This window comes from Phaseolus vulgaris, chromosome 2 (genome assembly GCF_000499845.2).
Source record: "Phaseolus vulgaris cultivar G19833 chromosome 2, P. vulgaris v2.0, whole genome shotgun sequence".
Lineage (NCBI taxonomy): Eukaryota > Viridiplantae > Streptophyta > Magnoliopsida > Fabales > Fabaceae > Phaseolus > Phaseolus vulgaris.
The window spans coordinates 43917227-43984368 of record NC_023758.2 but is presented as its reverse complement, the minus strand read 5'-3'; the positions used below and the strand labels follow the sequence as shown (position 1 = coordinate 43984368).

The 67142-nt window shown below is 28.5% G+C and overlaps 7 protein-coding genes and 1 pseudogene across 10 annotated transcripts; 6 read left to right on the top strand and 2 right to left on the bottom strand.

Annotated features, from left to right (window-relative positions):
- Window positions 1–2061: 2061 nt before the first annotated feature.
- On the top strand, window positions 2062–4535 carry LOC137812457 (protein BOLA2). Its single transcript, XM_068614435.1, has 3 exons — window positions 2062–2220; window positions 4052–4074; window positions 4179–4535. The coding sequence occupies exons 1-3, from the start codon at window positions 2158–2160 to the stop codon at window positions 4372–4374; spliced, it is 282 nt and encodes a 93-aa protein (XP_068470536.1). The 5' UTR covers window positions 2062–2157; the 3' UTR covers window positions 4375–4535.
- Window positions 4536–5081: 546 nt separating this feature from the next.
- On the top strand, window positions 5082–7235 carry LOC137812456 (fibrillin protein 5 homolog). The gene is made up of 7 exons (XM_068614434.1): window positions 5082–5701; window positions 5803–5918; window positions 6130–6252; window positions 6400–6498; window positions 6591–6635; window positions 6789–6862; window positions 7022–7235. The coding sequence occupies exons 1-7, from the start codon at window positions 5440–5442 to the stop codon at window positions 7107–7109; spliced, it is 807 nt and encodes a 268-aa protein (XP_068470535.1). The 5' UTR covers window positions 5082–5439; the 3' UTR covers window positions 7110–7235.
- A 3155-nt stretch (window positions 7236–10390) lies between these two features.
- On the top strand, window positions 10391–15548 carry LOC137812451 (uncharacterized). The gene is made up of 2 exons (XM_068614426.1): window positions 10391–10845; window positions 13906–15548. Exons 1-2 carry the CDS (start codon window positions 10639–10641, stop codon window positions 15283–15285), a joined length of 1587 nt encoding a protein of 528 aa, XP_068470527.1. The 5' UTR covers window positions 10391–10638; the 3' UTR covers window positions 15286–15548.
- A 5806-nt stretch (window positions 15549–21354) lies between these two features.
- Window positions 21355–25068, bottom strand: LOC137812449 (WAT1-related protein At5g64700). 2 transcript variants are annotated; one of them, XM_068614425.1, is made up of 7 exons: window positions 24717–25068; window positions 24554–24616; window positions 24244–24360; window positions 22545–22794; window positions 22300–22458; window positions 21975–22126; window positions 21355–21708 (listed from the first exon to the last, which is right to left on the bottom strand). In XM_068614425.1, exons 1-7 carry the CDS (start codon window positions 24887–24889, stop codon window positions 21600–21602), a joined length of 1023 nt encoding a protein of 340 aa, XP_068470526.1. In that variant the 5' UTR covers window positions 24890–25068; the 3' UTR covers window positions 21355–21599. The 2 variants fall into 2 exon arrangements, with proteins under 2 accessions (XP_068470526.1, XP_068470525.1); XM_068614424.1 differs by having other exon boundaries at window positions 21633–22126; window positions 24717–25021.
- A 14243-nt stretch (window positions 25069–39311) lies between these two features.
- Window positions 39312–41807, bottom strand: LOC137812448 (probable mediator of RNA polymerase II transcription subunit 26c). Of its 2 annotated transcripts, none has more exons than XM_068614422.1 (9): window positions 41187–41807; window positions 41035–41103; window positions 40865–40947; window positions 40673–40743; window positions 40502–40551; window positions 40367–40400; window positions 40186–40283; window positions 39881–39965; window positions 39312–39750 (listed from the first exon to the last, which is right to left on the bottom strand). In XM_068614422.1, exons 1-9 carry the CDS (start codon window positions 41511–41513, stop codon window positions 39641–39643), a joined length of 927 nt encoding a protein of 308 aa, XP_068470523.1. In that variant the 5' UTR covers window positions 41514–41807; the 3' UTR covers window positions 39312–39640. The 2 variants fall into 2 exon arrangements, with proteins under 2 accessions (XP_068470523.1, XP_068470524.1); XM_068614423.1 differs by having other exon boundaries at window positions 39891–39965.
- Window positions 41808–50144: 8337 nt separating this feature from the next.
- LOC137812447 (albumin-2-like) lies at window positions 50145–51631 on the top strand (annotated as a pseudogene).
- Window positions 51632–54771: 3140 nt separating this feature from the next.
- On the top strand, window positions 54772–58161 carry LOC137812446 (probable mannitol dehydrogenase). Its single transcript, XM_068614421.1, has 5 exons — window positions 54772–54969; window positions 55060–55173; window positions 56218–56731; window positions 57365–57518; window positions 57814–58161. Exons 1-5 carry the CDS (start codon window positions 54872–54874, stop codon window positions 58014–58016), a joined length of 1083 nt encoding a protein of 360 aa, XP_068470522.1. The 5' UTR covers window positions 54772–54871; the 3' UTR covers window positions 58017–58161.
- Window positions 58162–61924: 3763 nt separating this feature from the next.
- LOC137812445 (uncharacterized) lies at window positions 61925–65617 on the top strand. 2 transcript variants are annotated; one of them, XM_068614420.1, is made up of 9 exons: window positions 61925–62236; window positions 62444–62546; window positions 63197–63304; window positions 63386–63495; window positions 63624–63731; window positions 63808–63853; window positions 64112–64243; window positions 64934–65046; window positions 65157–65447. In XM_068614420.1, the coding sequence occupies exons 1-8, from the start codon at window positions 62028–62030 to the stop codon at window positions 65015–65017; spliced, it is 900 nt and encodes a 299-aa protein (XP_068470521.1). In that variant the 5' UTR covers window positions 61925–62027; the 3' UTR covers window positions 65018–65046; window positions 65157–65447. The 2 variants fall into 2 exon arrangements, with proteins under 2 accessions (XP_068470521.1, XP_068470520.1); XM_068614419.1 differs by having other exon boundaries at window positions 61931–62236; window positions 64934–65170; window positions 65381–65617.
- The last annotated feature ends 1525 nt before the right edge of the window (window positions 65618–67142 follow it).

Here is a 67142-nt window from a genome sequence, read left to right as displayed (position 1 = left end):
ACTTCTAATTACTAGACCTGTAAAGAAGCACTGTCTTGATTCCTCATCATCTGCCAGTAAGAGCATCGAAAGGGAAGATTAGACAACTTCCAAGAACAGAGATTCAAGAGACTTAGAATTTAAATACTTACCAAAATTTACACCAGTGTTACTAATATGCGGGTTTGTCATCAGCACAAACTGACCAGCATAACTAGGATCTGTTAGAATTTCTTGATACCTGCAATGAGCAGGTATTTAAAAAAGTTAACACTAAACATATTCAGACCTAGTGCATTTATGATCTGTAGTTCATCTCTTCTCACCCAGTCAATAATGTATTAAAAACAACTTCACCCATTTGGGTTCCTGAAGCACCCAACAACTTTGCTTTCCAGATTGATCGATCTTCTAACACAAGCCTAACATCCGAAGTTTTCCAAGGCCTTTCACCATTGCCTACATTTCAATCCAAAAAAAAAAACTTGATCAGTCAAGCTCCATGTAGAAGCAAAGAATGTGTTCACATCAAGTGCCAACCAAATTATAAACTAACACAAGGAAAAATAGCTTAGAATAAAAATCATGGCACATGAAATTGGTTTATTGGTAAAGAAAATGGAAGAGAAGGGAAGAAGAAGAAGGGATTACTAGCAAAGCATCTGATAGTAAAGAGGCAAGTATTGGGTGGCGACTTGTAACCGAGGAGGTGACTCACAGACACACCGAAGCCCAAAGACCTTGCATCCATTGCCACTATGAACCGTTCTGAAATCACTTCAGTTCAGGTTCATCTATGTTTTTTTTTTCCATGAAAGTTGTCCTTATATGTTTCTTGTTTGTTCTGTCGTTTTGAGAACAGATACCACTTATTTTCATACACATCTGTTGTTTTCGTTTCTTTTTCTGTTTTTAATTTTTAATGTGTCTGTTTCTCAGTTTGTATCTCCTTTGGTTTCTGAAAAAGGAAAATTCACTTGCGTGAGCATGGTTCATCAAGCACTTATGCTAATATGATTTTTGTTGCACATCACAAAATTGTTAAGTGATGGATCTTAATGTAACAAATGACTCATCTTTCGAATTTTAAACTCACCATCTTATTGGTCTACGTCTAAGACTAGAGGCATGTTAGGTCACGAGCTTGACTCGATAGTTGATCATGGACTTATGTATTTAAAGTTATGAGGGAGCACAAGTCAAGTGCACAAGTCAAACACACAAGTTAAGAGATCTCAATCAATTAGTCTTAATCACTCAATTAAAACATAATCATAATCATAACTAAAGATGAAGATATTACAATTCAGTCTATATATACATAATCGATTATGCTGTACAAAAAGATCATTTAATACACAACAAAGAAAGTGCTCTATAAATAATAAGTTAACACTCATAAAGTCATCATAATAGATGGTTCATGACCAAGTAGTATAAGTAAACCCTTTACAAAATAGTAAGATACACTTTGATTAATTACATCATACACTCTTAATACAAAGAACTTACTTGATCGTCAAATAACCTTTTACAAATTAACTCTGAGTGACTAAGTAAGAAAAAGATACGAGGAAAATAAGAAAAAACAACCTACACATCAACGGAATTTATTACTTTCAATTTTAAGTTTTATTTAAATTCATTTTAATCTATACAAGTAAATATATAATTCCTAAAAGAAGGAGAAGCAAATGAACACACGTAAATCCTATTTACTACAAATTATCTATTTTTTTATGGATGAGAAAACATTAAAACAACAATTGGGAAAATGTAACTCTCGTGCAGGAAGGAAAGAAATGAATCTAAATAATATAAAGGTGCGCCAAAAAAAATATCAAGGACAAAATTAATTTATTATTATATACTCAAAAAAAATAATTTAAAAATGTTTTTCAGAGAAGAAAAAGAAATTAAAATGATTGCCTTTAAGAAGAAACCTAAAAGCCTAAAACACAAAATTATTACCTTTTTTAGGAACATTTTAAAAAAATTACTTCTTTTAGGAACATTTTAAAAAAAGTATTACTTTAGTGACTGCTTTCATTTTATGAGCGTGTAGAGAACGCAAAATGAGAAGGTGTGTACATATATACAATAAGAGAGAGAAAATTGGTGAAGGAGAAAGCGAGAAAGAAGAAACAGAACTGAAGGGCGAAAAAGAAGAGAAGAGGCATGGGCGTCACGAAGGAAAACCTTGAAGCATCCTTGAAGGCCAAACTCAACCCTTCTCATCTTGTAAGCCTTTCCTTCTCTTTTCTTTTCTTATCTTGCACTTCTTTTCTTATCTTCTCAAATTTGTTTGTTCTTTTTATTTATCAATTTCACAAGCATTTCACCCTGTTTGTCAAGAGTTGGTCAAATTCATCGCTATCCAAGTTCTGCATTTTTTTTTTGTTTTTACCCAAATCCCACAAGTGGTTTCGCTCTTTGAAAATTGCTTCTTTCGTAGTATTGGTAGAGAACCTAGAAATTTGAAGACTTGTTTGGATCAGCTTCTCTATAAGCACTGCTAGAACAAGAAATAAAAAAGAAAATTAAAATAAGTTTTGAAAAGTTAAAATTAGTATAGGTTTAAGTTGATTTCTAAACATTTTGTAAGCGTATGGAGAAACTAATTTTATTTCTCTTCTCTTAAAAATGGTTGTGGAGAAATTTCTCCAATCAGGTTCTTACTTCTAGCAATAAATACCGTAAGAATTGGTTTGTGGGTAGCAATTCATGGTTAAGTTGCGAATTGTGTCACTTCCATTCTTGTAGAGTCAAGAAAATGATAGCGGGAGATGAGATAGACAGAAAGGGTACTAAAGGTAGAGTCAAGTTGGGTAATGGGTGAACTTGGAGTTGATGAAGATGGAATGGGAAGTGGAGGGATGTAGCAGCCCTACTGGAGAATGAGCTTGCAGCACTATTGGGAGGGAGGGAGAATGAGAATGCCCAAAGAACTCCTATTGCACTGCAAATGATGATGATTGTGGATGGTTATGTCTGTGTCTCTAATTGTTCTTCAATTTCTTTGTATCTTTGTGTATTTCTCTTTGACGGGTGTGGGAGAGAAAGAAACCCTTGCATCTCAAGGCAAGTACAAAAGCATACCACAACGGACAAGTATATATGCCCACGTACTTGGCAAAGTGGCATACATCATATCTAAATAAATCTGTAACATGTACCACCCGAATTTATATCTTTGGCTGTCTGATTTCTTTTCCACTGGGTTATATTGCTTTGTTCTTGTTCTATGCTCCTTTTAATGAACATGAGTAATTTTTTTCCCCGAGTTATATCCATATTCCATTTTCTTGTTGCCCAAAGGTGGAATGATCTTGTGCAAACTATCTCTCTCGCCAACTAGGCTGGCCCATGCAGGGTAGTCAGTTATCTGTCGACTGCAACCTTTTCTAGATATCAAAGAGTCACTGACATATAAACTTTCGTCTCCTACCAAGTTTATTACGTTTGATATTTATTTTAATTTCGTAAGAATACATGGTTCGTGGTGCTTTCTGCTTATCTGTTGGATCTTGGTTGTTATTGAAATTTTATGCAATCTAAAAATTTCATGTTCCATAGGCTAGCTGTTATTATTATCTATGACTATCGGAAATCCATATAACAGTTTTGGAATTTCCTTTGACACTTGACAGTCTGAATGACTTATGCAGTGACCTTGGATTTACTGTTGGATCCTGAAGCTTTTGTCCAATCTTTACAAAAAATTTACTTTTGTCAACATTGTGGTTTGCTTCATTACAAAAACTTCTTTCAGTATGTTAATGGAGAGCTTCCCCCTTGCGTGTCAGATGGGGTCTGTAATATGGAATTTGTTGTTCATTAATGTGAAAATCTGTTAAACTTCAAGGGGTTATTTATAAGGATTTAGGGATTATCTGTTAATTCTAGCTCCTTTTAATAATGACATAGTTTGTCTAAGTTCATGGGAGTTATATGTAACAGAACAAATTTTATGCACCAAAGATAAAAATGTGCCTATTTCAGGGGTGTACTGAGTTTGACACTTACTTTTCTTCAATTTTTCCGTTCTAATTTTATTGTATTTGTGTTTCAGGAAGTGGTTGATACATCTGGAGGGTAAGTTTCTATCCACTTACAGACCTTGTGTCCTCTACTTATAGCACTGTTTACTTCCTCCCTTTTTTATCTTACAATCCTGAAGTTTGGTGTTGTGGCATTAGGTGCGGTGCAAGTTTTGTAGTGGAGATTGTATCAGAACAATTTGAAGGCAAAAGGCTACTGGAGAGGCATCGAATGGTGAATGCTGCCTTAGAGGAGGAAATGAAAGAGATTCATGCTCTCTCGATAAAGAAAACTGTTACCCCAGAGCAGTGGAAACAACAGCAAGAAGCCAACCAATCAAATGCTGCTGCCTAGACCATATGTTTCGGTTACAGTAGTAGTTATAAATAAGATATCCAGTGTGTTGCTGACAGTTGACATTGTTTATGGATTCTAGCTCTATATATGTTTATCGACACTCAAATTTGTAATTGTAGTACTCAAGTTAAGTTTACAAAATTTCTTTCTTTCCCCTAGTTATTAAGTCATGTCGCCCTCTTTGGGTAGATACTTTTACATCAGCTATACTTTTTCGGGCGAACCCCTTCAAGTAGAAACTTTTAAATCATTTATAGTCATAAAACACCCACCTTTCGTGCCACTAGTGATCGTGACTTCTAACTTTTTTGTTATTTTAACAAGTATGAAACAAGGATACTTTTTGCGTGTCTAATGACAATCGTTTTTGTGTCTTATAAAATTTTATTTCTTACTGCATTGTTTCTATAAAAATGTCGACTTACAAAATTAAGTTCAATCGAAAGACTTGCCACGTGAGTTTTACTTCAAGGTTTTACGAATTGTTGGCAGATCTTGTGTATTAGAGACACTTGAGGGTATATATTGGGTGTCTTTTGTTGCAGTTTTCCATGTTTCACATTTGTGTCTGCTTATCTCACTAGCAGGTACACACACAACCTTCAAAGAAGTCTTTGCACACGTGCACTTTCTTTGTAACTATCTAAGTCGTATGCCATCTCAATCAATCCATAAATGTTCTGGACATAAATGTTGTATGCAGCGTGAAAGGCAAAGCCAATTCCTAAATGTTATGTATTTTTTAGACAGAAACTTCACAGAATAATGCTTTTTTTTTTTCGATCTGCAAAATAATGGTTGAAAACCACTTCCCCAGCTGAAATTTTTGCTATTGGAACATGGGTCTCGTAGAAGACAACCGTATAATAAGGTATATATCAACTGGATCTTGAGTCCTTGGAATGGGAACTTCTAAGCCACATGTCTCGGTAGACCTATCCACAGCCTTTATTCAACAGGAATGCAAACGTGTCATAGTTTCCCTTCGGCCGAAAATTTCTGCCTAATAACTCCTTATCACCAAGAGAGATAGAACAGCCACTATCTCCACATGAAGGTTCAATGGTCACTAACCTACTCCAGCCTCCAATGACAGATTCCCATGTAAGTCTTCTCATTTGTAGAACCATGAATGCCATGAAGCTACAAAATTTTGTCCCAGCCAGAAATCATTCCAGAATAAACACCTCAAGATTCGGTGAGAGACCGTTATGGTTTAGACCCATTACAATCATTAAAGTTGCAGAACACAATTCTGGGTCAGGCTTAATTGAGCTTGAAACACTTGCTCAGAAGAAACGAGAGCTTTACCAGGCGGTGGAAGGTACACACTTGTATTATTTTCATCTCCCTTTGTTATTGTGAATTTCAGACTCGAAAAGGAGTAATATGATTGAAGCGGGTTGCAAACAAACGTGTTTCAAGGAATCAATAGGGGAATCTTCGGAATGCCATCTGCCAAGAAATCCGAAATTGAAAGTCTGGTGCAGCAGCTAGAATCTCTGAATCCTACTCCATACCCAACTCAAGAACTTGAGACGGTAACATCAATCCTTTCTCATTGACATTTAGAAGCTAAAATAGTATGTTTTCAGATTTCTATATTTAGAAGAACAAACACCCCATTTGACGCCACTAATTTCTCTTCTTATCTCATCATATCACGCACACTTCTCTTCAATCTTTCTCTCTCTCCAGGTATCTACCAGTATGAGTGTCATGAAACATTTGTTATGTTTTCATTATGGGCAGGTAGCTGGGTGTTGGAGGCTTGTTTACAGTACAATATCAATTTTGGGATCAAAGAGGACAAAGTTAGGCCTCAGAGACTTTATCTCACTGGATGAATTTTTTCAGACAATTGATATATCCAAGGTAAAAAGACAATGAAGTTCTCGATTAATGTATTATGTTGCTCTTTTTTTTCTTAAACTTGACATTTTGGTTGATATAACTGGTACATTTAAGTTTACTTTTTAATGTACTGAGTTTGAACATTGGTAATGTGATTTGAAAATGGAGAGCAAAGCAGTTAACATGATCAAGTTCAGTGCAAGAGGATTGAGTTTGTTGTCTGGACAACTTAGTATTGAAGCCTCTTTCAAGATTGCTTCCACAACAGTTAAAACTCCATTCCTTATTTCCTCAATTTTTTCTCTGTTAAACATTACCAAATTACTTCCTAATTAGTTACCACTTCAAATTATTCACAGAGGGTTGACATTAATTTCGAAAATTCAACTATCACTCCTGATCAGGTATGTTACCCATATATTATTATTTGACCTTTTTTTTCCTTAATTGTATAATTTTGAAATGAAACTAATGTATTGAATATTTGATACATTTTATTTGTACGTATTTTTTTTTTTTTTTGTATAGTTAAATTATTTTTCCTCTTTGCATCCCAGTTGATGAATGTGTTCCGGAAAAATTATGATCTTCTGCTCAATATCTTCAATCCAGAGGGATGGCTGGAAATCACGTATCCTAATTCTTTCAAGATTTATGTTGTTTAAAGCTATTTTTAATAATTTCGATTTTTATAGAAAATTTAACCTTTTCAATTTTCTAAAATTAAATAGCTATGATTTCTTGCTATTAATATTGATTGTTGTTGTTTCTGAAGTCTATTATGGCATAGATATGTTGATGATTCGATGAGAATAGGAAGGGACGACAAAAGCAATATCTTTGTACTGGAAAGATTTGATGATAGTAATAACTCTTAACTATTTTTCTCTTCCTCTTTAATCTTCTAAATTAATACTATGCCACCATTTTTGTATCATTGCATATTCTCTTCATTTCAGAATTTTGTTGCCCAAAATTCTTATACAAAACTCTCTTATCATCGAGATGCTTTAGTTATAGCTTGCTTTACCTTTGTAAGCATTTATGTATGATTTGTATAGAGTTTGGAGACTTAGTCACGAAAAAATATTTGTTATAATTTTGTGAACAGGCAAAGATAAAAAAGGACATAAGTGAGTAGGGTCTTTCTCCCCTAAATTTTCCAATGTGTATTATAGTTTATATAAAATAATGACATTTTTTTTATAAATATTTTACTATTTTTAACATATATTATAAGGATGATTACATCATATTTTTATTATGGAAATGATTCTATTCTCCTTTTGAATAAATATTTAAATATCATTTTCAAGTCTTTTCTTTTTATATATTTGTCGTGAAATGACTAATTCTTTTTATAATAATGTGATTTTATTAGTTTTTCTTTATATATTTTTTAAATTATGTAGAAATTAAACTTAGAAACATCCTTATTACAAAGTGGACTTTAAGTCTAACTCAACCCATAAAACTGACTTATGAGATGAGGTTTGCAGTCACTTATATACAATGAAATATTCTTATCTCTAGTCGATGTGAGATCTCCAACACACCCCTCACGCCGAGCATAACAGCCAGCTCGTGCTTGAGATAACATATTATGGGTGATCCGATAACGCCTTGATGGTGACACGATAGATCCAACAAACACTCGTTAGTATAAACTTTAAATGACTCTGGTACCATATTTATTCTCATCTCTCGATGTGAAATTTTCAACAACACTAATATTATTTTTTATATGTGGATTATAAGTAATCTCGTTATCTTATAATTATTAAAGAAATATTAAAATATTTGTATTAATTTTTTTAATAACTTTTTTTGAATTTACTCAGTGAAAGAAGCTAAAACTCAATCCAACTTAATTAAATTGAAACAAAACTTAACCAAATGATGACCACTTATTATAAGAATAGCACTATACTCGATTCGTGCGTATATTTTTTTATGCCGTCTATTTTTTTTTTTTTGGTTATAGAAAAGAAAATTCAACAATATAAGAGACGGCTTGAACGGGTCAAGCAACTGCAATTCAACAGAAAAATTAAGTCAGACAAAAAAAGAAATATAAATCAGATTCGTGTTGATTTTGATTTTGTACGAGATAGTGATTTGTTTGTTTTTAGTATTTATTAATTTGTTAATTGGGGTTGATGAAAAGATAATTATTACTTGTAAAATCACTAATAAGGCTATGTTAAAAAATGGTTGAAAGTTTAATTGTTATGCTATGAATGGAAGAAAATGTAAAATGAGTTTCTTTATAAATTTGATTAAGATTCTGTTTTGATAGAAAATTTATAAAATAAAAAGCATGAAATGATTTGACAACCCAACTTCTTATAATAAATAAGGAAAAATCCAAATTAGAAGAGACAGTTTGAAAAGATTTGATCATAACTCCAACTAAATAAGAAAAAGACGGAAACAAGTCTTATAAGGTAATAGAACCAAATACTTATTGTTAACCTTCAATTATTAAAGTTTTTTCTTTTTCTGTAACAACAACAATTCAGAGTTCATAAACTTTAGCACCTCATTAACTTCCCTTCACACATTAATATTATTACTATCAAAATTAATATATTATGAATTTATATTAACATTATAATACAATACATCAACAATAATGTATTCATTAATATATTTAAAGTTATAAATGTTGATTTTAAAAATGTAAGATAGAAAATAATAATTTATTTTTTTATAAGGAAACAATTAAAAAATTAAAAATAAAATTAATATTAACTTTCTTTTAGAAGTTTGTATGCATGTTATTTGTTAATGAATCTTTTAATATTATTGGAAATTATATTTTGCCGAATCTCTAAAATTTGAAACTAATATGAATTAACAAAACTAAAACGCGTTTAATAAAAGTAATTAAGTTGTGAAATTTTCAATTGTCTAAGATGTTGAACGTATGTCTCATCACAAAGTAATCATATTTTCAATCATATAGTTCACATTATAAGAAGTAAGATTAAACACTCATATGTGACCAATATCATTATAATAATTAAGAATTGAATACATATAAACATGATATTTATCAATTTGAAATGATGTTTAAAGGAATTGTATACTAAAAAAAATGTGTGCATTTGAAGTTATGGGAAGCAAATACCAAAACGTGACACCAACTAATGAATACAATATATACAAAATATACCAAAGGCTCCACTTCATGGCTGTCACTCCAACTCCCACCAACTAGATTCACCATTTCAATATCTACAAAATATATACAAATCTTGCTCTACACCCCCAACATCATAATAAAATATAAAAATTATACCAATTTTTCTTTATACATTACTTTGTATACAAACTTATTTTCTTTTAATTCTTTTTATTTTTTATAAAAATTATGGTATAGAAACTCGTCAAAAATCTATCTTAAAATTATATATATATATATATATATTTTTTTCAATAGTGAATCAATTAATGTAAAGTGATATTTATAGGCTGACAATACATTCAACTAACTTCTTAATATTACTAGCTATTATTATTATTATTTGTGATACGATTTGTTTTATTATTATTTGCAAATGTTGTTTTTAATTATTTTTGCCTTTTGTATTTAATAACAATATAGCACGATTTGAATCATTGTCTATAACTTGAAAGCATTTTTTTTTACAATTTTTAAATATTAAAATTAAAAATTAAAATAGATAAATTTATAAAATTAATAATTTAAAATATATTTAAATAAAAAACTGTTCTTTTGTCTTACCTCTCTTTGTCGGAATTTCTTAATATTTTACAACTACTGTGAAATTTCACTAAAATAATAGTTTGCTATTAAAAAGTTCAAAGTACCGTCTCGTAATATTAACAATTTAATGATTATCTGACATTTATATTTAAATAATTAAAAATTATTCTATAAATGTATTCATGTTTAAGCCACTGTGTTTAATACAGTTTCTCTTTTCTCACTAATATTATGTATTTGGATGAAAGAAAAAATATAGCGAAGAATATTTTTATTTAACTGAAAAGAAAAGAAAAGCAAGAAGAGATAGAAAGTGATTTTGAATTTAAATTTAAAACTAATTAAAATTGTGAATTTATTTATCTTTTATTTTGAGTTAATATTAATAAAAGTATGATTATTATTATATTTGGGGGTTTTGTGACTGGGTGCGTGGTTGGTCTGTGGGGTCAGAGGAGAACATAAGAGAAGAGAGGAACAGAGAGAGAAGGGAAACTACTACAAACTATGGTTTTAAATTGCTTAAGCTTTTTGAGCCACCGCATGCTCTTCTCTTCTCTTTTCTTTCTCTCTCACTGCCATTGATTTCCCCGCACCTTCCTCTCCTCTTCCTTTTCCCATTCTTTCTTCTCGGACTCCAAAACACAAACCTACGGAATCCACAAAAACTTTCAATGGGAGGATGTGCGACCAAGCCCAAGGTTTCCAAGGACGATTCCCACGGGAACCCCAAAGCACCTCAACCTCAACCTGAACCTCAACAACCAACCAAGGACCCTCTCCAAACCAAACCTGCTACCCAAGACAACCTTAATGTCAACGAAATCGTCGACGAAGACCAAGCAAACAAACGACGCTCTCTCAGCTTGTTGTTCAAGGAGGTACGCACCTCTCAACTCTCTCCTTTCCTTTCATTTTTCTTCTCTGTTGCAAATAATTTTTTCTCAAACCAACTTTTTAATCTCTTTTATGAATTTCCGATTATTTTATGCGTAAAACAAAGTCCTGGTCAAATTTCCCCAAAAATGATTCCATGAAATATTTGCATTGACTGCGTCTGAAACTTTATTTAAAAAAATTGATTTAATGGAGAGTGTGGTAGAATAATTGGTTTTGGCTGTTTTCTCCTTTTCTGGGTTGCTGGGTAATCAGATTTTGCTATGTCATTCCGTTCCGTCAGAAGAAAAAAAAAGAAAATGGTCACTTACTTACACCTTTAACTCATTCACTGCAACTTTATCGTACTCATTCTTGGTCCACTTTTCACCTTTACCCAACAAAATCACCGTTGTTCCGGTTTAATGGAATTTTTTTTTAGGGGTAGCTGGTTGGTAGCTACCCCAATCATGCGCATCTACAAACATTTAAAACTATCTTCCTAACCATTTTTATATATTAACCTTTCTAATTTTTTTTTCATCACCTACTCCACTTCTTATTCTTTCAACAAACTTTCCAAGTTGAATTCCAACACTTTAATATTTGTGTGAAAAAAAAATAATAACATAACAAATCCTGAATAAAAAATCATCGCACTGAATTTTAAATTAATTAATACGTGTTTTAGTTGGGACTGTAAAGATTAAAATTAATTTAAGTACGCGTATTAAGAGTAAACTTTTAAAAATTAATTATTCTTCGAATACATGACAAAGAAACGTGTTTGGATCCAATGATCACGTTTACCGCCATCATCCTTCTCATGTTTTCATTACTGTAATTAATCAGTGTGTCAAAAACATCAATGATTGCAAACAAAATGCTAGGACAGGGTTTTGAAGTACACATTATGAGGGTATTTGATTGCTATAATAAAAATCAGGATTGAGAAAATATGTTTTGTATTTGTTAATGCTATCCGATTTTACTTTGTTTCTTATTCGTTATATATAAGAAATAAAACAAATATTTTACTACTATTTTTTTTATAATTTTCGAAACAATAAATAAAGTGATGTTTTTATAATTAAGAATAAAACAAGTAATAAAATACAAAACTTTTTTTTTTTAATTTTGAAATCTTATAATGAATTTATCTGTCTTCCCTTTTTTGGAGAAGAACAAAATAATAGAAGTCAAAAGTTTGACTGTTACAGAAGTGGAGCCTGGACAAACAAATGGACCTAGAAATGTTATCATGTTCATATATATATGTGCATGATTGACGGTGTGGATGTCGTACAAATAATGCTTGATGTAAACCATGGATCTTTAAGTTGTTTTTGTTTTGTACCACATTAAAAATAAGGGTTTTCCTAAGCCAATTTTAGCGTGTTTTGCGCCCTAAATTTGATGTCTTGAAATTCCCAAACTCGTTGGGGATTTATTTAATCAAGGCCCAATGGCCAATACTATGTTTTTGTCTTGGAAAAGAAAAAAGTTGGAATGAAAGTAAGTTGATTTTTTAGGAAGAGAAAAAAAAGGATGAAAAGTAAAGTGTGGAATGTGAAATATTTTTAAAATAATAAACCTTTATAAAATATTTATTAATTTTATCATTTAAATATTATTGAAATATTGACACTATAAATCATGTTATATATAAGTTCTTTCTTACTACTTGATTTCTGTTTGTTATCAAACGGATTGGAAGAAATTTTTTTTTTTGGTTTTCATTTTTTTCCCAGATCTTCTTTCCATTCTCTTTAAGCTCAAACAAGATATTAGAATTTGTTTGATAGACTTGAAATTGGAATCAGAGAGGATGAAAAGCCAATAAAATCATTTTTTCTTCCTTCATTTGGTTAGATAATGACTGGGGAGAAAAAAAAATTAAAAAAAAATGAGCATATTTTGAGTGTTGTTTTCAAAATGGAAAGAAAATGAGAGCAAATGTGATTTATATATGACAAAACTTGATTACAGCAGATCAAGGTGTTGTTTTTACTGTTTTGAAAACAAAATTGAGTTTCGTTTCAATAATATGTATGTTTTTTTAATACATGTTTATTAAGCAAACTATCGAGAGAACATTTTAAATTTGATTGAAGAATAACACATATTATAATACTACTAAAAGTATCTAAATTTTATCATCAAAATATCTTATTTTTGTATATATTTTATTAAAAATAATATATATTACTTCATACACTTAACTTTTTTTTTTTATCTTTTCTTTCACTTTCTTCCCTAAAGTAATCATGCCCTGGCCTTGGTTTTTTTCATTTGCAGTTTACAGAATCTAGAACCAAACAAAGTGTGACACTAAACTATGAAAAGTTTCTGCACCAAAATTTTCACACACAAAATATAAAAATAGATTTGTGGCATTCACTGTCACAAACTTAGAGAAAACTAAAATATGTATTTTGTTTTCTGTAAATGTGACATTCCTCTCTCTTTAATTTGTTTTGAGTATTTTTGTTTTATATCGGTTAAAAATGATCACGTGAAACTTGGTTGAAGTGTTGATGCGAAATGAAATAAAATTATTCATGCTCTGAACCATGCTTTGTTTATGTATTATTATTGTTAGTAAATTTAATTAATGCATTGTTCAAATTTTGAATACATACTGTTTCAATAAATAAAGGTAAAATTTTGAAGCACATCTTCATATATCCTTCGGCTCTGCCCCATTATCATTTCAGTTACCCAACACAACTTCCTGAATTCAAGCATAATTATCAGAACCAATTACTATAATGCATTACTAAAAGAAACTATTACCAATCTTAGACAAAAATTCAGTAAGAACTTTTGAATTTATTACTTCAAATTTAACATCATAAATAAATTTTGTTTTATAATCTTTCTATCAAGCAAGTTCCTAACTTATGTTTTGATTTGCAAAAAATAAAAAAAGCTGAAGAAAAGAAGGAATATAAAAAATTTCTGCATCAGTTCCTACTTGATCGTTATCACCATTCTAAAGAGACTACTTCTATTCCTTACCACTTTCTTATCTTTTCTGGTTTATAACTTTGTGTGTGTTGCAGAATGAAAATTCTAAGGTTTCCACAGAAAATGAGAAAACCACAGTGGAGGAGACTGTGAAAGAAGTGTTAGACGGCAAGAAACCTGCTGAGGATCCTAAAAGCAACGAGCCAACAGTTAACCCAGAATCTCTAAAACCAGAGGAGAAGCTGTCCGAGGAAAGTAAAAGCAATGAATCCTCAAAACAAAATTTTGAGACTGTGAAGAAAGAAACATCACAAACTGAGAAACCTTCTGAAGGAATTCTTAACAATGAAGCAGATAAGGAGACAGAGAAACTAGAGGCAAAATCTGAGAAACCTTCAGAGGTAACTATTATAAGTGAACCAGCTAAGGAAACAGGAAAACTAGAATCAGAAGCTGAGAAACCTTCAGGGGTAACTGGTATAAGTGAACCAACCAAGAAAACAGTGAAACTAGAATCAGAAGCTGAGAAACCTTCGGAGGTAACTATTATAAGTGAGCCAGCCAAGGAAACAGTGAAACTAGAATCACAAGCTGAGAAACCTTCAGAGGTAACTATTATAAGTGTACCGGCCAAGGAAACAGTGAAACTAAAATCAGAAGCGGAGAAACCTTCAGAGGTAACTAGTATAAGTGAACCACCCAAGAAAACAGTGAAATTAGAATCAGAAGCGGAGCAACCTTCAAAGGGAACTAGTATAAGTGAATCAGCAAAGGAGACAGTGAAACTAGGATCACAAGCTGAGAAACCTTCAGAGCGTTCTGGTATAAGTGAATCAGCAAAGGAGACAATGAAACTAGGATCACAAACCGAGAAACCTTCAGAAAGAACTGGTATAAGTGAACCAGCCAAGGAAACAGTGAAACTAGAATCACAAGCTGAGAAACCTTCAGAACGAACTGGTATAAGTCAACCAGCCAAGGAAACAGTGAAACTAGAATCACAAGCTGAGAAACCTTCAGAGCGAACTGGTATAAGTGTACCAGCCAAGGAAACAGTGAAACCAGAGTCACAACAAGCTGAGAAACATTCTGAGAAAACTCATATAAATGAACCTGCTAAGGAAACAGTGAAACCAGAACCAGAAGCCGGGAAAGCTTCGGAGAAAAAGAATCAAAGCAGCGAGCTAGTGAAGGGAGAACATGTGAAGACTAAAGAGACATCTTCAGAGAAACCACAAAGCAATGAACCCATCAAACACAAAGTGGAGCTTATTGAACCACCGCAAGCAGAAAAGCCAAGTGGGAAATCAGAGAAGAAGGCTTCAGAAGCTGAAACACGCGAGACTCCGTTTAAAGAGAGCATAGGCACAGCCGTAGCTCTTCCTGAGGAGAAAGTAATTGAAGTTGTTCCAAGTGATGCGAAGTCTGTGGAGAAGGTAACAAAGGTTGCTGATGGTGGCACTGTCAATCACTGAAACCTGAAATCTGAATGAGAATCATCAACAATTAGAAACATTGCAGAGTTCCAGATTGTTCTTTAATCATTGTGTGAGATTTTCCAACTACATTTTCCTTGTGTTCTTTTTTTTTTTCATATATAGCTTGCAGAACCAATTTTTGTTCTTGTCAATTCACTTTTTTTTTTCTATTCTATCATTTCTTATCTGTATTGGTAGGTCAAGTCCAACAATGTAAATTGTAATTTTGTTATGAACTGCAAGTGGGAATGTTACATGTATCAAGCTGAACAAACTTGTAATTTTTGGTTTATAAATCTAGGGGTTTAGTATATTACTCTATACATCATATATGATAAACTTAATAAATATACAAATTAAGTAATGAAGGATAGGTAAAATATTGTGACTTGGATATTAGAATGAGTAGCACTATGCACTAATCTTGAATAAGAGTGAATTGAATCTGAGGTCAAATTGTGATGGTTAATTGTTAACTGTAAAAATTTAAACTAAAGTGCACTCATCAATAAAGTTCTCCTCCTCGGTAGCCTTTGCCATATTGATGTCTAAATTTCACTATCATTTACTATGTTTTTTAGTTATTGTGCCACATCCTCACGTCAACATTACTAATATCATTTTAATAAAAAATATAGTATATTAACTATTTTTTAATAAAACTATAATCAAATCGAGACTTTAAAAAATAATAAAAATAAATTAAAAAATACATAATAAAGAGAAAACTATTAAATAAAAAAATAAACTTTTTTTTCTCTCAACAATGAATAAATAAAATAAAATGGAATATTTCAAGGGTGTTCCAACCCTTATATAAGATACTCAAGGCTCCCATACATTAGTAAACCAAAAAACAAAGAAACTACTCCAACGCAACACCTTTTAAGTTCTAATCCTAATAATAGCCATAATATTACGCAAAGGAACAAAAACTACCAGTCTCAAAAACATATACAAGCAATCCAACATAACCACAAACACACCTAACACAAAACCTATAAATTCCTTACACCCAAATGAAGTCAAAGAAAAACCAAAACAATAGAATGTAAAGAACAAAACTTATTTCCTTCATTACCTCGGGATCCATCTCCAAAACCTGCAATAAACAGCAAACCCCTTGTTGGTTTAAGACCAACGTTAGTAGCACCCAAACCAAGAACGTAAGACGACAAATACAAGTTAAGAAGCAAAACAAAAAGAAAGCACACATACTTACCGTACCTTTAGGATTTTCCTCCCATAGAAACCACCCAATTGCGCCCTTACTTTTTAATTGTCTTCAAACAAGTCTTAGGATCCATATACCATTGGGCATAAGTAAACGAAACGCCCTTTACTTTACTCGTGACCCATGACCACACCTTGAGTTGGGCCAAAGTAAAAATCTTAGAATAGTCCACTCTATCATTCTCAAAGATGACAAGGTTCCTCTATTTCCAAATTTCCCCAACCACGGCAATCCACACACACCCTCAATAACTATTTATCCTCTGTGAAGCCCATACTAGATAAAATTGCACGAAGTGGGACCTAACGTCCCAATGGTATACTATAACCTCCCCAACCCACTTACTGCACATACACCACACCTTCCATGCTACTTTACATTTGAAAAAAACATGACTTCCAGATTCCTCCTCTTCCTCACATAAGACACACAAATTGCTTTCCAACGCAATCCTTCTTTTCTCCAAGTTCACACGTGTTGGTAACCTATCAACCAAAACTCTCAAAGCAGTAGTCATTGATGATGGTAACGCCTTAAGGCTCCAAAACACCTCATAAAAGGTCCATATGTGCCATCGTCAAACATCCTTAAACATCTATAAGCCGAACTAACTGTGTAACAAAAATCTTCATCCGACTTCCAAACCCAATGATCCATAGACCCTATTGACAAAACTTTGTCCTCCAATAAAGACAAGAGGTGAGATTCCTCATCCATTTCCCACACAAATAGGGCACGCCTCCATTTCGCCTTCCAAGACCACTTGTTATTGACCCAAACCCCAACTTGAGACGCAACTACACTTTTATCCTTAGTAATAGAGTAAAGTCTTGAGAATCTTACATTTAAAGCCTCACTATTGATCCACTTGTCTTCCCAAAACTTAATACGCTTCCCATGACCAAGCCTCCATGCAACATTATGCTCAAATCTACCCCCCACTCCTCCGACGCCCAAACTTTCTTCAGGTCCTTCCACTAGGCAAAATCCTTAGAGTTACTAGTAATCCCTCGTAATTCTCTCCAGTCGCCATATTTAAACTAAATGGTCTCCTTCCACAATCCACCCTCTATTGACGGTAAATGCCAAATGAATTTTCCTAAAAGCACATCATTAAAAAGCCTTATATCCTTTATTTCCAAACCTCCTTCCTCTTTATTTCCAAACTGCCTTCCTTTTTGGGAATGCACACGTTCTCCCACGCCACCCAATCAATTTTCTTACCATCCTTCCTAAAATTCCTTTGTATTTTCTTAATAGACAGGACCACAAACGTTGACATCTTGAAAAAAGACATATAAAAAAGGGGATTAGGAGAGATAACTTGCCTCAACAAACAAACTCCGTTAGCCATAGATAAGAACTTTCCTTTCCATCTGTTCAATCTTTATCGAATCTTAGCAATTACATTATCCCAAAACCTCACTCTCCGATGATTACCACCCACCTTCATACCCATATACATAAAAAAAAATAAACTATAAGAGTTCTTTTTTGAAATTTTACATTTATTCTTAATATATATAAATCTTTGTTATTTATAATATTTTTACTAGCCTGATCACTTTTGTATATCACATAATTAATATATCAAAGTGATATAATGGAACCAATATAAATATATATAGGTAAATAGAAAAAAAAATAAAGGTGCAACAAAATATAATTATAAAAAAATAAAAAATCTTTTCACTATAAGAAAATAATTTAATATAAACTAATTTTGTAGAGAAAAAATAATTATTTATTATTTATTTCATAAACTAAAAAAATATATTTGTATTTAAAATAGTTTTTATCATTAATAAAAATTTATAAAATAGTTTTTAAATTGATATTTATTATTAACTATCAATGTTTAGTTATTAACTACTTTATATTCTAAATCAATATTTAATTTAAAATTATAAACTAATTTAGAATATAAAATAGTGAGTAGCTAAAACTTTGGTAGCTAACACTACATTAGAATCATTCAATATATAGCAAAACAAATTTAAATATAAAAAATAATTAGTCGTTATATTGACTAAATTAGATACTATTTAAGAGACTAATAAAATTATTGGTATCTAATGTAGTTTCTATTATTAATAAAAAATTATAAAATGGTTTCTAAATTAGTTACCAAAGTTTTAGTCACTACTATTTTTCTAAATTAGTCTTTAAAAGACTATTAAAGACTAATTTATAATATAAAGTAGTTAGTAACTAAAATTTTGTAGCAAATGGTTAGATACCAATAATTTTTTTAGTTTATATAGAGTGGTCTGTAATATAGTCAATATAGTAACTAATTATTTTGACCTCTAAAACTAATTTATATTTAATGATTTTCTTGTAGTGTAATGTTTTGATACTTTTGTTTTATCAGCAAGTAATGTTTTGATACTAATCTAGAAACTATTTTATAAATTTTATTAATAATAAAAATTATTTCAATACCAATAATTTTTAATTTATAGAATAGTATCTAAATTAGTGAATATAGTGACTAATATTTTTTTTCTAAATTAATTACTATTAAATTAAATGATTTTTTTTTAGTGATGTATCACTATATTTCACTAACATGAGTTTGAACAACTTTTTCTTGATGAGATCACAATTTAATTAAATGTTGATTAGATAAGGTTGAGTAAAACAATATGTATTGTAATTTGATTATTACAAAAAGAAAAATTGGTTCTATTTTGATACCAAAATCTACTGAAAGATAAACAAACCAAGTAACCCATTAGATAAACAGTGTGTTGATTGTTGGATTTCTATGAGATTATAGAGTTTCCAAACAATTGTCTATAATTATTATAAACAATTATCATAAACTTATAATAGATGGTTTAATTATCATAAATTTCTCAATTGACATCAACAAATAATGCATTAGTTGAAGCGTAGAATTTATAAAAAACAAGAGAACTAACTCTTGTGTAGTGTTTATACATCAATAGATTGTGAATAGGAGTCAAGTTTGGTATTCTAAAGTTAGATATGAATTGATTAACTCTATTTTCAGTCAAACATATATTTGATGAAGAAATGGTCAAATATAAGTATTTCAATGAATCTTCCATACAGGGATTGTCTCATACAAGTTCTTAGGAAACAAAATTAAGAATACAAGTTCAATATGAAGCTAAGTCAAAATTAACATCAAGACTTTGAAATTGATTTATGTACAAAATGAAATTTATTCTTGACACTCAAAGCCATATGCATGGAAGGACTCTAAAAATCTGGTGACCTTGGATTGTTCAAAGAGATCAAGAAGCAAGGGTTGAGAAAATCCTTAAAGATGATGGCATGGAATAAAAAATCAAAAAGAAAGAAGAAAGAGGAAGGAATAAGCCATGACAGAACTTAAAGTAAGAAAATTATTTTTATTATACCAATATGAAAGAGTACAAAAGATGTCCATATAAAAGAACAGCAACAACAAAGTATATTATAATGCACTTTTGTCTTGTAGATTCTTAAAGACGTATCTGAAGTTTCAGGAAGTGGAGGATTAGGTGCTTAGAGTGCACCTCAGGTTGAAGAGCTTCATGAGTATAAACAGAAACATAAAATTTCTACACTAAGAGAAAAAACTAAATTTTTAAAAAAATAATAATTAGTTGTTATATTAATTAAATTAAATATTATTTTAGAGATTAAAAAAATTATTAGTTTCTATTAATAATAAACAGTTTCTAAATCGGTAACTAATTAACTATGAAAACCAACTTTAAAATTCAAATAATCGATAGTTAAAATTTTGATAACTAATTAGATATCAATTTAAAAATGATTTATCAATAATAAAAGTTAATTTAGATACCAATATTTTGTTTAATGTCTAAAATAATATTAATTTAGTCAATTAATTATTTTATTTCTAAAATTAATTTTTATTTAATTATTTTTTAGTAATATATAGTATATAGATAGCATTTAAATGTTTAAATTGAATATAAAGATTTGAAAAATAAATACATACATATGTATTGTGTTCCTAATGTTAGTTAGGTTGTTATACATATCTCTAGTTTATGTGTATCGTCGTCCTAATGTTAGTTAGGTTGTTATACATATCTTTGTTACCTCACCCCATGAGCCGGTTTTATGTTGAGTTAGGTTTAAAGTTCACTTTGTAATATGGTATCAGAGTCATTTCGAGTCTATCCTAGCGAGTGTTTGTGTTGAGCTTATCGTGTCACCCGCTATCGGGCCGCTATCGGACCACACATAATATATAGTCCCACGCACGAGTTGGCAGTCTCGGTGTGAGGGGTGTGTTGGAGATGGGTGCAAACCTCACCCCATGAGCCAGTTTTATGGGATTGAGTTATGCTTAAAGTCCACTTTATAATATATCTCTAGTTTAAATTTTTGAAATATTTATAATTTATTAGGTTACTTAATAAAATTTATTTTTTATTTTTGAACTTATATTTGGAACACTAATTTTATTATATGTTTTTTTATAATTATTTAATTTTTATTCATTATTATTTAATATTCTGATTTGAAATTTATATAATTGTAATTTTTTTTATATTTGACATTAATTATATTGAAAAATAAATATGTATCTATTATATTTTACTAATTGTCAGGTTTTGTCGGGAACGGCTTGTTTCTTAAATGTTTCAAAGATGTTATGCAGTCAGGTTGTTCATATATTTTTGTATAAGAGTTGAATTAAGGGTTGAATCACGTCTGAAGTGGTTCTTGTGTATATATATTCTTATTACTGATAAAAAAATATATTTTATTAATTGTGTTTTTCATTTTTTATAAAAAAAATATTTAATTATATTTAAAAGGATAGAAACAAGGTGGTCTAATAGAAGTGAAATAAAAATTTCATACCTTACTATATACAGGTAATATATGCCTTTACAACCATACATTTTTCTCACAAGTTAACACTACCATATAATTTACTATTCAAATATTATATACGGTAAAATACTCTTTCTCACATCCTTTACTCAATACTTGTTTTATGATTCTCATAACAGGCATGGGAGAGAAAGGATATTGAAGAAACTGTTACTGCTCCTGTAACTGTATACACCTGTCATAAACTCTAACTCGATGCCTCCTCCAAATCTGGGGAAGCTTTTGGCATTTGCTCTCTACTCTTTCCCCACAGCACGCAGTACAGTCCAATAACCAAAACGATGCTACCTAAAAGGCTGTTCAAACATCAACACCAACCACACACTTAATTAATTAATACCTAAATGCAATTAAAAAGAAACAAAATTAAACACCTAATTAACCTCTAATAGTCAGTGGTTAGATATTTTCCCTTTCTTTGATTCTTCGTTATTTTGAGCATGTATTGGAGTGTGAAACTATGATTTTAGTAAATGTGTGAAACACATGGGAAAAGAAAAGAGAAATATAAAAAGGTAGTAAAAGTTGGGATGAGGGTGGTGATTGATGATGAATATATAACCTTCCCAAAGTTATTATCTCGCCCAAGATAAATGAGGAGGAGATGATGGTCATTATGAGTGCCAGTGGTGTTGCCATGGCCAGAAACACAGGTCCTTTCTTCTCTATAACCCATGCTTGTAAGTAATATGTTACACCAGTCACCATAATTCCCTACCACAATAAATTAATTCCAAAATTAGTCTTCAGTTCAGAAACAACAAACTAAACATGCCTTAGTATATACTAAATAATTATATTTATAGAGAGATTTTACTAAATTTGCTAATATTACATAGAAATAATAACATGTCATCAATTTAATTATGTGAAGATTAGAGGATTACACAGTACACAACAGCAAGGAGTCTGACATTCCACCCCAATTTCCATTGCTCAATGTCTCTTTCTACTGCCAAGGCAATGCCCAAAGACTGAATGGAGCTTAAGAAACACTGAAGAGTTGTGAAGAGCAGCTTTGAAGGGTAGCCTTTTATGACAAAAGTCTGCTCAAATTACCAACAAGAATATTGATAAGAAGACTATTAATTGAGGATATGAATTGTTAACAAGGTGAGGGAAGAAAAATTACCTGTAGCACAAGCCACATTCCCCAAAAGGTGCTGGAGAGGAGCATGAGGAAGCAGCCCTTTATCCATGAAGGAGATGCAGCATGACCCAGGTGTTCTTGGCTTTTATGGTACCCTAAAAGGTTAAAATGGCTTAAAAGTTCCAAATGAGGACCTTTATAGAAAGCAAGGATTGCTGCTCCAGTTAAGCATGCCACTACTCCAACCAACTTAGCAACACCAGGGGCACTGTTTACTTTCAAAACTTCTATCCTGAAACAAACCAAACTCTTATGTGAGAGATGCTTAGTGAAATTGAACCATTTTTCCATGGTTCACCCTCAGCCACTTTATGATATATATACTCTGTATTGCATGGACTAGATATGTATATAAAAGCACGTGTTCATGTATAACATGGTCTTTTCTTTTGTGAAAGTGTCGTTTCCCTCGAGAACAAAAAGGCACATAATTGGACAGCTATGCATTGAAGGATTGTGGCTACAAAACCTGAGCACAAATGGACCTTGTTGCTGCAACTAACAGGTCCAATCTGAAAGTTACCCACTTACATGAACAAGACATTCCAAAAGCTGAGTGCATTTCACTTTCCTAGTTGGAAACGCCTAAGAACTTGTCAGAGCAATTAACAGTTGTATTAATTTTGTTTTTGGTACATACCAAGATAAAAATGAAAAGGATGTAAGAAATAAAATAAATAAATAATAAATGAGTTAGTTTATTATGAAGGAGAATTTTAAGTCAATATAACACTGTGATCTTATAAATCCAATAAATTATCGATTAAAATAAATTTAAAATAATTCTGATAATATATTAAAAATAACTTTAAATCTAACTCAATATTATAAAAACAACTTATATTACCCATTTATCTCCTATTAAATGTTGTTAATTATGAATTACCAAGCACAACATAGGTTTTTCTTGTAGAAATAAGACTAGCAAACTTCTTGTTCATAAACAAAAAAGAAAAAAGGGCCTATCTATGCATTCAATGAAAAATGCAGTACAATTTGTCCTTGAAGCTTTCGTCATCCGACATGTATAACTCATAACCCCTAGCTGTTTCCTTCCCTTTATTATTCCTGAGAAGTGGGCACATAATAATGCATTTTGCTGTGGATTTCTTTTTAGTAGACAACCAAGATATTTTTAATCAGAGGGAGTACAAGTGTTCTCTCCACGTTTTGGCTAAACTTTTCTTTTTCACGAGCGCCCATACTATTTTAATCACCATCCAGTCCTATATCTCACGCTTGTTTTGACATATCTACACTTAGGAATGCTTAGAAATTGTAGCTAAGAAGAAGGACAAGAAAGGAAAAATGTAATTATACTAACTGATATGTGATAAGAAGAAAGATTTAAACAAACAATGACTGTTGTTTTTAGGTGCTTCAAGTGTGTTGATCATAAAGAACCCGTGAATCTTATATCACCAGCAAAATCTCCACTTGTGATCGGATATTATCAGGTTTCTTAGGATTTTGACAATAAAAAGCTCACCCATTTTGATAAAGTGCGGTTTTCTGAGAGACTTAAAGTCAAATTTAAGGTTGAGCTTGGTGGGAAAACTAACTTTAGTTGAAGTGAATGAAATACAAAATAAATAGTAATATATGATGAGCTAGATCCTACTGAAAACATTACCATAATCAGCGAAAGCAACTATAACTCCTTGAGTAATAAATATTCTACCTGAACAGTAACGCTAAGAAGAAGGTGATGGCTGGGAGACAGTTTGTGATAGAAGCAGCCAAAGTAGCAGAAGTGTAAATAAGGGCAATACCATATATGTCCAAGCTGGCAGTGATCCTGAAATTTATGTCCAAAAAAAATCAAGCAATAACATCACGTGAATCATATTTCAATTGAATATATAATAACGTAAAGCTTAAACCTAGCTAGCTTTATATATGTATCAGTACTCTTCAACTTTGATAGGATCTAATCATTATAGCATCAATTTCATATGTGATGAATTGAAATATTGAATATTTGGAGATACCCCAGGAAAGAAAGAAAAAAGATCTTGCAGAAGGCCACGAATGACAAAGGGGGTGCAGTTTTCCTGGTTTCAAAATAAAAAATCGCATCATTAAATTGAGAAAAAGAGATTGAACTTGGCTGGTTAGATACATATATGGTCATGTAAGTAGTGTTGTGCATACCATTCAAAGAAGAAAGCAAAAGGGATGAGGAATATGGTGGCTGCGGTCTGTCTATAGAAGACAAAGATGAAGTTGTTCATGCCATGGTCAAATGCTGCTTTTGAGAGCAGAAACATAGCAGCGTAGATGGCTTGTATGAGGATCACAACTAGATAAGGCTTGTTTCCTTTCATGGTGATTTTTGATATGATCTGTGACCTAATTTAGGTTCCGAAACGGAAGTGGTGAGAATGAAAATGCTTCACAGTTGATGACACAGATGTTTGTGCAGAAGCTTGGCCTTTTATGGGCAATTGAGATATTGCTCCAAAGTAGTGAGAAGCACACAGATTGGCTTTAGTCTTTCTATTATGGGACGTGTGTGGTGAATATCATAAGCTTCTTTACTCGTCTGGGACCACCTTTCTCTCTACTATTTCGCTGCACAACTTCATGCATTTATTTCGTAGTGCACTGTGTACCGTTACACCTTGTAGTATCAGCAAAAATCTATTTAGTGTCACATTTTCTTGTTTTTCACTCACTTCTTCATAATACTATTTGATGAAATAAAATAAATGGTATCACTCTTAAACTGGTAAGGTTATAGATTAACATGGGTTAGAATTGGATGAAAGTGGATCAAGTTTAACCCCATGTAATTCTTCAGTGTCAATTTCTTCTTGTCTCTCCCAAGGGCACGAACGTAAAACAAAAGCTATACTGTACTCACTTTCTCTGAATTTTCTTGACAAGAATGAAGTAAGTTTGGACTCACTCTTTATACTCTTTTTTTCTTTTCACTTTCTTACCTAAATCAAATCATAATTTACACTTTTTTTCACATTTTTCTTTCTCAACTTTCTTAAAGGCGAATTGTTCACAGGTTTTTCTAACAGATCAATAGAGAGGGTATAAAAAGGTGCAGTCCCAGCAATGGCTAGTATGTGTGTTGCAACACAAACAATTTATAGATTGGATAACGTATTGGGTTCTTTTTCTGATACGGTGTAGCTTTTTGAAAAATGTAAGTTTGAATATTGTAAACTAAATATTATCTTGAAAAACTCTTATTTAAAAAAAATATATATATACATTAACATTCACGATCCTAAATGAGGTGATACATGTTTTCAATGGTGTTTATAGGTATTAATGCATTACTCTTATTTAAACAACATAGAATTCATCTCTTTCCAATTATGAAATATATCAACATCCATTACAAACAAATTATTAAATAAATAGAAAAAATAGTTACTATATTAATTAAATTAAATATTATTCTAAAAATAAAAAATTATTAGTATATAAAATAGTTTTTATTATTAATAAAAATGTATAAAATAATATCTAAATTTATATCTAAATTACATATAATAATTTAATTACTAAGTAATTTATATTCTAAATTAATTAGACTAATTTTATAATTTAAAATATTAGTAACTTAATCTTTGGTAGTTCGCTATTATATATAAATTTAGAAATTATTTTATAATTTTTTATTAATAATAGAAACTACTTTATATGGTAAAATAAATTTAGTTTATAAAATAGTCTCTAATTTAATCAATATAGTAATTAATTATTTAAGTTTTTAAAATTAATTTTTATTTAATAATTTTTTTGTAGTAAACCATTGCAAGAAATTATAGTAAGAAAAATAAAGTAATTAATAGAAACTATTAAAAAAATAATTGTGGATCCATATTTTCTAAACATAAAACATCCATGAATAAAATTTAGGAAATGTTTCTACAAAACAAAACAACATATTTCTTTAAAAAAAATAAATATGAACCATTTTAGAGGTGGTCAAACACCTTTATACAAAACTTAACATACAATACTTTTCCAAAAGTTTACCACAAATATCCTAATTGAACAACTAAAATACAAATTAACAAATCGAAATAAAGATACTACGGAAACAACCTAACACCTCATCATAACCTTATAAAAGAACAAAAAATCTAGAATTTCAAAATTTCTTGATCAAATACATACAAATCAAAAGACTAAGACACCAATCAAAATAAAAAAAAATATACAAAAACAAATTTAAAAATAATAAAAAACTATACCGACAATTGAACAAAAGAAAAAAATTCCAAAATATCAATCACTCAATTTTAAAAAAGTGTGGACAAAAGAGCATATACATATATATGAAATCATTTAGAAGAAGACAAATAATAAAAAAAGTTATTACAACCACTCATGTACCCAAACTCCTATTTAGGAAGAAGACAGTAATAATAAAAAAGAGTAGTTACTTCATGTACCCAAACTCAATCATGACTACCATTTCACATTCACCTGGGACTATTTTGAGTTTATGATTTTTAATTCTGTGATTTTATCTTGTTTATGTTACTGATCACAATCATTGGACAACTTTAACTTTATAACAAATAGACTTTTCTTTATGGATGGATAAATTTTTATTTATTTTTTACTTCGCGGATAATTTTTTTTTTAAAATTTATGATAATGACGGTAAGGTTATATAAAGCTATTCGATCATTTAAAAAAAAAAAATCAAAGTTCAATTTAAAAATCAGATGAAAAACAATTAAAAGGGGTAACCAGTTAAGAAAATAAAATATATGATAACTATTAAATTTCAGAAAATGTTTTGATTAAAAAAATCCTTAAAAACATTTTCGTCGAATATAACTCTTTAAAATATATCTCAAATAGATATTTTAATTATAAATACAGAAGGAACATAACTGAAAGTTCTACTGTTTACAACTCCACATCAGTTAATTGCTGTGAAAGTGAATATAAAGCCATATGGTTAAAACATTTTTTTTATATAAGGTTCGATCGTCTCTTAAATAATCTAATTTATTTTATTTATTTTTTAATGATATTTTTTTTCTCTTAATTATATATATATATATATATATATATATATATATATATTGACCTAATTCTTGCACTAACTTACAAATCTGTCCACTTAAACAATATTACTTTTTAATTGGGTGACTAATATTGTTAGTATGCTTCTTGAACCATAACACAAGACCACCAAGTTATTACACGTGTTAAATTTGTATTTCCTTAATCTTGGTCTTGCATATATAAATTTGACAATAATTTGGTTGAATGAAAAATATTTAGAGAATAATTTACTTTTATAGAAAGTTTAAAATATTTAATCTTTAAATAAATTGATTAACTAAAATTAAATCATTTTAAATTTTACTTAAAAAAAATTAAAAAAAATTAATACTTTTTTTTGGTCCCAAATCTATATATTTCATTTTCATAGTTTCTCTCTTTGTCTTAGTCATGTGTTGTTGATTTTGCTTTGATTAAAACATCCACTAGTAATATCATATTAGGACTTGTCAACTTAACTGATGTTAAAGACGTCGTTAATTTGACATTATTTTTTTATTTATATTTACAGGGATTTTGACATTAAATTTTTTTTTTCTAATATTGAATGGAGAAATTTCGGTACAACTTTAACTTAGATTAATTGTCTGTGTCAACTGGAAGAATTTTTTAGTCTAACATCAGTCAAAATTTGAAAAAAAAAAAAACTTAACAATTCAACTTGTAAAATATATTTTATTTTATCTTTTTATATTATTTTGAACAAGTAAGTATTAGAAACATTATTCTGTTAACTACCATTTTAATTCTTGATTGTATAAATCAGTACCAAGTTTTTTGGAAAGAACAAAAGTTGTGAAATAGTAACTCAAGGTGTAATACATCCACACTTCAACAGTATAGTAAATTAGGTAGGTGTTTATATATGTATAAGGTTTTGAATATTTTTGAAGTGTCGTTTTTAATTTATTTATTTTTATTGATAAAAAAATTTGAACATTATAGTTAAAAATAATTATAATTTAATTTTAAATTTATCCTTAAAAATAATGTAATGTTAAATTGGTCTTTAAATATAATTAAAAAAAAGTATCATTAAAGATGGTAAGTTAGATTCTCTAACAAAAATTTGTGACATGCTGAGAAAAATCCCTCTTTAAACATTCATAAAGTGTTTTCACATTACCACCGGACATAATAATTAAATTACATGTTGAATTGTCAAATTATTTATTTAACCAAATTTGTTATTATTTTTTATAAAAAAATTTATATTAAGTATCACTATGCAACTTGATATCTCAACTAGGTTGACACCTCAAATAACAACAATCATCTGTCATCACATGAAAAAAATCATTAAAAAAATAAAAAATAAAAAGGACTAAACTAAAGCTCATATGTTAACAAAAACGATACATAGATATACTATATTTATTCATAAAAAGTTCTAAGAATAGACTAGATGGAAACCTATTATACCAATGAAATGATTATCTATGAATAAATCCTAAATTAGCCAACTTATGAGTACACACATCCCTTTTACAAAAAATATGAGTAACTCTAGACCTGATTTTTCCACAATAATTAAGACAAGTATTTCATCGATTACGAAGCAAATTTATTATTTGAACTTTCATTCATTTTAGGTAAACTAAATTGATTTTATTAAGACTATAGACTATCAAGTTATTTTAATATAAAAATGATTGGAATAAGTTATTTTATATGTGAAATTATTGTTAAGTTTTTTAAAAAAAATTGTTAGTTAATTCAATCAATTTCCTATACATAAAAATTGATTCTAATCATTTTTATACTTAAAAACATCTTAATAGTGTAAAGTTTGAATTAAAAAAAAAAAACAATTATGTGTTATATATATATATATATATATATATATGAAAAAAAAACATATTTAACTTGATTTGAATTAGTTGGAAAGTTGATGAAAAACCAGGAGAAAGGCAGTGTTGGGTCATAATTCCTGGTGGAAAAAGAGAGAGGGTGTGGCTACTTTAGTTCTTGCAAATTGAGCCACGAGTGTAAACTAGGGTTGTATTGGGTCTTTTTTACACGTTTGTGAAGTAGCTTTTGGACTTATAAGAAAAGCAAAGAGATGGTGATGCGTCATAAGTGCCTAGTTGCTTTCCATGCAGATATACATCAGATTTACTATAAATTAATTCATCTTTCACAATGAGACAATTTTAAACGGAGCATAAACGCTTCTTACAGGACCATTTCTATTCTGTGGAAGGGATATTTTCCAATTTCCTTAAATCTATATTTCATATATGTAAATTCCATATACATATTCATTTTAATAACAAATGTGGTTGGGGAGAGGGTAGTTAATTAAAGACAAAACTGGAACAATGAAAAAAATATATATAATAAAATAAATAATAGAAGAAAGAAGTAGACTCGTTCGATCCAAAATAACTAATTTTTAAGTTGATTGATTTTGAATTATCCAAATACTAGTATAATAAGGCACTTAAAAGGAAAAAAAAAACTAATTTAAATTAGTTGATTTTTAGTGGTCCAGAGATTAGTGTATATTAAGGAAGCAAGAGGAAAGAGAGAAGAAGGAATCATTGTAATATTTTTTTTTTCTTTTTTATAATCTGAGTCTTCTATTATCACAAAATTATTCTTTTGTGTATGTTTTCTTAAATTTATTTTTTCATATTTTTTTATCTGTTACAAGATATTTCCAAAAATTCCTAAATTTATATCAATATGTAAATTTCATATACATATTTTTGGTTAGATCCTTGCATAGATTCTAACCGTTGGCAGGTTAGCTATTTTATCTATCAATCCAAGATACCAAATTTCAAATACCCATAAATATTTATGATATTTATTTCACATATACACATTATATAAGAAAATTATCAAATAAAAATTAATTTTAGATACTCAAATAACACTACACAAAAAGTAAAATTAGCTGCAAAAGAAAGTGAAGGTTGATGCTAGGAACCTAAATAGTGTCCACTAAGCCTTTATTATTAAAAAAATAAAAAAATAAAGAGTGGATAAGCGTGGGTTATATGGATATAAACTAAAAAAAAGAAAAGAAAATTACGTGGGTCAAATGGTCACAACTGAAACTATAAATAATAAATAATAATAAAAATTTAAAATTTTGTAGATTAAGCCCACGCAAACATTATATATATATATATATATATATATTTAAATTAAATTTAAATATGTAATAAAATTATGAAGGTTAAGTACACGCTTGTTTAAAAATTGTGTGGTCAATCTTGACTAAGTTCACTTTTTTTGAATAAACAATATAAAATATAATTTTGTGTGGGCAACATGTAGGCTAAGTCCACTTTTGTTTAAAAATTATGTGGCCAACATGTAAGTTAAGCCCACACTTCTTTAAATAAACAATATAAAATATAATTTTGTGTGACACCACTTGTATCTCACACACCCTTCACTATTTTTATATCGAGCATATTAGCTTCCAAATTTTATTGATAACTATACTTTTGTGTCCATTTATTATGGTTAATGTCCCTTTTTGACCCTTGCTAATAAACATTTTTTTGTAGTGTAATTAGTTACTATTTGATTAAATTAAAAATTATTTATAAACTAAAAAAACAATTGGTATGTAAATTATTTTTTAGATATATATATGAAATATTTATTAATTTTTTCAATGATTAATGTATGATGAAAACTTAATTTTTTTTTTAACTTTTAGTAAGTATTTTAAATTTTTTTAATCACAATTTTCCTTTTCAAAAATACAACAAATTTTATTTTAGAAGTCTAAACTCTACTTTAACTAGTTAGATGTTGGTGTTTAGAAATCAAGTTTAGGTAGTTCAATATTATTTTTCAATTCGAATTAGAATTTCTACTTTAAAAGTTATTATCTTATTTTAATTGGAAAACAACATCTAAAGTAGCCTTAAATTTTAAGCATGAATAATTTTATTTCAGAAGAAAAAGATGGAGTTCCCTCCCTCAGTCAAATAAACAAAACTTGTTTCATTCCTCAGTATGTCTCTTTCATCTGAAATTATTAGAACAAGAAGAAAAGAAAGCTTAGGATTCCTCATCACTCCCTTTATTCATATCACGCTCGCTTTAAGCGAATTATGGTACATGTCAAAAACCTTTATTTATATATTACAATTATGGAAGATCTTTGAAACAAACTTTAGATACTGAGAGGTTAAAGCCAATTTAATACTCATCAAACAAATTGTTAATTACAAGCCATTAATTCACGTTCTTAGAAAAATAAAAAATAAAGCTACATATAAGAGCACATTGAGCACGTGAGCAATGATAGTAGTTACTTAAGAACATAATTGAGAACCCTTTTTTAAACATATTCATATACATAGACCACCGTCTGTCTTGTTAATTTCTGGTTTAGCCTAATGAAGAGGCTTAATATTATAGAAATTATTATTTATATTGAATTGGATTTCTTTTATAATTGTTAGAAATCTCACATCGACGAGAGATAAAAATTTATAGTATATAAGTAGATACAAACTTCATTTTATGATGAACAGTTTTATAAGATTGAGATAGACTTAAAGTTTATTTCTCAATATGATAACAAAGTCATTTAAAGTTTATCTTAGCGAGAGTTTGTTAGGTTTATCACAAGTCACCCGCTATCGGATCATTCATTATATAGTCTCTATGCACGAGTTGACAGGTTTCGGTGTGAGTGAGGTGTGTTAAAAATCTCATATCAACTAATTGGTTTTATAAGGTTGAGTTAAATTTAAAATTTACTTCTTAATAGTAACCTTATTAATCTACTTGTTTTTTTAAAAAAAAAAATATTATTATGATTCTCTCTCTATATATAAATAATATATCTATATATATATATATTATATTATTATATTAAAAATTTCATTTCATTTACATGACTTAAATTTTAGAATTATTTGATGAAACTATTAATATATAGTGAAACTATACTTAAAAATTATTAATTTGTTTAGAAATCCATTACAATTTTCTATTTGGTGTATCTGGTTTAATCCATCCAACGAGAACATTTGTTTTTATTTTATCAACCAACAAAAGAAAAATTACATTAAATGTTACATACAGAAACATAAAAAGAAGAAAGGAACTAAAGTGTTATTTTTTTGTCATCTAATCTTTAGAATAAGAGTAAAACTTGTTATTCTCTTGTAAATTCTCCTATAATTTGAATATCTTGTTGATTAAGTATTCCATGTGTTTTACACAATAGTTTCGTATATTTTCTTTTAACATACCCATCTTCTCAAAAGAGCTTTCCCAAAGCACTATGAGAGTGGTTTCTTATAGCTAAGTGAAGTCTTTATGTAATCTCTTAAATTTGTTGTTTTCATGGTCCTACTATCCATATCAACACACACTTAAAAACAGCAAAGGTACATGCAACAAAGAGGAGTCCAATTATTAAGTAAGCTTATCGCACTTTAACATAAAAAATATAAAAACACAACATGATTGCAACTAGAATGAACATGATTATTTTAAAACCAATTCTTTCAACCCAATTTAGCACTTCACTCGACAAACTAAGTCCACTAACCTATTGTTTAAGGCAAAGTTTTTGCACTTCCACACTCCTCTTCCTTTTCAAATTAATTAAAAATCTACAACTTTGCTTCATATATGTCTTTTCATTATACACGTTATTCATGTGTAACTATGTATGGTCCTCCATAATCTAAAAGCCACACTCCAAATACTATATTAAGAGGGTTTTTGCATGAATTTGAAAATAAACTCATTCCCGATTAAGATACTGAAACATTAACAATTGGAGAAACAACACAAATTGATAACGTCTATTATTGAACACAGTTGTCAATAATGCAATGGTAAAATGCATCTATATTTCGTAGGGAAACTCTATTTATCCTTTGTTTTAACTTTTTTAATTTTAATTTGATATCTTATTTTCTTTTAAAGTTCACTTTCATGTCTTCAATATGTGAGACTACTGACTCAAAATCAAAATAATGATACGTGATAAACTATAAAAAAAAATATCCGACGATGAATATTAATCTCACTAAAAAAATCATTAAATAATAACGATAAAAAATAATTATAATGATTATAGTTACTAATTTAAAGATTAAAACATATTGATATGTTTTTATTATTAATAAAATTTTATAAAATAGTTTTTAAATTGGTATCTAAATTAGCTACTAATATTTTAAATTTTAAATTAGTTTCTAAAAAAATAATATAGACTAATTTAGAATATAAAGTAGTAAGCAGCTAAAATATTGGTAACTAATATCAACTTAAAAGTTATTTTATTTTATTTATTAATAATAGAAACTACTTTAAATATAATAATTTTTTTAATTTATAAATTTATCTATAATTTAATAAATAATAAATTTTAGTTTCTAAATTTAGTTTTTATTTAATAATTAGTTTTCTTGTAATATTAAATATACTTTATGATTAAAGTAAAAAAGTAATAATTTAAAAGATTTTTTGATCGATATTTAAAGATACAGTTAAATAGAATTTATTAAAATGAATTTAAATTATTTAGAGTAATTTTCAGCAATTAGTAAATAAGGGAATTACAGAAAATTAATATTTTTTTTATAAAAAAACAATAAATAAAATAAATCACTTTATAAAAAATAATAAATAAATATTAACCCTTTATAAAATAACTCAATTCTTATAAAAAAAATAGACCTCACAACTAACAATTATATATCTTATGTATATATGAATGAAATAGCTATAGGTAATTTAAAAAAAAAAAACATATTTCAATCACTAAATAAAGCTCTGCTGTTTTTCCTTCATAAACCTCCTTGAGTTGCTTCTCATTAGTTTCAACTTTCTCTTCATCCTTTAATTATTCTTCAAGTAATATTGATAATCTACACGAGACAGTAGGTTGAAGTCAAGCTGTTTTTGACATGTCGAAATAAAAATAATAAATAAGGTTCTTTGTGTATAAAAAAATTGTTTTTAATATATCAATATATATTGTAACAAAAAATAATTAATTTAATATAAAATAGTAAATATCATTATAATCATAAAAAGGCATCTTACGATTTTATCTTTTAGTAAGAACCATTTTTTTTATATATATTATAGAAATAAAAGAGTTTTCAAATTAACCGATAATGAATAAAAAATTTATTTAAAAAAATTGTAAATAGAAAATTAGATTTTCCTTAATTGCAATGTTATTGAATCTTATCCTTGAAACAAATGAAGTGTTTTACATTAAGAATTGCAAATATTTTTTATATCACTCGGAAAAACTAATCCATCTCACTCGATATGTTATTTTGTAATATTTTATATACAGATTTTATTATATACTTATCATTTTTATCTCCTTTTCCATCCCATTTATTAGCCTTATGTAATTTTGGTGTTTCTGTTTTTATCATTTTCGTAAAATCTTCCATCAAAGTTACTTCCCACATGAACCATTCTCAAACAATTGTATTGATTTTTTGAATGATTGGATTCATTTATTACTCTCCACCTCCCATATTTTCAATCCAATATATATATATATATATATATATATATATATATATATATATATATATATATATATATATTCCTTCATTTTGTCTAAACCTCAAAAGTTCTTTGGGTTTACATATTTTTGGCTAACTAACCCAAACTATTTTCTTTTCCTCTTTCCCTTTCCCCACAAAAAGCTTCTTTGAGTTTTATTAATTTTCTTTATTATCTTTTGTGGGGCTATAAAGAAGGGTAGGAAAAAGATTGGGAGGGCAATAAGTACAAATTTAATTAAGTAAACCCTACATGCAAAAGTTACCCTTCCAAAGTGCTAAGTCTATTTTTAATTTTCTATATCATAGTTTCCCACATATTTATTTTCCTAAGATTCCCCCTATTGGAATGTGTAAATGTGAAGGGTATTTCCATTATACAACAATTTAGAATTTCAACATATTGTTCCACGTGTGTGTTTCATTTCAAAACATCTTAGGATTGCTTTTATAGTAATTATTGTTTGCATTTTGTCTTCTCATATGAATAAATAATTAAAACTTGATAGCTAATTAGATATTAATTTAGAAACCATTTAACAATAATAGAAACTAAAATTTTGTTAGTCTATAATTTAGTCACTATAACAACTAATTATTTTTTTCTCTAAAAATTAATTTATATTTCATGATTTTCTTGTAGTGTTCCTCACACTCTCACACCTCCTCCTTGATTTGCAGGTAATTTGTATTTCTGAAAAACTACTGACATATATTTTCTTCTAATATAGATAGAAAATAAACATCACTTAATATTTCCATTGTCATGAAAGTGATGAATAATTATGTCTATCTATACAAATTAGACGTTCTTTAGTTAAGTTTTATTTAAATGTTAAAAACAAATAATTATATATTTAATTAACATATTTATGTTATACATATCTAGTATATTTAAAGTTTAGGATTTAAGATTTAAGATTTAGGGTTGGATTGTATGAGGTTGATTATGTAATGTTGGGTAATATTGGTCTGATAGCCCATTTGACAAGCGGTTAGGCAGACGTTCTAATAGGAGTTATTGTCAGGTATTATGTATAAGGGTTAGATCACCCTGAAGTGGTTCCTATTTATTTATTTATTTATTTTATTGCTGATATAAAAAATATTTAAAGTTAAAAGTCTTTAAAAGTGCTAGTTTAAATAAATATTATTTTACATAAAAAAATATTACTTTTATGAACAAGAAATTTCATCGAAAATACTAACCAAGTAAAAAATGTATTAAGAGAATAAAATCTCAATATTTTAGAAAATCATTAATTTTTTTTCTTTAAAATTAGTTTTTATTTAATGATTTTTTTTAGAGAATAATATTAAAGAAGTAACATTTTGAAAAAAAAATATTATATATATATAAAGGACTTTATTATTTGTGAATTGTGTATATATTTTATGTTGTCCGTGAGAAAATGATTGTAGGAAACCAAAAAGGAACATGTGTTGAATATGCAAATTGCAGGTCTAGGGTTGCTGATAATTTTATCTTAGATGTAACCCTTTTTTAACACAAAGTCACTTTTATTGTTTTTGAATTTGACCAAAAAGAAATAAGAGATGTTACCAAATGTGGTCCAAAAGACCAAAACTTTATCTCTGCCGACCAAATTCTCCATACTAATAATACTGTTACTTCTTCTCAGGTTGAAATAACTTCTCAAAAGATAAGGGTTTAAAAAAAAACTTAAAAGACTATTTTTATAAGAAAATAATTATAACGCTCAGTCAAAGTTTTAACGAATTTTCTAATATTAAATTATAATATTTTTTTATAACTTATAAAAAAAATTGTGGATATTCAAAAGTATAAATTTGATAAAACTTATCACGTATTAAGGATAAAAGTATCTTAAATGACAAAATTTTAAAAGAATATATACTATTGGATTTGAAAGTAATTGAACACTTCTATATCTTAACAAAAACATCTCTATTACAATGGTCATATCCAGATAATAATTTTAATACAAAAGTTTTACAACACTATTTAATTGTACTTATGCAATATAAAATTTAATATTTTTCGTCATAAGAAAAAGAAAAAAGAAATTATATCTTAAAAATATCTATTTCTACTATCAACCAAATAAAAATTTATTGTAATTTATTATAGTATAATTGTTATAAAATCCTTATTAAAATAAAAATATAAAAAAAATCTTTAAAATAATATGATAAAGTGAAACATTAATAAAATGTTAAAATTTAATGTGATAAATTCTTGAAATGGAAATGATATAAGGCACTACTGTCAACTTTTGATTAACTACGGAGTTGTGACTTTTAGGAACACTTTAATACTTTTTTAGTGGACCAATCCAATGGGGTACGAAAAGTAACCAAACAAAGGGCTTTAGATACCACTTATTACCTGAAAAAAAGTAAACTTATTCTAGTTTAAATTCTATCGATGATTTAGAATGATAAAAAAATTATATGTTTATATAAAAAAACGATTTCAATTCAGAAAATGCGAAGGAATATCACTAAAACTAGTTTAAATAATAGGAGTAAACATATTTATTAAATAAAAATATGGGTCCATATTAAAATACAAAACTCCATATTTTTTTATTTTTTTTAATAATATATTTTTCATGCGATAACAAATTATTGTTGTTGTTTGAGATTTCAAGTTACATAGTGATATTTAAAATAAAATGATTTTTTTTATTTAGTGATTTTTTTTATTTATATTAAGAAGTGAATTTTAAACTTAATTCAATTTAATAATATATAAAAAAAATTAAAATATTAATTATTTTTATTATTTAACAAATACCAATTTAAGATAATTTTTATAATTTCACAGAAATAGTCAAATGTAAAAACAAAAATTAACGTGAAGAACTAAAGCAATATAGAAGAGTCAATCTCTCATTTCACTTTCACTTCCTCTTAGTTTATGTTTGGATCAATAAAATTGGACGAAATGAAAGAAAAAGATAAGTGGTATTTTTAATGTTATAAATTATAAGAGTTGATTAAAAAGTTATAGAATAGATTTTTTGTTAATTTATTATTTGAAATTATTTTTATTTTTTAGTAATTTGGATAGAAATGTTATTATTTATATCTGGGTAAAATTCTGCGGAACACTCACATAATTCGCAAATCACACGGCTGAGTGTTTATTTTTTGTTAAATTTTGAATGCAAACTCGCACTGGGTTAATTAGGTTTTAGGGTGTTTCTTTCTGCACCCTTTAAATTCGTAAAATTGTTTAAAATGCAAACAATAGAAACAAAAATTTTATAGTACGAATTTAAACTGAGGAACCATATGTGTACCTAACTATACTTAAATTTTGTATAATAAGAGTAAATGATAGTTTTTCTCTTTAAGAGAGAATTTAGATTTTGGAAGATAATTTAACTTAAGTGTGTACAAAACTGTAAATTCGTCTTTAAATTTTTAATTTAATATCAAATTGCTTGTTTAAAGGTACAATACAATTGAGGATCTGATTGATCATTAAACATTAAATTTTAACTAATTATTTTTAGAGATTCTTAAGCTAACATTTTTAGTATAATTTTGCTTTTTTATTTACTGAAAAATTAGCTTAATTAAGTTTCAATTACACGATGAATTTGAATATTTTTAATTAAATTTTTATTAATAATAAATATTAAAAAATTCGATATTTTCAACTAAATTCTTGTGTTCTAATAATTTTGCTTTTATTATTTATGTTAAAAAAATAAATAAATTACTTTTACATCTATTTTGGATCGGTAACGTCATTGAAATTAGTATAGAATTTAAATTGAATGAAATTATATGTATTTAAAAATAATTTTATGTAAATGTTGATGGTTGGATGATGCATTTAACTAAAGGTTCTATAGGTATAGATCATTTTGGGCATATATCAGATTAATTTATATCTTCAATTGGAATAGTTTTTAAATATGAATTTGTATTCTAGCAATTTAATATAAATGAGAAAAACATTATATTACCCTTTATTTTTTATAAACTAAAAATATTGCAAAAAGTATATAAGAAATTCATACTCTACTAAAAGTATTATACAGTATCAATATTACTAAAAGTGATGTCATTTTTGTAGGAAGCAGAATCCTTTAACCAACAGAAAATGGGTTTCCAATCAATTCTTCTTAAATTTTATTGGTCATACGGTAAAATGATCTTACAAAATCACGCAACCTTATTTAAATGTATCTATCAATGAACATAAATGTCGTCTTCATAATTTTTCTCTTACTCAACAGTTTATACATGTGTAGCATAACTGCCTTTCCCAGTTCCACAAGATCAAGAGGCATAAGAATATTTGAAGTGTAATAATGTCTTGAACAAAGACTATATTAGTTCAATATATAAAATGTTTTTCTTAGATTGTTCAAAATTTGCTCTTTTCCGTTTTACTTGATAACATAAAAAATGTATTAAATGAAGGTATAGCTGAATGATTGTTATCTTTTTGTGCTGAAATCAATTTTTGGACAATGGCGCATCACCCACCCACAAAATGCCATTTCACCAGTGTTTTCTCTGACTGGTGCCACCTTTGTTTTTTCCGAAGAAGGCATTCTTGGGTTTTGGCAGCTCATGGAGATCCATCACCTGGATCGTTCTTTGCTTTTTGGCTAGACACACAGCAGACACACAAGATAATAGTCAGTATATAACCTTTTAGCATGCTTTGAAACTAAATGACGGAAGAAACAATACGTAGATAGCAAGAAAATGAAAATTAAATAGAAGTAAAAAATTCACCATTTGCAACCTCTTTGTAGTTCTCTATAAGTCGCTTTCTTGCTGAAGCAAGTTTATCCAACTCAAAATTGCTCTCTCTTTGTCTCTGCAATCATTCAACAAGTCAGGACTACTCACACTATGATCTTGCACAGGTACTGCATAATGGAGCTTTTATTATTGTAGTTTGGTTTTAAACTTGTTTCGTGATTTTGAAACAACAACCTCCACAATTTAGTAGCCACATTTAGAAGATCAGATCAGAGACTCCAGAAAGGTTATAAATTCTTATCAATAAGTTGAGGTGCAAGAGTAGGAGTAGTAACTGATGCCGATGGTTGTGGGGGAGATTCTTTGCGAGGAATTGCTTTTGGTTTTCGTTGTTGTGGTTCAATGTTGTTGTGCTCTGACCCAAAACTCTCATCTGTATGAGTAGGAAACATGTTACTATGTCAAACAAATCCAAACGAGATACAAATGAAGCTTGAAATCTAATATTGTACTCACTGAGTGCATTTGGCGAGTCTGCAAAATCGGGAATCTATGGAAGGAACAGAATATTAGAAAGACAATTTGTTAAGAAAGAAAAACTTCATCTTCTTTTCATGGAAAAACACTGAATCGTTAAAAGATTTCTATAACCTGACGATGCCCATTTTGCAGGATTTTCTCTTGTGGCGAGTCCTCGTCAGCTGACATGCCAACGAGATATATAAATAAACGAATTTCAACATTTTCAACTTAATAAAACCAAAGTCCTTCATAACACATTTTCATTTGAAAAACTAATTAATTTTCTCAAACAAAGATTACCCACGACAGTAGTAGTCGCTTCTCCTGGCGTCTTCAACTTCATCCATTCATCTATAATCTCCTTCCATTTCCTGCATAAACACGTAAAAGTAACAAAACAAATGTTCAGCAAAATTCATCCATTAAAATGTTTCGATTAACACTCATTATTCACATTCTAAAAAACAAACAGAAAATAGTTAGATTCAAAACCTGACGAGCAACTTCACCAATTTCTTAACGTCATTAGACGAATGCTTTCTCAACCGATTCACATGCCTCCCAATGTCAGTCTCCTACAGAATCAATTTTACATGAAATTAAAAGATACAAAAATGAAAAACAGAAACAATTAACAAACTGAATGTAATAAAATAAGTTACTTCCAAGGCTTGGAATGTGATATCCATGTCTGCTAGATTCTGCAACAGCTCCAACAACGAATCTATGGACTACGAAAGAAATCAAGATTCATAATTAGAGAGACGAGTAAGCTAAGAGAAACTCCTAAATTGAGAAATGAAAGTAAAAAGACCTGGTGAGGATCTTCAAGTTGCTCTTTAATCTCTAGAATCTTCTTTTGTTCATCATCAAACAAGACTTCGCAAGTTTCCTTTTCCTCCTCCACGGAGGGATTAACATTGCTTTTCATCTCGATTTCTCTAACGTCGTCGACATCACAATTTGGACACGGCGGAGATGACACGGAGCTCGTGGCATAGAGGCGCTCCACGATTCCGTCTCTTCGACGCCTCAATTCATCACTGTGGTCGACAGACGCCACTGCGATGGCGACATCCATCAACATCCAAATGTCGATGCCCGCGCTCTCCAATATGGATCGAAAATCCTTAGAATCCATCTTCCAACCAAAAACCAAAATCAACCTAACCAATTCCTCTTATGTAACAACACAGATCCACCACACAAACAGACAAAGCCAATATATTTATTCTCTCTCTTTTGATTAACTCAACAAAACAACAAAGAAAATAAAATCATAAACTATATTCAACAAAACTCTTTTATCTTTTTTCTTTTTTTTTAGAAATATTAATTATTATTATTTTCATGCGTGCGTTGTTTGTCTGTTGTGTGGGTGTGGGAGAATAGAGATGAACTAACAAGGGGGGGAAAAGAATTTGAGAATTGAGATAATGGCCTCAGGTGTTAAAAAATATTAATTTTCTAGACTCTGTAGAACAATTATTATTTTATTAGAATAATTCCTCACAGTTAATATTTGATCATGTCTCAAATTCTCAAATGATAGATATTTAAAGATATTGAGCGATGGAGATTCCATTCATTTAAATTTAATATTTTTAATTTCAGAAATCAGAACCACTTCAAATTTGGTTGAATAAAAATATAACTAAATTTTATTTTATCAAGTATATATTTTTGTTTTTTTGTTTTATTATTAAAATAGTGAATCATTATTAATATTGTTCATTTTTATGTATTTTAAATTTTAACTGGTTATCATTCTCCTTACTCCGATTCGGTTTCTATTTACCTTTATTATTGAATCAATCGCATCAGGGTTTTAGTACAGAGAAATTAATACATGTACATTGTATCTTACCTATACCACTAGATGGCATTGTATATTGTAAAATAAAAAGTTGCAGTCATTAAAACATGACAAAGGGTAGAAAAATGTAATAAATTTAGACAGTTATTTATTTTAAACTCAAGTTTTGAATTTTAAACAACTTAAAAAATTAAATTTAAAAAAAAACAAACAAAAGGAACTAATTTCTTACAATTTAACCCTTTCAATTTTTTTAAAAAAATTGAAATAATTCTTTCCAATAAAAAAACTACCTACACAGTAAAGAAATCACATACAATAAAATTAGAAATTTTGTTTATTTTTATAATTACACTTAATAAAAATATTTTTATAATTTCATTTCAATAGTTATTATAATAATAGTATTTTTTGTCAAAAAAGAAAAAAATGAAAAATATTTAGATTATTTATCTTTTAATAAAAAATGCTTTTTTTATTTAATAAATTATATAATTGAATAATTTATTTGTATTCTAAAATAATTAAATAATTTATCGTTTTAGAAATAATGGTTACGTATATATAATAATTTAACTTTTAATATATATATATATATATAATTTTTTTAAAGAAATAATATACCCATTATAATTTAATAAATAAATTACTTAACAATATAGGTAGTAGGTAAGTTCAGATAGGACCGTGAATACTAATTTTTGTTTTATTTTCGATTTAAAAAGTTTATTATCACAAGACTACAAGATTATAAAAATTTTAGATTTAAAATTAGTAGTTTCATTTTTAACATGTAATTTATTGTTACAAGATTACAAAATTATCAAACTTTTAATTAATGTTTTCGTTTTTAACATGTGAATAAAAATATATAATAAATTTTGTAATCTATACCTATATATAAAGGGATTCCCCTCTTAACTGCTCTTAATTTTTTTTCCTATTTTATCCTTATATTAATATTTAATTTTATTATTGTATTATGGTCATTGTGTCATTTCTTATTCCCACTTTAACTGCTCTAAATTGTTTTCCTACTTTATCCTTGCTTAATATTTTGTTTTATCAATTTATTTTGGTTATTTGGACATTTTGGATTCTCCACTTTAACTGCTCTAAATTGTTTTCCTATTTTATCCTTACTTAATATTTTGTTTTATCAATTTATTTTGGTTATTTGGACATTTATAATTTTAGAAGTTAATAAAACAGTTTTTTAATTTAATTTTATTTGTTCTCAATACTTAACTGAGAGGAAAGTGGAGAGAAATGAGTTACTTTTCTGTTTTAAACTAATATTCTTCTTTATTAAATAAGCATTTTTTAATTTTAAAATTTTATTTTATTTGTTCTCATAGGCAGGTGAGTGGAGAAATTGGTTACTTTTCTGTTTTAAAACTAATATTCTTCTTTATTAAATAAGCATTTTTTAATTTTAAAATTTTATTTTATTTGTTCTCACTTAATGGGCAGGAGAGTGGAGAGATTGATACGTTTTATGAGGGAAGAGTGGAGAGAGAGAGAGGGGTGAAATGTGGGTTTATGCACGATTACTTTTTTTAGGCAAAAAAAATTATGTATAAGAAAACTATGAGAGAGGAACAATATAGAAACATCTTAAAAACTATTGTATGATGCTATTTGATATTCTTTCTACAGAGTCCCAAGTGCGCGCAAATTCAATTTTGGTATTCTTTCAACAAATTCAATTTTGGTGCGTTTTCTCCATATTAGGAGATAGAGAAGAAGAAATCGAGAAGTTCCAAACTGTGATGCTCAGCGTGAGCAAACGCCTTCATTGTTTACCCTTCCTACATCTAAATGCAAGCGCACAGAGTCTTCCTTGGCTGCTACTATGCCTCCCGCCTCCTCAAAATTCTAATTTTGAGATTCTGAAACAGTGTATTATTGTTCCTCTTCACATTTCATCACAGTCACCTCACCATGTATTCCGTCTCCTCAATGCTTCAAAAACTCTAATTTTTAGATGTGTATTGCTAATTTTCTTTATATTTCATCTCTTTTATTTATCTTATTTTGCTTTTCCTATTTCTTTAATATATACATTTTATTTTTTCCAATAGAGATGTTTAGTTTATTTTATAAATTAATAACTTCAATTTCTTTACTCATTAAGAATCACATTATTAAAATAATATTACATTTGATTTATTATGATAAAAAAATATAATTATTTAATTATTTTTAACATATTTAATTAAATATATATATATACCTATATATAAAGGGATTCTCCTATTTAACAACTCTTAATTCTTTCCATATTTTATCCTTATATAAATATTTGATTATATTATGGATATTGTTGTCATTTCTTATTTTCTCTAAAATATGTAATATATGTGGAGGAACAATTTTAAATTGAAGTAGAGGTTAGAGACGGTTTTGAATTGAAAAGTGGTTACTTTTCAAACAGTTGCATAGAAAGAAGAATGTCTCTTCAAAATTGAGAGAAAGAAAAATATTAGTGGAAATACGGGAGAAGATAAACAGTTTTGAATTGCAAAAGTGGTTAATGTGTGTGACATTCTTAGGAAATAAAATTTGTAAAGAATAAAACACTTAGAATGATGATCAATTACTCGCATTGGTTAAGTCAATTCACACAAAGTATAATAATTTTACATAATAATGATAATGTCATTTATTATTTATAATATACTATAAATTTATATTGTTAAGATAAATGTGCAAATAATAATATTATTTATTCAAATTTTAATATTAAACATAAATATATATATATGAAAAAAATAAGAAATGCGGATATAGAGGCGCGTGAGCGCCTTTGTTCCCGCTAGTTATTATAAACTTAATTGTATTTTTTTTATTATTATAAACTTATACCTTTCTTTATTATAAACTTGTATGTTATTTGCATTTTTTTAATATTATTATAAATTTGTAATATAATATTTTAATTTATTATAAACTTATACATTTATAAATTCTCGCCATATATTATTTTAATAAAATTATAATTATTATAAACTTATTTGTATTTTTATTTTATTTTTTATTATAAATTTATATTTTATATTTTATATTTTATTATAAACATGTATGTATCTACATTTTTAAATATTATTATAAATTTCTAATATAATATTTTAATTTATTGAATTTACGTATATCCACATTTAATTTATTTTATTATAAAAATATTCTCTAATATTATAATTCATTTAAAAAAATATTAATTAATATATTTATTAAATTATAATAATAATTTAAATAAATTTATATTATTTAAATAGAAAACATAATTTAACTTGAACGATTCTTCTTAATTTTATATGGTTATCTTTTGAGTTTTAAAAAATTACATAAAAAAATTAATATTATTATTTATGACACATTAATAATATATAATTTATAATAAAAGATTGAATAAATAATAAAAATATCAAATAATAAATGTATATATTTTGTTTTGAAGAAAGATTTTATTACAATAACCACGAGTTTATATGAAATTATGTTCTATTATGTTAATAGAAAGATAATAAATTAAAAGAAAAGATAACAAACTTTTAAAGATATTTAAAAATATAGATATTATAATAATAATAATAATGATATTATAATAAAAAAAATAAAAATCATATGATGATTAAGATGTTTTTTTAGTTATTATGAGTTGTATGTGTATTTATAAGACTTGATTTTAATTTTTACGGAAAAAAAATTATTAATTTATACCTATATAAAGAGGATTTCTTGTTATAACCGTTTTTTTTTACATAATTTTTTTCTGATTTTACCTTTACTTAATATATCTCATCTTATTAGTACAATGAACTATTTTGTCATTTCATATGAACTATTTAAGAAAAATATTTAAAAAATAAATAAATTGTGTTTTTAGTTTTTTAAATTATTTTTAAATTAATGTTATGTAATGCAAGCTAACTCCCAACCCAACTCTTCCTCTATCCCCACACCAAATAAAAAGAGAGCATACTCTCACCCCATCTCTATTCCCACACCAAATAAAATAACATTCATTTCGAATCATTCTCTTAACTTCATTTCAAACAACTATATTCTTTCGTAAAACTATCATTTTTTTTATTTACCTTAACATGGACATCATCGTACTCTTTGATTCAAAAATCACAAATGGAAGAAAATAAAAAGCTTGAAAAAGAGAAACTCAAACAATAAGAGAGAAAAAAAGTTGATTAATCAAATTATCATTTTTTTTACATGTTATTTTTTATTTTTCAATTTCAAATTATCCAAAATTATTTTTATATGTATGTAATAAATTTTTATTACCATGAAAGTTGAGTAATATAAAAAGATGCGGATAACATAAACGCTACAGCGCCCTAGCGCCCTTGTGTTTCTGCTAGTAATACAAAAACGTAGTAAATAGTTAATAAGTAATTAATAAATAATTAACAAGTAATAAATAAATAATATTTAATAAATGAGTAATAAATTATGTATAAATAATAATAATTACAAAAGCATTAATAAATAAATAATAAAAATATTAATAATTTGTAATTTTTATTTATCAATCTACCATAACCATATTACCAATAAATCGATCGATTTTTCACCGAAAAAATGTAATTAATAACAGATTTTTTTATCTTATCTATTGAATTGAAAATAAATTAATATTACATTTTTTTTATTGAATTGAAAAGATGTTTATATATATGATTAATGTTCATTTTTTATTAAATAAAACTAGTTTAATTTTTATACACTGATAATACGAAAAATATTATATTCTCTTTCAATTATAAAAATGATGGATATGATTTCTTTGAAATCTTTCATAGATATAATTGCTTTTTATTACAGTGTACAAAATATTTATTTACCGAAATATTAGTTAAAAATAAAAGAAAAATATATTTGTTGTAAAATATAGTTTGTATTATTTTTGTATTTTTAAATAATTAATTTTTTTGATCGATTTTAAAAAGTATTAATATAAAATTAAAATTAAAATTAATCCAAAAGAGTATTAATGAGGAAAAAAAATTGTGAAAGATAAGAAAATCGAAAAAGTTCACATATAGTACTACTTGACTTAATTAAAACCAAATGATTGAAATAAATAAAAAATCTAAATTATCTTATTCACAATATTTCACATATTTTTTTACTATACACAAGTAGAAATGTCACCAAACACATTCAAAATCGTTTTAAAAACTTAGTTATCAAGCCAATAAAGACATTCAAAATCTTTTTTGAGAACTTAGTCGTCAATACCTACATCATACAACTTAGATTCTTGTTGAAGTAAATCATCCCTCCCTTCTATTATATTACAATAAAAGTCTTATTCATTTGTCAATTAAACCTCTTTTAGTCTTGCTCATTTGACATTCTCTTCAATGTTGTGTTCATTGAACATACAATTCATTTCTCTTTTTGTCAAAAAAGAACTCTTGGAGGTGAAGCACGAGCTATCGAAGATTGATCCCAATCTCATGTTGGTGGTTCCTTCTTTTATCTTGTGTTGGAAATCAATATCAAGAAAAGAAAGTGACCAAAGAAAAAGTTATGTCTTGCAATTCAATTCAATTATAACTAAGGTTAGGATTTTGATTTTTCATACTTTAGGAAAAACTTATTGAGCTTCATTGTTATCATTGTTATCGTATTTCTAGTTTTTGATATGGTTATAACTTAAGATTTCGAAAGGCTAAATTGATTAAAGTTATTATGTTATGTTTTTTTTAATAAAAGTAAGTGTTAATTAATGCATTATTATCTTTGTAACGCCTAAAAGATGAGCTTTTAAATATTGTTTATATGAATATATGTTTTAATATGAAAAAAATATGAATATATGTTTTAATATGAAAAAAATATTCTCAATATCAATCTTTATTTTTATTTAATCTTTTATTTGAATTTTTTTTTTTAATATATATATAATTTGATAGTTAAAAAATATGAATACACATATATGTATTTCATTTAAATAAATATAAATACAGATAATAATAATATAAAAATAAAAAATATGTATATTTTATGTTTGAGTTAATTATAATAATAATAAAACCACTTTATAGTTATATTTTATGTTTGAGTTAATTATAATAATAATAAAACCACTTTATAGTTACTAGCTATTGTATATTAATGTGTGTATTCATATCTTTTAAATATAAAATATCACTAAGTAAAAAGAAGATAAAAACATTTTTCTCATTATTTATGAGTTTTAACCTACTATTTTAATAATTAAGTTACAGTAAAAAATATATTAAACAAATTTAAATTTATAACACAATAAATATAACCAATTTTGATTTGTTGTTATTAAAATAAAATTAAAAAAGATAAATATAATAATGAAAAGAAAAATAAAATAATAAGATAAGAAACTCTGTACCAAACCTTAAAAAAATATTTATTTTCCAATTTCTTTCCTCTTCTCTACAAGAATGTTCAGAAAGCATTCATCCTTCCTTGTCCACATCAAGGATGATATCAAGTTAACTTTGTACCTTAAAGAAATTAAGTCATCATTCTTGTGAATCACTAATTTTGATTTGTTGTTACTAACATAAAACTAAAAAAGAGAAATATAATAATGAAAAGAAAAAAAAAAGAATAAGATAAGAAACTCCATAACAAACCTTAAGAAAATATTTATTTTCTAACCCCTTTCGTCTCTCGGAATGTCATATTCAGAACACATTCATCCTCTCCGTCGATGCCCACATCAACAAGATAACTCCGTACCTGTGACGAAAATGAAAATAAAAATGAGTAACATTAACAATTAAACAACCAAGAAAAGAAAACTCACTTACAGATACTAACGTGGGATTTCTTCTTACTCTTATATTAAAGAAGGAGGAGAGAAAAATGATAATAAAAATTCCAAATATAAATTCAAATTGAAAACAAAGTGTGAGTGAAAACTGAAGAAATAAAGATATATTTCAAAAACCTAAATTCAAAATGGTTTTACGTTAAGAAACTTTATCCTGATAACTGTTTTAATATTTACAAAATTACAAAATAACTAAAAATAATATATAAAAAACAGTTATATAGAAGCATAAATGTATATAAGAAACAGTTATGGAGAGAATCCTCATTATATATAGTATAATAATAATAATAATCTATACCTATATATAAAGGGGATTCCCCTCTTAACTGCTCTTAATTTTTTTTCTTATTTTATCCTTATATTAATATTTAATTTTATTATTGTATTATGGTGTCATTTCTTATTCCCCTCTTAACTGTTCTTAATTTTTTTTTTCCATTTTATCCTTACTTAATAATTTATTGTATTAATTTATTTTGGTTATTTGGACATTTTATAATTTCAAAAATTAATAAAATAATTTTTTAATTTATTTTATTTGTTATTATTTAACTGGAGAGTGGAGAGAATAGAGAGAGTGGCGAAATTGATTAGTTACTTTTCTGATTTAAACTGATATTTTTTTTATTAAAATTAATTTAAAAAATAAATTTTATGATTCTCCACTACACATAACCCACATATCATACTTTCTACTTTCTCTCTCCTATATAGGTACCTACTTCCCACCTTCTCTCTCCACTACTCTTTAACTTCTCATTTTATGTTATTAAGAGAAATTGTTTTTGAAAAATAAAAAAAAATATTAAAGAAATAAAAAATGCGGATACACGTCAATGTCTGTGTTCCCGCTAGTAATAATAATAATAATAAAACCATGAAAATATCTTAAATAAATCAGTTATATAAAAATATTCAAAATATTTTTTAATATACCAATATACCATTCTATAAATCAAATTATACTATAATTTAATTAACCACTTATAATCATATAAACAACTTATAATAATCACTATAAATAAATCATTTACCCAAATCTTACCTACTATATCTGGATTTACCCAAATCTTACCTACTATCTGGATCTTCTTTTTCTACACTGGTAAATAAGAGAAACAGAATCTAATAAACTAAATCACAATGCAACCTTAATTCCACACTACCCAACGGCACCACCGCGACCACCGTAGACCTACAATCCGCGACTACGGCACGAACCGCCACCACGCGACGTCCTCTGTCCAATCGCTACCACCGCGCGACCTGCTCTGCTCGATCGCCCCCACCGCCGCACTCGTTCAGAGATGACGCACCACCTCCGCACAGAGAAGACGCAACGAATCTGAGTGAAACTACAACGCAACGCGAAACCCTAAAGTGAGTTTATTCCATTTAATTTCCCCCATCCAGAATGACACCGTTTTGTTTTAATATGAAAACCCAACTGAACTGGCCAGTTTGACAACCATTCAAACAGCATATGCAGAAATTAGATAACATTTGTTTTCATGTTCCAATTTAGTGGTTTCTAAGGTTGCCTGTTATATTATATTGTTATGATATTGTGCAGGTATGCAAATCGACGGAGAAGAAAGGGATGCTCATCAGGAGCCTCGTATTGAGCCTTATCCTGAGTGTTATTTTCCTCGGATACCAAGATATATAGATGCTGCATTTCGTTCTTCAACAACAAATGAAGTTTATTTCTTTTTAATCGACAAGTACGTGCGGGTGTATTACACTCCTGGACAGGAGAGACAGACAGATGATAAGTTTTTGACAGATTTGTGATGGACTGGTTATGGCTTTCCATCATTATCGAATAGTCCATTTGCATCATGTGGAATACGTTGTGCCTTCGACACTGAAGGCAACGAAGCATATATCTTCTCGGGCAACATGGGTGTCTGTCTAGACTATGCTAATGACAAGGTACTCACAGGTATTGAAAGAAGGATTGGAGACATGTTTCCCATCTTAAACGACACTGTGTTTCAGGATGGCATAATTCAGGTCATCCAGAGGAAAAGAAGTTTATCTATTTGAAGGAAATAAGTATTGTTGCATGGACTATGCTTCCAAGCAACTTGTTGATCTCATTCGTAACATCACTGATGGATTTCCTGTTTGAAAGGTACCATATTTAAAGATGGAATTGATGCGGCATTTGCTTCTCACAAGGAGAATAAGCTTATCTTTTCAAAGGAGAAAACTATGCACTGATGAATTTCATCACAGGTAGTCCAGATGCCACTCTTGTGCATGGTGTGAAGCCCATAATTGATGGTTGGTCATCTTTTAGAGACATTCTGCCTCTCGACAATATGTTATGTGAGTATTCTACTGAGGAATATGATTATAGTAGTGATGAATGAGCTTGGACAAAAGAAAGAATAAGATGCCATAATATGATAAGAATAAGGGTTTTATTGCCAAAGTTTGCTTCCTTTTCTTTTATAATGTAGTAACTGTGGATGCTTGTTTTACTTTCTTTGTATGTGATATTTGTTTTTTTGAAAGCAAACTCAGAATAAAATGATTACTGTTGCAGATAAGTAAAAGTTTACATCTTTCTATAACATATACAAATTATTCATTGTTGCACCTATCTATTTTAATTTATATAAACATATCAGATTAGAGTTCTATGGAGTTTGGCAATGATGTAACTAAACTCCTTCCTTGGAAGGGAAGGAGTAAAGGGATCTACGAACGAATGGGAAACCAAATCTATGTTGAATTTAATACTGAATAGAAGATTAAGAAAATATGTATAGAGATTCGATTCCTGTATTTGTACTATATTCTGTATTTATATTATGTTGAAATGTTATTGAAAGTATTATTATTGTGATCTTATATAGTCGAATTACAGTAAAATTGCCTTTTTAATGCTAAATAAATAATATCTCTCTCTTTAAAACAATTTCCATTAAATGATATGTAAGGAAAAAATGTACTTCAATTATCAGATTAGAAAAATAATCACACTCATACCTATCATATTTCTAAATTTTAATTATGATATAATAGATATTTTATTTATATTTGAACGAGTGAAATAATATTAAGATTTGTTCATAACCGTATAAGTCCAAAGACTAATCAAATGTTATTTTTATTCTAATTGATTTTATAAATTCTAATAGTTAAGATTTGCGGGTCTTTTTTTTTAAAAAAAAAAAATTAGTATAAACTTAGATTTGTTGAAAAAAATATACATATGTAAAATTAAAATTTGATTTGAAATTACAATGTTAATTTCAAATTAATCATCATACTATAAATTATTATTTCCAAATTTGAACTGTTAAATATGCATACCTTTCAATGTTGATAGCTCTATAGATAGTAGATAAGTTCAGATATAGCCATGATTTAATTTATTTTATTATAAACTTATACTCTAATATTCTAATTCATTTAAAAGAAGTAATATTTTTATTAATGATATATTTATTAAATTATAATAATAATAATAATTTAAATAAATTTTTATTATTTAAATAGAAAACATAATTAAACTTTGAACTATTCACTAAAAAAAATTATGAAATATAAACTAATTTTAGAGAAAAAAATAATAATTAGTTGTTATAGTAACTAAATTAGAGACAATTTTAGAAACTAAAAAAAATTGATTTCTAAATTAGTTTCTACTTAAATAGTTGCTAAATTGGTATATAATTAGATACTAAGTTTGGTAGCAAAAACCTTGGTTGCTAATTAAATACCAATTTAGAAACCATTTAATAATAATAAAAAATAATTTAGAAACTAATTTTTTTTTAGTCTCTAAAATGGTATCTAATTTAGTCACTATAACACTAATTATTTTTTGTTTCTAAAATTAGTTTCTATTTCATAATTTTTTTTAGTGGTAATCTTTTGAGTGTTAAAAATTACGTAAAAAAATTAATGTTATTATTTATAACACATTAATAATATATAATTTATAATAAAAGATTAAATAAATAATAAAATCTCATAAATAATAAGAATCTTATAAATGTAGATATTTGTTTGAAGAAAGATTTTATTACAATAACCATGAGTTTATATGAAATTATGTTCTATTATGTTAATAGAAAAATAATAAATTAAAATAAATGTATAAATAACAAATTTGAATAATTAAAAGAAAAGATAACAAACTTTTAAAGATATTTAAAAATATAGATAGATATTATAATAATAATGATATTATAATAAAAAAAAATCATATGATATGATGATTAAGATGTTTTTTTTAGTTATTATGAGTTATATATGTATTTATAAGACTTAGATTTTAATTTTTACAACAAAATATTAATTTATACCTATATATAAAGGGGATTTCTCTTTATAACCGTTTTTTCTTGTGTACATATTTTTTTTTCTAATTCTACCATTATATATATCTCATCTTATTAGTACAATAGACTATTTTGTCATTTCACATGAACTATTTAAAAAATAAAAATATTTTTAAAATTTTAAAATTAATGTTATGTGATGCAAACTAACTTTACACTATTCCCTTACTTCCTTATTTTAAGGTAACAACATAAATAAATAGAGCATACTCTCACCTCACTCCTACATCCCCACACCAGACTTATCAAATAAAATAGCATTCATTTTTAATCACTCTCTCCACTCCATTTCAAACAACTCTATTATTTGGTAAAACTATAATTTTTTTTTATTTACCTTAACATGAACATCATCGTACTCTCTCCGATTCCAAAATGGGAGAAAATAAAAAGCTTGAAGAAGAGAAACTCAAACAGAAAAAAAAAATATTGATTAATCAAATTATTAATTTTCTTTTATATGTTAATTTTTATTTTTCAATTTCAACTTATTCAAAATTATTTTTATATGTATGTTAAATTTTTATTAGTGTAAAAGTTAAAAGTTGAATAAAATAAAAAAATGCGGATGTACAAACAATAGTGTTTCCGTTAGTAATAATAAAAACGTTAGTAAATAGTTAGTAAATAGTTAATAAGTAATTAATAAATAATTAACAAGTAATAAATAAAGAATATTTAATAAATGAGTAATAAATTATGTATAAATAATAATAATTATAAAAACATTAATAAATAAATAATAAAAATATTAATAATTTGTAATTTTTATCTGTCAATCTACCATAACCATATTACCAATAACAGATATTTTTTATCTTATCTATGAATTGAAAATAATTAATATTATATTTTTTTTATTGAATTGAAAAGATGTCTACATATATGATTAATGTTAATCTTTTATTAAATAAAATTAGTTTAATTTTTATACACTGATAATACGAAAAATATTTATATTCTCTTTCAATTATAAAAATGATGGATATGATTTCTTTGAAATCTTTCATAGATATAATTTTTTTTATTACAGTGTACAAAATATTTATTTACCGAAATATTACTTTAAAAAATAAAAAAAAAAAAATATTTTGTAAAATTTAGTTTCTATTTTAAATAATTAATTTTTTTGATCAATTTAAAAAGTATTAATATAAAATTAAAATTAAAATTAAAATTAATCCTCTTTAAATACTATTTATGAAAACTCTTGTGTGTAAAACAACTTGTTTACACTAGAAAACAGTACGAAGTTATTATTTTTATCATACTATTAATTGCTACTTTAAAAATATTATAAAATAATTTGATAATAATTATCATATAAATTTCCATAAAAAAGAAATTGTTTTCCTACCTACATATAGACTGTGTCATTGCATTGCAACGGTGTCACATAGCTGGAAAAAGGGTCAGAGAGTTGAGTTGATAGATAAGATAAGAGCGTGAGAATAGAAGAAAACAAACAAAACCAAGTAATGGCAAAATCTCCGCAAACTGAACTCCCTCACACAGCTTTTGGTTGGGCTGCAAGAGACACTTCTGGGACCCTTTCGCCTTTTCATTTTTCCAGAAGGTTCTTTTTATTTTTCTATTTTGCTCATTTTTCTGCGAGATCAATGCTGGTTCAGATCAATCTTATCCTCATTTGTCGTGATCATTGCAGGGAAAACGGTGTTGATGACGTCACTGTCCAGATTCTGTTTTGCGGGGTTTGCCATTCTGATCTTCACACTGTCAAAAACGACTGGGGTTTCACCACTTACCCTGTTGTTCCAGGGTACCCATTCTTCAACTGCAATCCTTTTTCCCTTTTTAATTAAATAATTCTTTTTTCTCTGTGCGATTTTTATCCCCAAACATAGATTTGATTTTATCAATATAATATGTTATCTGTAATCATTGAGTTTGAATGCGATGGGACACTTAAAAGAAAACCCACGCTCTTCTTCATCCTTCAACCGAGCACAGTTGGGGCTTGGAATTTCGATCTCAATTGTTAATTGACTTAATAATAGGAAAAACCAAATCTTTAGTAAAATAAGCGCATAATCCAAAAGCACGTTGTGTTTTACATCACCTCACATGATCTGTGAGTATATTATATTTGTATTTATCTCGTTTTATATTGGGCATGTGTTACATAATTTAGGTATGGTCGGCGTACAGAGTAACTTTACCATATGTGGAAACTATGCAAAAATGGTTAAAAGTCCAATTTAAGTATGATAAATTACTTTATATTGTACTTGACTCTAGAAATTCTCCCGGAGATTGAGCTATTGTGCTTAAAAATCCTAACATAACATGAATGATTGCTAAAATTTAAGGGTGTGTTTGATTTCTATTTCTAATTACAAAAAAAGTTCCGTTTTCAAAGTGGGATTAAATAAGGTCTTTGAACAGCTTGTGATATTCAAAGAAGGTTGAATAGGATGGAGAGTGAAGAACATGACAGACTTCTTCTAATTATTTATTTATTTTTTATTGACATTTGGAAATAATTTTAAAAAGAAATGTATTTTGAATGAGAAATTGGTTACTGAGAACTGTGAAATTGCTTTAGAAAACAGCTTTTAAAATCAGGATGTGAGGGGAGGGAATTAGACTGACTCTGATGCAGTTTTTTGTTTTAATGATGCAATGTTTGGTTGTTAAATATATCTCTTTATTCCTTTCTACGTCGTGTGTTGTACGTAATATTTAAGGCTTGCACGTGTTTGTGCAATTGCCAACCTTGCAGGTAGTGACACTTTCTCGTTTGAAGGTAAAATCAGAATGTCGGAGATCAGCTTGCATTGACTTTAGTATTTTTGGTTTTCAGGCATGAAATTGTTGGTGTTGTGACTACAGTCGGAAATAATGTGAAACATTTCAAAGCGGGTGATAAAGTGGGAGTTGGTGTGATAGTGGAATCTTGCAAGGAATGTGAATGTTGCCAACAGGATTTGGAGAGTTACTGTCCCCGCCCTGTGTTTACCTATAATTCTCCTTACTATGATGGGACACGAACTCAAGGTGGTTATTCTAACACTGTGGTTGTTAACCAGCGCTATGTGCTCCGATTTCCTGACAACTTACCCCTTGATGCTGGTGCTCCACTGCTGTGTGCGGGGATAACTGTGTACAGCCCTATGAAATATTATGGGATGACAGAGCCTGGCAAACATTTAGGAGTGGCAGGGCTAGGTGGGTTAGGCCATGTTGCAATCAAAATTGGTAAGGCCTTTGGGCTGAAAGTTACTGTCATTAGTGGATCTCCACACAAGGAAACTGAGGCAGTTGACACACTAGGGGCAGATTCTTTCCTTCTTTCCTCAGACCTTGAAAAAATGAAGGTACGTAACTGAGATACAAGACTGAAAAAAGCATCAAAGGAAGACTTTTTCAACTGGGTTTTGATTATGATGAATTTACCGGTTCTTCATAATCATAATAACATAATACAATTCCGTATGATAATGATGTTCTTATGCTACTGTTGGGTGTCACGGGTAGGACTAATTTATGCTTTGCTTGATGCCTTGATATAATTTTCTAATTTGCAATGATAGTTTTTATTTATGTTTAAAAATTAGGTTATAATAATTGCCATATTGAAAAGCTATCATCAAATAGTAGCTACTTGCAAGATCTAAAGCTAACTAAGAGAGGTGAAAAAAAGTGTGGAATTGAGTGATAAGAGACTATCATTACCCTACTGATAGAAAATTTAGTATGGTTGTGTAGAACGAATGTTCTGAGTGACTTGGCAGCTGTTGTCAATTTTAGCCATGAAGTGGGTCTCAACACGAGAAAACCTCACCTCCTCAGCTGATCAACGGAATGGGATATACACTATTCAAGCACTTTAGAATATAAAAAAACGAACTTTTAGTCTGCTTCTCCATATAATCATTAGTAAAACATTGGATTGACTGGTTATGCAATTTCTCATGATGTATTTGTAAACTTGCTCGAACTCTAAGCAGGCTGCTGTGGGAACCATGGACTATATCATAGACACAATTTCTGCTGTTCATTCCCTGTCACAACTGCTTGGTCTGCTGAAGCTGAATGGGAAGCTAGTTACTGTAGGGTTGCCAAACAAGCCTCTTGAGGTGCCTATCTTTCAATTAGTTGCAGGTAAGCCATCAATCATCTCCAATCTGGTATTATGTAGTTTTTGTATGTTTTTTTGCAAGTAATTGCACAAGGAGAAAAAAACCTTATTTAGCCACAACTTATACCTCACAATAGCCTAAAGTCAAAGACACTTGGAGCGTAATGCTTTCCCAAGAAGCTGAATGGATGAGAGAGTTTTTTATTCACTGTAGATTTAAGATTTTCCAAAATTTGAGCAGGGTCACCCTTAGTAAAACAATAGTTAATGGATTTGACTAATGAAATAAATGTTTTGTTGTGTAACATATGAATGTAGGAAGGAAGCTTGTAGGGGGGAGCAACTTTGGAGGGATCAAGGAAACCCAGGAAATGCTTGATTTCTGCGGAAAACACAACATTACTGCAGATATTGAACTGATTAAGATGAACCAAATCAACACTGCCATGGAAAGGCTTGGCAAAAATGACGTGAAATATCGCTTTGTGATTGATGTGGCCAACTCTTTCTCAAGTTTGTAGAAGGCTCTGCAAGTGTGGCACCTTAGATTTGTCAACAATAATTAAGATTGGCCTTGGATCAGAACATCCTCTCTTCAATTGATATTGCTTTGTTTGGGTTGATATTCCATATTATTGATATTGCTATGTTTGGGTTGATATTCCATATTATGTTCCTTTATCTTCATCAACTCACCGACTAAGAGTTTCATCTTTCTGAAAAAAACAATAAAAATTGGCCATTCGAAATTTTACAATTTTACCTTATCAGCCTCAGTTTCTTAACTATTTTTTTTTAAAATTTATAAGAGTATATGAAGTGATTCAGTATTAGATGTACATATTTTATATTTTTATTTTATCTTTAATTATATTTTTAAATTAAAAAATATAGAAATAAACTATTTATTATTAATTTATTTTCTTAAAAAGTATGGATACGCTTTGTTTGGATAAGAGAATTTAAATTTACTAAATTGTATATTGTGGTTTTACTTGTCTAAATGACGGTTATGTTATTGAAAGAGTTGATTATTTTAAGTAAATTGAATTAAAATAATTATATAAGTATCTCATTAACGAAGTATTTCAACCATGGGTATGTATATATCTAACACTCCCTCATTTCCATACTCATTAATTTTTTTTATGAAATATTTTTTTTTCAGAAAAAATAATAAATTAAATATAAATTATTATTGTACTTTCAAATCTGTGTTACACAACCTAAACAGAAGAAAATTTAAGAATGAATCATTGTGACTCATTAATGTCACACCAAGTCAAGCAAAGCAAATACTCCATACAGATTAAATTATTCTGCATTCAACAAACGAATGACGACAAGTCTCTTCCTCTAACCCACAAAGACTACACAAAAAACTTTCAACCGTCATCCCGCACCTTTCTAAATTGACCATAATTGCAATATTATTTTCCAGCACCCTCCAAGCAAAGACAAGTGCAAAAGACACAATTTTACTCCTCCAAACTTACTTTTTGTACGCAAAATATGTGTTTTTTAATATCAAAGAACCTCAATACAAAGTTTTATTTATATAATATGTTTATGCATTTAATATGGAATGGAAGTGATGAAAAAAATAGTATGAAAATTTAGACATATATTGAATGAGTTGAGAATTTGGTAATATGTGTTCTTTAATAACAATATTTTTATATCTACTATTATATTTTGAAAATTTTAAATATTATTAGTGATATATATATATATATATATATATATATATATATATTATGTTTTCCAGATATTTAGATGCTTATGTAGCGTTATACTATGTATGTTAGTTTAAAATTAGATTTTATAAAATTGAGTACATTATAGTATGCATAAATTAATGTATCTTACAAAATTAATGTAATCAAGCAACAATAATCATGAAAAAAAATATTATTAAAAAAATAATAAAATACTTATTTAATATTATTGAGATTTTTCTTATGTAATGTCGAAGAAAGTGACCAATGGATTGGAACTGCTGTTAGGTTTTCACTCATTCTCTTTCTCCTTTCCTACTTACATAATGAAACATCCACTACAAAACAATGCAATGAGATCTTTTTAATAAAATGTGATAAGCATAATAAGAATCATAGAAGAACTCATTGTTTATGTATTCCAATAACTAAGTAGTGTGAAATTGGAGGAAGGTGAATTTATTCCATAGATAGAGAAGAACATTAAGAGATATTGAAGATTGACATAGTTATTTAATAGATTGGATGAGAAGGTGGCAAAGCTGGAGTTGGAGCAGCATCCTCACAGTATTCAAGTATATAAAGAGCTTCCTGGTAAGTGTAGCCCAATGAAGTGAGCATTGAGGGCCAGCAATTGTGGGTTATGACAGTAATGGCACAGCAACAGTTGGGACCAATATCAGCTTCACCATTGATGAAGAAATGCATGATCTCACTGGAACATGATTTTAGCTCAGTAAGGTTGCTCCAGCATTCCACCATGTTCTCCCTGGTTGCTGTTCCATCTACAACAAACCATGCAAGCACCATCAACAAGAGTATTCCATATTTTAGAGCCATCAGATATCAACTTCTGCCTTCTGTCACTTCCTTTCTTCTTACACATTTCTTTTATTTATAGGACTTTTTTTATTCATTGGATCCCTTTGCTGCAATTTAATTCTTTTTAATCAAGTCAGTCCAATGGTTAGTTCAAGAAAACAAAGGGTTTTTCTACAATTGTAACTGCATTGCACACACTGAATGGAGTGGAATTTGGAAAGAAACTACATTTTCTATCTTCATTTTAAATAACCCCATAATTAATTCACTTTAAAAATATTAATTTGATAACTGAAAATTAAAATCCATCAATTTAGCATTATAATTTCACCAATACAATTTTAAAATAGATCAATTTCAATAATAAAAATATTATTTTTTCAATTATAATTTCGTATATGGTTGTTTGTATAACACTCAATTCTCTTTTATTTACTATTATAAATTGTTATTAATTACTTAAAACAAATATTATTATAATTTTATTTATCTTAATAGAGAATTTACGTGTATGCACTAATTTTGTGTTTTGTTTACCCTTTCGAGATTAAAATATATGAAAAATTTAGGTAAAGGAACGTTTTGCATCTATTTAAGTAGAAGGATTTTTTTGTGTCCAACAAAATAACTATTTAATATAGTGCGATATATTTAAAATTCAAAAATCCACTGTTAATATAATACTGCCCATACCATAAAATTGAGAGAACCGGCTTTGTATTTATTTTTCATAAGAAAAATATTGTAAAAATGTTCTTTTTCTAAAAGTGTGAAAAATGATGTTGGTAATCAAAAGTAAGTTTTGTTATTATTAACATTTTTTTATCAGCAGTTATTATTAATATTAACATTTTTTTAATAGAAATTAGACTTTTGATTGAACAATCCAAAAGTCAACAATTTATGTCAACTTTGCTTCCAGAACACCTTTTCATCCAGAAAGCAACATGATTCACTTTCGGATTGATAAATCCGAGCACATTCCTAGCAACATGATTCACGTCTGGATTAATGAATCCGTAACACATTCTCAGATCCCGAATTCAAATAACAGGTGAAAGTCGGTTTTGGGATTTTTAAAAGTGTGGGGGTGCAGGAAGAAAAATATAGGGGTGCAGAAAAAACTGCCAACAAACAAAGGTAGCTGTGGTTTGGATGGTTCACATTCACACAGACTCAGAGGAGTCATTGGTTTTTTCTTATTTCTTTACAACATAAAACGGGCTGGACTTATCTTTGGATATTGGACCCAATCCGTTTAAAGGCTGGACAAGTTCTAGGCAGTTTCTTCCTGCACCCCTACATTTTTCTTCCTGCACCCCACAATATTATGCAAAGACCAAATTGTCCCTATTATTCTTTAAAAACCCTAAAATGAACTTGAACTATATTTATTTTTTCATTATGAATTATGGAACCCGGAAAAATTTCGGATTGGCACTTCTGGTAAACTTTCAGATCCACCAATCTGTAATTCAAAATATGCATCATTCAAAAAAAGCATTTCGGATTCACCAATCCCTAAAAGAAATATGCATTCCGGATTCAGAAATCCATAATTTAAAAAAAAAAAGCATTCTGGATGCATGAATCCGTAATAGAATTAGACTTCCAGATTCAGCAATCCGGAAATCAATAATTTATGCAAAAAATTGCTTCCGAAACACCCCTCATCCGAAAAAAAAAATATTCAGTTCCGGATTGCTGAATCCGTAGCATACTCCCAGATTCCTATTTCTGGTAACCACGGTGTCCTTTTTCAAATAAAATATTAAGGCCAATTTCGAAATTTAGAAAATTGTGGGGTGCAGGAAGAAAAATGTAGGGGTGCTGGAAGAAGAAACCCAAGTTCTAACCTTCTCCAACGTGAAATAGGCTTGCAGATTGGGCTGAGGTTCAGAGTACAGTGAGACTAAAGGAACGCAGGGTGGTGGTGGAGAAGGGGTTTCAATCCCGAGAAGTGAAGAAGAAGAAGAAGAAGAAGAAGAAGAGATGAGCGTGGAAGATCTTCCGCGGAAAGAGGCTAACGTGCTGAAGGGTCACGAGGGTGCCGTGTTGGCCGCGAGGTTCAACGCTGACGGCAATTATTGTCTCAGTTGCGGCAAAGACCGTACCATACGCCTCTGGAATCCTCACCGTGGAATCCATATTAAGACCTATAAATCCCACGGCCGTGAAGTCCGCGATGTCCACGTCACTACGTACTCTCTCTTAATTGCATTTCTTCAATTATCATATCTGTATATTCAGAATGTCATTTGATTTCTTACTGAATTTGAAATGTACGCATATTCAAAATTCAAACACTTCAATTTGAAGGGTTTCGTGATTTGAGCTTTGAACTGTCATGAAATGTAACTGCATTCAACGCCAGTTCATAATACATTATTTGCATATTGTTACTGTAGGGACAATTCCAAGTTATGTTCCTGTGGTGGAGATCGACAAATATTTTATTGGGATGTTGCAACTGGACGTGTAATTAGGAAATTTCGTGGCCATGATGGTGAGGTGAGGTATCATTCCGTTCCTTGTGTAATGACATGTTCATTTTTCCATTTTTTTTTTCAATTTCAGTTATTTTCTCTTTGAATAGGAGCGAGGATGGTGATATTAATAAACCAGTTTATCTTTAGTTCGTTGTAGTCTTTCTCCTTAGTTCTTGCTAGCTTGAATCCCGTCTTTGTTTTTTACTCTAATACATAACACTAGGTTCTGGTTGGATAAATTTCTTCATATATATTCATTGCAGAGTAAAATAAACTTTTGGCATAAGTTAGAATTAGCTCATTTGTAATTTTATTTGTAGAAGCTTTGTTTTCATTAGTTTCTCCAAAAGTTCATTTTATAACTTTATACAAGTTAACAACTTATGGGATTAGTTTATTTCATTTTTCCTTCTTTTTTTCTTCTGTTATTGTTCAAGCAAAAGTTTATCTACACATGGTCTAAATGTATGCGAACACCAACAACAAAATAACCACTGCAATTATTTTTTATTTTCTCGTAAAACTCCATCCATTTTTAATTTTCATAGGGATAAAATTTAATATGAAAAAAAATTAAGATCACTGAGTTAAAGTGGTTTGGAGTTATTGATGGTTGTTATCGCTATATATGTTGACTCAACCTTATTTTCTGATTCATATTTTCATCTACAGGTAAATGGCGTCAAATTCAACGAGTATTCATCTGTTGTAGTCTCAGCAGGGTACGATCAATCGTTGCGTGCTTGGGACTGCAGATCCCACAGCACCGAGCCGATTCAGGTGGATTCCGTCGACATATTATATGCATTGTACTCTCTTTCTTTCTACTGCTTTATTAATAGAGTTGCCATTGATATGCAGATTATTGACACATTTGCAGATAGTGTTATGTCTATTTGTTTAACAAAGACTGAAATTATTGGAGGAAGTGTTGATGGAACTGTTCGAACGTTTGACATTCGAATTGGCAGGTTTGTTGCTGCATAACTTCCAGACCATTATTTTTTTTATAAATAAAATATATGGGACTCATTTGTTGCTGCCTTAAAATTTATTTGCACTATGAAATTCTACTGATGTTATCTTTTTTATCCACCAGAGAAATTTCCGATAACTTGGGGCAACCCGTCAACTGTGTATCAATGTCAAACGATGGTAACTGCATTCTAGCAGGTTGTTTAGACTCTACTCTGCGTCTTTTGGACAGGTATGTTTGTGACACTTTGGGAAAAGTTACCATTGGTCTCTATTCTTGGAAGATTCATAGTACCTTTTTGTGACAGGTCCACAGGTGAATTGTTACAAGAATATAAAGGACACACTAATAAGGTTAGTCTGCAGATGCCTAAATCTGATTTTAGCACTTCATATTTTCTAATGTTCTGCATATGGCATATTTTAACGATTCAGGAAGATACCAGAGCCATATATATGCATTTTTTTATTGTTATTTATTGGTTCAGATAATTGTTCACTCTTAAAGTGTATTTCTAATTTCTTTGAACTTATTAGTAACTTTACGTGTTACAAAAAGTTTTACTATTCATTTCTTCCAAATTTTGATAATTTCTATTGAACTACCCTCAGTCATACAAATTGGATTGCTGTCTTACCAATACCGATGCTCATGTAACTGGTGGCTCTGAAGATGGCTTCATTTATTTCTGGGATCTTGTAGATGCATCTGTTGTTTCAAGATTCAGGGCTCATACCTCAGTGGTAATTTTTTTTACTAGTTTACTATTTCTAGAAGAAATCTGTCAAAGATACTAAAAGAACATTTTAGACCTTTTCTTCATTCCTAACTTGAAAGGAATCATGATTATGGATGCTTCAAATTTTCAATTCCTCCTTAAGACCCTTTTACAAAATTGTTGTTTAATAATTGAGTTTTCATGTAAAGCATATATGACTTATCACGTCACGCTAGTTCAGTATGATTTAATTGATTTCTCACTTTTTTTTGTGAAAGCCGGTTTGATAATTGTTATCATAAACACTTGATAATAGTTCAAATAGTGTAGTAACTTTGTTATTAAACAAAGTTTCTCTCTCTCGGAACTTCTCTAGCAGTTATTCCCAATAATACTTTGGTCTGCCGCTAATTATATTTACGGGAACTCTGTTATTGCTTTGACTAATGCTCCTTGTGCTATATTTTATTATCATCGTCAGTTTCAAGTCCTGATGATAATGCCATCATTACCTTATGCCGTGGGATGGGATGATATTCATTTTGTTTCAAAAATATCTGCTTGTTACTGCTGGGACAGATATCATTTTGGGTTTTATCATATAATTGTCATTTTACTTGTAGAGGTGCAAAGCCTTGTGTATTATATTTTTTTTTTCATTTAACTACTTGTTGAAGGATGTGAAAATAATATATGCATATGTATTTACTGCCAGGTAACGAGTGTTAGTTATCACCCAAAGGAAAACTGCATGGTAACTTCTTCAGTGGATGGCAGCATTCGAGTATGGAAAACATAATAACTAAACACAATCACGAAGCTTACCTGGTGTGTCCATGCGGTCCATACCAATACCAATTAGCATAATGATGATTGCATGTACGATTACAATTGAAGTCTTTCGGCAGATTTTCTAACATGTGCTTTTTATGTGGAAGATGGTAAAAGCAAGGTGAGCCTGTTGATTGCAGCTTCTCTGATTCACAGTCAAATCGCACAATGTTTTTGACTTTTTTGTCTTCAAAAGGGACAGGGTGTTGTATAATTCACTTGTGTCCATAAAAGTAAAACGATTTGTATTATATCCGTTATGTTGTGAAAATGAGTTTGTATTCTATCCGTTATGGCCGGGGATGTTGATCTTAGGATTTTACTAGTACAGTTGGTGAACAAGTGGCTGCGATGCTGTGACGTAGCAACAAAGCTCAATCAAACATGTGGCTTCTATATTTGCAGTGATCTTACAAAGCTCATACGGTGTAAGCGGATGGATGAGACTTGCACCCGGATATTCTTATTATGGCCTTTTCGTTTGAATTAGGGAAAAAGACACTCCAAGTTATTGATGAAGACGTTTTGGACATCTTAATTCATTTATCCTTTATTTATTTTTTTTAAACGATTATTTAACATTATTTTATTTTAGTTAATTTTAATTATAAAGGCTTTACTAGTAAAATTTAATGTTAAACCTTAGCTGTCTCTTCAGCTTGTCATGTTTCTTCAAGTCAATAAACTTGTTCGTAATATCAATGTTTTTGACAATATAAACCACACATTTTTAGACTGCCAGAATCATTTTACTACACAATGATCGGATCTAAGTGCGAAAACGTGATCAATATTTTTCTTCTGCCTTGTTAATAATATATGTATAAATCAACCGACACATTGGGTACGGGTCAACACGTGTGCTTTATGTTCGTGTATGGAAGCCAGCCCCATGTTTGGATACAAGTCTTACATAAAAGGAAAAAAAAATTGACATCTCTACTGCAAATTCTTTTAAAAACATAAAACTTTGGACTTAAAAATTACTAATTGCTAGAACTAAAGTAGTTGGTTTTGCGTTTGGCTGGGCTGAACGTGATCCAAATTTTGTCCAGCCAAACAAAATATAAACTTGTATTGTTCCTGTTTTGATTAATTTCTTTAGTCTGCAAGAACGATTCTCTTATTCATGTGGCCTGTAATTATAACAATAATGATAATAGTGGCAGTTATGGTCATTATCATAGCCATGATTGCATCTTATAAATAAATATTTACCAGAATATAAAAATATTTCATAATTCAGATGTCAAACGAACACGGTTTAGACATCAATTTGTGTAGGTAAAGTTCATCTTTCTGAGGAATGTAATTAGTTAAGAAAAAGGAGTTAGTCGCAATTGTCGTTTTGGTACCAATTGGCAACTTTAACTAATTATGTTATGCTGGTTTTATTCTGATGCCTAGAGCCACCGTACAGTTTTGATGCAGCTGGTGATAGAATTATGTAGTGCGTATAATTTCCGTATCTCGCAAAGATATCTTCAACGGGCATTCGATACTTCAGTATCAAATGTAATATACTACTTATTTTTTAATTCAAATTGAAATAAGAACAAAGATCTATATTGTGGTGCACTATTTTTCTCAAGAAAATATAAAATACTTGGAAATTGGAGTGGTAAAAGGAATAGTTGGGTATATGGTGAAAAATGAGAAAGTCCTCATAAGTTATAGAAATTGGGAATGACGTATGTGGAATGCAGAAAGGCATTGGGGCCTGAATTTGGGTGCATGTTTGTTATATGAGTGTTGGTCAACAGAGATAAAATAGAGTTTGATGGACATGTTATACCAATCGATGTTATGCATATTGAATTGAGTATTGATATACTATAAGAAGTAGGTGGTGCGTCCAATTTTACATTTGAATGAACCACGCAGACTTGTATATGGAGTTGTCCAGTTATAATAATGAAGAGCCTTTACTTGTTGTGGTGTAGAACCTTTGCATTTTTATTTAAAGCAACTCAAAAATAAAACAAAAGAAAGAAAGCAAAAGATATTTTATAAAACAAAGGAGAGAGAATAAGAAGACGAACAAGGTAGCACCGACACTTTTGTTTTCATAGGTAGCAGCCACCCTCCAACCA

Bases quoted from the DNA above. Each gene is read 5' to 3' on its own strand.
- LOC137812446 (XM_068614421.1), top strand. From the start codon at position 54,872: ATGGCAAAATCTCCGCAAACTGAACTCCCTCACACAGCTTTTGGTTGG. The intron at 54,970-55,059 runs GTTCTTTTTATT...TGATCATTGCAG, and splicing joins CCTTTTCATTTTTCCAGAAG to GGAAAACGGTGTTGATGACG. The intron at 55,174-56,217 runs GTACCCATTCTT...TTTGGTTTTCAG, and splicing joins ACTTACCCTGTTGTTCCAGG to GCATGAAATTGTTGGTGTTG.
- LOC137812457 (XM_068614435.1), top strand. From the start codon at position 2,158: ATGGGCGTCACGAAGGAAAACCTTGAAGCATCCTTGAAGGCCAAACTC. The intron at 2,221-4,051 runs GTAAGCCTTTCC...TTTGTGTTTCAG, and splicing joins AACTCAACCCTTCTCATCTT to GAAGTGGTTGATACATCTGG. The intron at 4,075-4,178 runs GTAAGTTTCTAT...TTGTGGCATTAG, and splicing joins GTGGTTGATACATCTGGAGG to GTGCGGTGCAAGTTTTGTAG.
- LOC137812456 (XM_068614434.1), top strand. From the start codon at position 5,440: ATGGTCACTAACCTACTCCAGCCTCCAATGACAGATTCCCATGTAAGT. The intron at 6,253-6,399 runs GTAAAAAGACAA...TTGAAAATGGAG, and splicing joins AGACAATTGATATATCCAAG to AGCAAAGCAGTTAACATGAT. The intron at 6,636-6,788 runs GTATGTTACCCA...TTTGCATCCCAG, and splicing joins CAACTATCACTCCTGATCAG to TTGATGAATGTGTTCCGGAA.
- LOC137812449 (XM_068614424.1), bottom strand. From the start codon at position 24,889: ATGAAAGGAAACAAGCCTTATCTAGTTGTGATCCTCATACAAGCCATC. The intron at 24,361-24,553 runs GTATCTCCAAAT...CATAAATTTCAG, and splicing joins TTTTTTCTTTCTTTCCTGGG to GATCACTGCCAGCTTGGACA. The intron at 22,795-24,243 runs GTAGAATATTTA...GGTTTGTTTCAG, and splicing joins TTCTTAGCGTTACTGTTCAG to GATAGAAGTTTTGAAAGTAA.
- LOC137812448 (XM_068614422.1), bottom strand. From the start codon at position 41,513: ATGGATTCTAAGGATTTTCGATCCATATTGGAGAGCGCGGGCATCGAC. The intron at 40,552-40,672 runs GTAATCTTTGTT...TTGGCATGTCAG, and splicing joins AGCGACTACTACTGTCGTGG to CTGACGAGGACTCGCCACAA. The intron at 40,401-40,501 runs GTTATAGAAATC...TTCCTTCCATAG, and splicing joins TGCAAAATGGGCATCGTCAG to ATTCCCGATTTTGCAGACTC.
- LOC137812445 (XM_068614419.1), top strand. From the start codon at position 62,028: ATGAGCGTGGAAGATCTTCCGCGGAAAGAGGCTAACGTGCTGAAGGGT. The intron at 62,237-62,443 runs GTACTCTCTCTT...TTGTTACTGTAG, and splicing joins CGCGATGTCCACGTCACTAC to GGACAATTCCAAGTTATGTT. The intron at 63,732-63,807 runs GTATGTTTGTGA...TTTTTGTGACAG, and splicing joins ACTCTGCGTCTTTTGGACAG to GTCCACAGGTGAATTGTTAC.
- LOC137812451 (XM_068614426.1), top strand. From the start codon at position 10,639: ATGGGAGGATGTGCGACCAAGCCCAAGGTTTCCAAGGACGATTCCCAC. The intron at 10,846-13,905 runs GTACGCACCTCT...TGTGTGTTGCAG, and splicing joins TCAGCTTGTTGTTCAAGGAG to AATGAAAATTCTAAGGTTTC.